The sequence below is a fragment of the Callorhinus ursinus genome, unplaced genomic scaffold (genome assembly GCF_003265705.2).
Source record: "Callorhinus ursinus isolate GAN/ISIS: 27379988/994484 unplaced genomic scaffold, GSC_fseal_2.0 scaffold48, whole genome shotgun sequence".
Taxonomy (NCBI): Eukaryota; Metazoa; Chordata; class Mammalia; order Carnivora; family Otariidae; genus Callorhinus; species Callorhinus ursinus.
Window position 1 is genome coordinate 11,139,301 of NW_027397110.1, and position 70,177 is coordinate 11,209,477.

A 70,177-nucleotide genomic window follows, 5' to 3' on the forward strand; every position below is an offset into this window, starting at 1 on the left:
AAACATGGGCGAGCGGGCAGCACCCCTGCCAGATGGCATCTGTGCTAGTGAAACAGCTGCACCAAGGGATGCGGACGTCAGGGGAGCCAGAGGTACTGGGGCTCCCGCTGTGGATTACCACCACTGGCTCCAGTCCTAGGCAGGGGCAGAGGCCAAAGCAAAAGGTCAGACATGGTAGAGAAGGCCACGCCTGCCCACACTCTCCCCTAGTCTCCTGCCTGTGATGGACAACCTACTAAGTGGAAGGCTGACACAGCCGATGACGGGGGGGGGGGGCTCTTCCACAGATTCCCCCTCCCATCCCGGAGGAAGGTCCCTGCACAGCTGTGACTGTGCACACCGGGGGAGCAAGGGAGTGAACCCGCCAACTGCACGGAGAACAAACATGGCCAAGACAAAGTGGGGGGAAAAAAAACCAACACAAAAATACCATGGCAGCGATTTGGGAAGGGTCTCACGGAGCCATGTAATATGGTGGCGAAAATGAGATTCGGGATTAGAAGATGTGATTTGTGCTCCCACGCTCTGTTCATGGAACAAATCATCACTGAGCACCTACTATGGTGCCCTAGGCCCTGAGGTAAGCAGTGGAGAGACAGACGGACCCTGCGGGAGCTGACACTATAATGAGGAGCGAGGAAGAAAGCAGCAGAGAGTATTTTGTAGTTTCTGTGTCAGAAGCATGAGCCCCATGGCTCCAGTCTGTGGCCACTGCGCTTTGTGAAATTGTGCCTCCCTCCCTCAGCCCTTCTCAGTGTCCGGGGCATCTTTGTGCCTTTTTCCCACACCAGAGGAAGTTTTTCCGCCAAAATGCGTGAGGCTCTTGGTGCCCTCTAGACTTTCCGCACGTCCCAGCACGGGAGCATTGTGAAACTTCCCACAAGACTGCCTCCCTGGCCTCCCCATCCTTCTGGCATCCATTTTTCATGACACAAGCCCATGAACTGTCCTCTGATGCCTCTGGCGGGCTACCCTCCCCCCTCTCCAGCCCACTTTAGTTAGACTGCGTCATTGTGAAGCCACCAGCCCTTTCGTCTGAATTCTGGGAATCTCCACCCGGCCTACCTTTGGAAGGAACCTGGACAGGACTGTGGCCCTCTTCCCGTCTTCTTCCCCCTCCATCCTGGACACTGGTTGCTTTCTGTGAAAACGGCAGTGAACACGTCCGGTCATGAACTGGCCCTGAGGAAATGGGTCAGGAGTTGTGTGGGCAAGAGGGAAGGATGAGAGCCGTTGGAAAATGGAGAGTGAATTATGTTTGTTTTTTAGATTTTTCAATTTTTTAAAGATTTTATTTATTTATTTATTTGAGAGAGAGAGAGAGAGAGAGAATGAGCAGGGGGAAAGGGCAGAGGACAAGCAGATTCCCCACCGAGCAGGGAGCCCGACACGGGGCTCGATCCCAGGGCCCCAAGATCATGACCTAAGCCAAAGTCAGACACTTAACTGACTGAACCACCCAGGTGCCCCTAGATTTTTCATTTTTAAGTAATCTCTACACCCAACATGGGGCTTGAACTCACAACCCCGAGATCAAGAATCACATGCTCCTCCAACTGAACCAGCCAGGTGCCCTGAAGTTTTTTTCTTTTTAACATTTTTTAATAAATAAATGCAGTGGAAACAAAGAAAAAGAAACAGACAGTAACAACAGAGTGTTGAGCGTGGTGGTTGATTGACAGATGCACAGGGGCTGTGGAAGCTCAGAGAAGGGCATCTCTCCCACTCGAGGACACTCAGGGAAGGGTCTCCAAAGATGATGCCTAGTCTGGCATCTGGTAGCATTTTCTCCCATGGAGAGTAGAGGGAAACGCCTTCCAGTCATAAAGAGTAGCAACTGCAAAATTCAGGGAGAGGAGAGACGTTTAAGCAAATTCTGGAACAGTAAGGGATTCCCACTGGCTGGAAGGTAGATTGAAATGGAGGCATGTGATGGGGCTCTGCCAATTTACCTTCCTTGTAACCTTGGACAAGTCACATAACCTTTCTGCAAACTGTTCCCTGAGATATCCAAAGGTACTGTTTAATAAGCATCTATGGAACATCCTCTGTGAGCCAGGCACTGTATCAGATTGCTGGGCACATAAAGTCAAATAAAAGCTACAAATTCCTACTCTCAGGAAGCATGTGGTACAGACACCTTACAATGTGTTATATGCAAGAGTCATGAGCCAAGCACGACAGAGAAGGAAGCAATTAATGCTGCTCAAAGAAGAAGTGATGACAGGATGCCTGGGTGGGTCAGTCAGTTAGGCGTCTGCCTTCAGCTCAGGTCATGATCCCAGGGTCCTGGGACCCAGCCCCGTGTCCGGCTCCCTGCTCAGCAGGGAGCCTGCTTCTCCCTCTCCCTCTGCCTGCTGCTCTGCCTCTTTGTGCTCTCTCCATCTCTCTGTCCAAGTAAATAAACAAAATCTTTAAAAAAAAAAGTCATTATAAGAAGTGATGAGCAGGTGTACCATCAAGTGGAGAGAGAAAAAAAGCATTTCAAATTGAACAAAGGCAAGGAGCAGGAAAAAGGCAGTGATATATTCCTAGAGCCACGAGGCCACGAGTGGTGGTAATGTACGGTTGGGGAGCAGGGAAGACAGATCTGGCTGTGACTCCAGCCTGGGACACACAGAGGACGCTTATACCCCCCGCTGCCCGTGACAATGAGGGTGGGTGCAGAAGGAAAACCGAGGCCCAAGCAAGTCCACAGGTCACAACACTTCACCAGGGGCCTCAAAGGCAGGCCCTCCAAGTACCACCACCACCTGGCATCTTGTCCAGGCCCAGTTCCCCAGCGACTCCAAAGAGGCTTGAGACAAGCCCAGCCTTTCTTGTCGGGTACTGGGAAACAGAAGCCCCCGGGCCAGCGTGACTTGCCCGATAACCACGAGGTCGTAGAGTTGTGTGTGACAGGCAAGGGCTACAGAGCGTCCTCTTTACGCCCAGTTAGGGTCTTTTGCCCCCAGCCAGCACTCCGCCTCGAGGAACTTAGCTTCCTCCTTTGTAAAACGGAGGCAAGGAATCTTCAGCACCTCCAGTTTTTGGAAGACCCTGAGGCAAAGAGGTAGGCGGTGCCGGAGTTTGCAAGATCCAGAACCATGCCTCCCTCCCGCCCTTTCCTCCCATGACTACCTCCCCCATGCTCCCACCTCCTTCCTCCTCCTCTTCTTCCGGACCCTGCTCTAGGGCCCGCCCGCCACTTCCGGCCCCTCCCCGAGGGCCACAGCCTCTTCCGGTCCTTCCCCAAGAGCCCGCCCCCTCCTCCCGTCCCTCCCCCCGAGGGCCCGCCCCTTCTCGCGGTGCTTCCTCTCGAGAGCCCACCCCCACTTCCGTTCTCTCCTTCCCCCCCGCCCCGAGAGCCCCTCTCTTCCTGTCCCTAACTGAAGCTCCACCCCTTCCGCTGTGCCGCCTCCCGCCATTCCCATTGGTGGAAAATCCAAGCTGCGGAGGGAAAAGCTCCCGGTTGTCTGTCCCCGGAAGTGATGCTCGAAGGGCCCTCCCCTGAGGAAGTGACAGCAGGAGTGCCCTTGACTGGCGGGGAGGGCCGGGCTGTGCATCCCTCCGCTCGCGCTGCAGGGAGGTAGGAGGCTCGTGGGGGTGGCTCGAGGTGGTGTCGTGGCGGAGACACGCTCCGGGCCTGTTCCTGCGCTGTCCGGCGGCCGAGCGGGCGGGGGGACCTGTCCTCCGTTGAGCCGGGATCCCCGGTGGCGTCCGATTCCCCAGTCACGTCCTTTTTTTTTTTTAGAACCCTCTACACACTCCGGAACTCCTGTTCCTGAGCCTCTTAGTTCCCCTTGAATTGTTGCGATTCCTCTTTCCTGATCCTTGGATAACCCCCTTTTCCCTTAATTTCCCATTAAAACGCCTATTAAACGATTAATAAAGAATTTGCAGACGGCCTTGGGTTCCAACGTTGACTCTCATTTAATAGTTAGGTTACTTTGGGCATGTCACAATTTATCTGAGCCTCGGACTCCTCACTGTGATGTGAGCAATACTGTAGAAACTTCCTCCAGGGTGATCTGGGAGAACTGTAATGTGTATAGGGCACTTGGGGATGGGGATGGGGATGGACTTGGACTTGGCCCTTAGCAGGTGCTCCGTAAATATATGTTCCTCCCTCCCTTCTGTTGTAACTCCGCCCACATCCTGACTTCTTTTTGGTTGTCAGCCCAGTTTTCCTGTCCTGGTTTGCGATTCCTTCTGCTTTTTGATTCTCATGCTTCACTTAACCTCTACTCTAGAAATCTTATGTGTCATTTCCTGGCATTCTTCTTCGGGCCCTGAATCTTGAGCCCCACAGTACTGCCCAGATGCTTTTCTTTTCCTAGTGTATTGACTTCCTGAACTCTTCCTGCCTTTTTCCCCTCACAGATGGCTCAGCGACTTCTCCTGAGGAGGTTCCTGTCCTCCATCATCTCCAGGAAGCCCCCTCAGGGTCGGTGGGCACCCCTCACCCACAGGGCCCCGCAGTGCAGTCCTGGTGACCTGACAGTAACACCCAGCCAAGCCCGGTCAATATACATCACGAGAGTGTGCACAACAACCTTTAACATCCAGGATGGACCTGACTTTCAAGACCGAGTTGTCAATAGTGAAACACCAGTGGTTGTGGATTTCCATGCACAGTGAGTCCTGGGGGGTCAGCAGAAGACTGGGGTGTTCCTTGTTCAGGAATTTATTGAGTACCTGCTGGGTCTCAGTCCCACGTTTGATGCTTCTCAGACATAGTCTCATTCCAAAGACCGATAAGACCCAACCCTCGCACTCAAAGATTGAGCGTAGTCTGATAGGACACAGACTAGTGAACAGTCTTCAGAGCTCACTGTCACTGGCGCTGAGAAACACTCACGTTCTGTATCTCACTGCCCAAATGGCTCAGAGTCCCCTTCAGCTTGGACCAAAGCAGGAAAAATAGGACAATCACATCGTCTGGCTTTGGGTGTATACCAATTCCTGGCCCTGCAGATAAGTTGATTTTTAACAACCAAAACGGGGAAGGGCTGGCAAAAAGTTATCGGTGCCACCACAGTGGTGCCCAAGCACGCAGGGAATGGGCAGCGTTTTCTTTTCAGGGCTGTAGAAGTTTGTTGTAGGGGTATTTAAACGCTGATAGCCTTCTGATTGTTAGCTTGGCCTTCCTCATTTCCAGACTTTGGGTCCTGACTAGCCTCCTGGCTACAAAACAACTTGGACTAACCCCTCAGATTGAGGCATCCTTGTGTAGCCTGGGTTAGAAGTTGGAAGGCCTTCTGGGCAAATCTCTGACAGATTGTTTTGCTTTCTTTCCCGTTCTTTCTCTCGGACTCACCACGTTGCCTTGTGCATGCCGTCTGATGTCCTTGCGCTTCCCCTTCACTTATAATTGGAGATAAGTTCTTGCAAAGTGGGTTTTTAGGTGTTGTGAGTTCATTAGGTGACATCTCTGAACAGAAGGGGTTTTAAAGGCTGAGACTTAAAATAAGGGTCGTCGGCCAGGGGTTCATGGCCAGCAGAGCTTTCTCCCTTCCTTGTAAAGCGAGGACTTCCAAAATGAACGATAAATGGGATGATGCCTCATTTTCTTCTCTGACCAGAAAGTAAGACAAGAGTTTGCTTAGTACCCTGGAGATGACAGCCTGTTGTCACAGAGCTCACCACCCAGAGGGGAGCACCTGTGATGAGTGCAGTGTGAGCAGTTGACCCTGGGCCTGGGAGATCACAGAATAACCCAGGGCTCAAAGAACACATTTGGAGCACAGCCTTGGGTTGCAATCCCAGGGTGCCTGTCAAGCCCTGGGACCTTGCCACAAGTTCCTTAACTTGTATGGTCCTTAGTTTCTTAGAAGGTGTTTTCCTTTGTGGGGTTGAGGGCTCTGGGCAGTAAAAGCGGAGAAGGTCCCGGCATAGTGACGAGCATGTTGGAGACGCTCCCTAGCATTGGCGTCTCCTCCCCGTGGTTCACACACACCATGAGGTGTGTGAAGTAACTCTGCATTTTAGAGAGCACGTTGAGCCCCATTGCCTTAGTGGATTTCTCATCACTGTTGTGAGAGGCATAATCTCTCTTAGTCAAAAAGAGGAAACTGAGCCTCCAGAACAGTCAGCCGTTTGGTGAGGAATCTCTGTTTGAACCCAACCCTTTTAACTTCAGATCTCACATTTTTCTGTATGACAGTGTATTTCTCTTATGGTTGCTGAAATAACCTTTATAAGAGTCTTCTGATGAAGACTGTGTTTTAGAAGCCTGGGACCTCTGAAAATCCCCCCCACTGCAGAGTGCTGGCTTTATTGTTTGGCATGTCAACATTATAGGTTAATATTCAATCACTGTACACAGAGCTGAGAAGGGCAAAAGGCCCCTCAGAAAGATGTGGCTCAAGAGAAGATTCTAGGGAGACAGAAGATCGATTGCTAAGCACTCTTGTGACTGGATGCTTCCTCTCTGCCCTTCTGAGGTGGTGTGGCCCGTGCAAGATCCTGGGGCCAAGGTTAGAGAAGGTGGTGGCCAAGCAGCATGGAAAAGTGGTGATGGCCAAGGTGGATATTGACGACCACACAGACCTCGCCCTAGAATATGAGGTATGAGTTGGCAGGGGACTGCCCCAGTGCGGCTGGTGTGGGGGGTGCTTGAGGACCACCAGTAGCCAATAAGGGGTGTCTCAGTTTTTTCTAGCATGCTCAGCAGTTCAGGGCACTTTGAAGATGTGACTCTGTTGAGCCTCTGAGCCACTTGTGTCTCTTCACCACCTTTAGGAAGTGGAATGTATGATCTAAACAACCAGCTTATTCTCTGAGTCTAGGGACATGGATGCGTTCCTTCGTTCATATATTCATCTGTGCACATATTCAATCAGCAGTCACGTGGGAGCCCTGGCATGTGCCAGGCACTCATGACTCTGGCACAAGAAAGACAACTCCTTGTGTCCAGCACTCTTAGTCTAGCAAGAGAACAACAGGTAGACAGATCATTTCACCATATGAAATGATGTGCTCAGCACCATATGGTGAGAAGTGCTGAGAGCAGAGGTGCACAAAGAAGGACTGATTGTTGGGGAGGGGGGTGGGAGGGTGGAGGAGGGAATGCTTCCCACTAGGGGGACCTCTGAGTGGGGCCACGGAGAATGCATGGAGAAGGGCCAAGTGCACGGCACACACTGAGACAGGAGGGAGTCTAATGTGTTCCGTTGGTGTGTGTGTTCAGAGTCTCTTAAATGCCAGGTGCTGTTTCTTGGTTGTTGATAAGGCAGTGGACAAAGTGGACAAAATCCCTGCCTTCGTGGAGCCTACATTCCAGTTAGTTTGTTTTTGTTTTGTTTTTTTTTAAAGATTTCATTTATTTATTTGTCAGAGAGAGGGAGCACAAGCAGGGGGAGCAGCAGTGGGAGGGGGAGAAGCAGGCTTCCCCCGCAAACAGGGAGCCCGATGCGGGGCTCGATCCCAGGACCCCGGGATCGTGACCTGAGCCGAAGGCAGATGCTTAACTGAGCCACCCAGGCGCCCATCCCTCTAGTATATTTGATGGGTGGTTGGCACACTTTTTCTCTAGAGGACCAGGTGGAACATACTTGAATCTTTACAGGGCATTGGTCTCCATTGCAAATACCCAGCTGCCACTGGAAGCAGCCAGAGACAGTATATAAACAAATGGGCGTAGTTGTGTGTCAGTAAAACTTTATCCACACAAATAGGCAGCAAACTGGGTTTGGCCCATGGGCCATAGTTCACTGATCCTGCTTTAGATAATAAATACAGTGGGGAAAAAGTAAATCAGGAAGAGGAGGTAGGGCTAAGCATGGGGCTAGGGAGGGGTTCATTTTTAAAAGGGTGGGCGGTGGGGGGGGTGGCGCACCTGGCTGGTTCAGTGGTGTGTGCGACTCTTGATCTCAGGCGTGTGAGTTCAAGCCCTGCATTGGTTGTAGAGCTTCCTTTAAAAACAAATAAGTAAGTAAATAAAAAATAAAAGGGTGGACTCGGGAAGGCCTCTCTTAAGAAGCTGACATCTGAACAAAGACCTAGAGGGAGTAAGGAAATGAACCAGGCAGCTCTTTGGAAGAGCAGTCTAGGCAGAGCAGACATCAAATGCAAGTGTGGTCAGTGTGAGCCCAGTTTGCTCACAGAATAGCTGTGCCTGTGTGCTTGGAGCGGGACATGCGTGGGGTGTGGGGGCGCCCTCCCAGCCTCGGAGACCAGGACAGCTGGCGAAAAGGGAGAGTTGCACTGCGGCTGGATGGCCAGCATGGAGAACTGAGCAGGGAATGAGAACACAGGCCGTGGGGGACGTTGGCTGTGGCCAGAGGGGAAGGGGTCGGGAAACCATGCTGAGGATACCGTTATTACCGAGCCGAGGTTGTGCCTGGTGGCCTCTGGCCAGATCTGGTTCCCCGACACATTTGATCTGGCCTTTGGGTTCTTTTTTTTAAATACTGAACCAGATGCTGGTATCTAAAGTAGAGATTTCACGAGAAAATCCAGATTTCTGGTTCTCTTGATCTGGCCGGAGTGAGCCTCCATCCCTCCTTCCTTCTGGGTAGCCAGTGACTGAACGAGGGGGCCTGTTCCCTTCAGAGTTTGTAAGTCCAGGCTCAGCGCTCACGAGACCAGCTCAAGTAGAGGTCCGCCTCCAGGTGGTCCCCATGGGAGCGGGGGTGAGGATAGGCTGGCCACCTGTTGCACTCGGGTGGGAGTGTTCACCCACCAGAACATCTGCCCCAAACAGAGGCAAAGGAAGTAGATGCTGGGCAGGCAAAGCCACTGATGACCACTGCAGGTGGAGGAGGGGGTGTTACCGAAGGAAGACTGTCCATGGCACTGAGCAAGAGATTTGGGGCTGCTTACAAAGGGCTTATGGGGGAGGGATGACTTGCTGTTTTTGTGTTTTGTTTTGTTAAGTAAACAATACCCCCAGCGTGGAGCTCGAACTCACAACCCCAAGATCAAGAGTCACATGCCCTACTGAGCCAGCCAGGTCCCCCGAGGCGCTGTTTTTTTTTTTAAACTCTCCTACTGATCTTTCAGTTAAGGGGGCACTTACTGGCCATTTAGATGCTCCTGCCTTTCTCCTCCTTGTCCATCCCTCCCCCAAAGCCCACAGCAGCTGCAGGGATGAGCTTAGGGCTGGAGTGACCAGAACATCCCCAGGGTGACCAGCAGGCGTAAGGTGTCTTAGGCCAACTCCTGCCACCACAGCAATCAGCCTCAGCTAGTGGAACTTCTCAGCAGACACACCCTGAGTGCCAGCCATGCTCCAGGAATTGTTAGCTGGTACAGATGGCAAGAAGAATGACCCATCCCCACCTGCATTCCAGGGAGCCTGGTGATGTCGGGCTGGCCACCGAGGTCCTGTGGTCAGGCCTGGAAAGTGTGTGTTGGAGGTGGGTAGGATCTTCTTGCTCCTCCCTCTGTCTGCTGTCCAAATCGTGTGTCGGTCACACAGAAGGACCTCAGGGTGGTTGGGCCCACATCCCATGGCTCTTGTTTTGCCAAGCCCTGGGCGGATGTCACTGCAGTGCTTAGGAAGCTCCAACTGGGGTTGTCCTGACGCCCTCCCCCAGCCCTTTCCTCCCTTCCTTCACACCTGTTCTTTTGGAAGAGAGCCTGAGGAAGAAGTTTCAGCTGAGAGATCCATGGCACCTCCTGAGCCAGCTTCCTCCTTTTCCAAGTGTTGGATGAACGTGTGGGAGAAACTGCTTTAAGTTGTATTCAGGGAATTTGGTGCCTCTCCCCGAGCTTTCCTGAACTCTGCCCCACCCTCATGCCCAGCACACACCTTCAGGGTGTCTCCTTCCTCACACAAATTCCCCTTGCACCACACCTCTGCTTCGGTCAGCTGTCCACCCTAGAACTCCACTGTCTCCCAAAGGAGACGGAATGGAAAGGCTGGGGGCCTTGGGGTTTTGGTGTCCCCACCCCCATTTGCGCATTGCCCTGGGTTGGCCGGAAAAAAGCTCTCTGGTCTCCCAGCTCTTCGTCCCCACTGAATGGCTGGGCATTCCCTGATCGTTCAGACCTTGCCAGCTACTGGGGGCAAAGAGCAAATCCAGATGTGGACCCTTGAGCCTCTGTGCTCTCCTCTGGGGCTTCTTCTGGCTTCACACTTGGAGCTGTTTTCCTTTTGTTTTCTCCTCGTATAGAGAAGGCCCTTTAATAAGTATTAGAAAAACAGCCAGGTAAGAAATAATGAGGGTGAAAAGTCACCTGTCGTCTTAACCATCCCAACACAATCACTGTCACGATTTTGGGGTAACTGGTTTATGCTTTTATTTGAATTTTTTCCCTTTTAATGTTTCATGTAACTTCATAGTTCATTGAATAATAATATTTCATAGTTGGAAAGTATAGTACTTTAATCATTACCATAGCCCCTACTTCGAAAGTGTTCTAAATCAGTGCTCCACAAATGTGCATATGATCTGGGATGTTGCTTAAAAGCAGGTTATGAATCAGCAGGTCTAGGAAGAGCCTGAGATTCTGCTTTTCTACAAGCTTCTCAGTGACCGCTGCCAGCAGTCTGGAACCAAACATGAAGAAGCAAAAGTTCCAGAGTCCTGTGCTGACCTTCTAGGGGGCATGTGGGGACATGTGAGGGTTCACACCTGGTGGTGTCCATCTCATGGGTTTGGACAAATGTACAGTCACATGCATCCATCATTAGTTTTGTACAGAAGAGTTTCACCATCTTTAAAATCCCCTGTGCTCCACTTTCTCCTCCCTCTTCCCCTTGGACCCCTGGCAACCACTGATCTTTTTACTGTCTCCATAGTTTTGCCTTTTCCAGAATGTCGTATAGTTGGATTTGATTTTTTGAGTAGGCTTCATGCCCAGCTCAGAGCCCAGCGTGGGGCTTGAACCCACAGCCCTGATCAGATCAAGACCTGAGCTGAGATCAAGAGTCAGACACTTAACTGACTGAGCCACCCAGGCGCCCCTGGATTTCATTTTTTTTAATAGTAGTTTTTTTCCTGGGGCACCTGGCTGGCTGAATCAGTGGCGCATGCAATTCTTGATCTCGGGGTTGTGAGCTCAAGCCTGACATTGGATGCAGAGATCACTTAAAAAAATGAAATCTTAAAAAAGTAATAATCATAATAATAGTTTTTTCCAAGAATCCTCCTGGGTCCAAAGGCTTCTCATTTGAAGCGTGGAGTCAGCCTTTAGGCGCTTCCCTACCTGGGGTTCCTCGCCCTGCCGGGACTCAGGAGCTCTGAGGCCAGCGAGTGGTGCAGTTAGACGTCACGACAGCAGTCAGATCTCGTGTCAGACCCCAGCTCTACCACTTAGTCACTCAGCTCTTGGGCCTCGGTCTTCTCTGTAAAGCGACCCCACCTTGCGGTGCGAATTTATGAGGTCGCATCCGCAAGTGGTTAGTGTCACCCCAACACGTGAGAAACCCCCCAGTACGTAGTGGCCTGGCTGACAGTGATCTTTTCCTTTGCATTAGCTCCGCAATTAGCCAAGAAGGAGGTCGCCAGCCTATGTGACAACTGGCGTGGTGCCTATCCCTTGGTAGGCCCTCACAGATGGGGAACGGGGAGGGGAGGCGGGGGGAGACTTAGCAGGATCATTGAGCTCCGTAGCCGTGTGGCTAGTGGACTGCAGGTCCGTGGGAACAGACCCCCCCACACACACACACACACACACACACGAGTTCCCAGCGTCTCAGGCCCAGCCTGGAAGGTTCCAGGTGGTGTCGCAGAGCAGGAGGAGGAACAGCGCGTGGTAGCACGGTCCCCTCAGAGCTGCCAGAACGGAGAGCGAAGCCGCGTTCCTGCCCCACGGCGGCCCCTCTTCCACTTAGATCACATTCCAGAGGACTGTGCCAAGGACCTGTGCACTTCCATTTAAGGCAGTGTTTACAAGCACCAGCCCCTCCTGATTTGTGAGCCAGACTCAAGATCCGCAAAGCCACATCCTCCTCCCTGGGGGGGAGGGAAGTCCAGCCCCACCCCAGGTATGGACTGCAGCGTCCTGGGAAGACCAGCCTCTTGGCAAGCCCGTTGCTGTGTGCACTCGTCTGATTTAGACTTACCCTCCGAAGGACGCCCTTGGTCAGTGAAGACTAGACCTTGGAGTATCTGCTGTACGTCTGCGTGCAGCATGGCCGGACGTGTGCGTGCACGCATGTGAGTTTGCACAAATGTGATCGTGGCGGGCCTGGCCTGGAGCCTCTGAAAACTGACACCACTCCAAGCCACCTCAGCGAGCATAGTCCTACTTAGAGGACACATAAAAGCCATTAGACCCCTTCTCATACGACATACAGTTTTTATAGCAGTTAAAGAAACAGAACAGGATGGGATCCAGTTAATGCTTGAGCCTTGTCCCTCAGTTGAATGGCTGGATTCAAGGTGCCCTTGCTGCCCTCACAGGCCACTAGGGGGCGCATAAGAACACAGCTCCACGGGCACCTGGCTGGCTCACTCCGAGTGTGTGATTTTTTTTTTTTTAATATTTTATTTATTTATTTGCGAGAGAGAGGGACAGAGATAGAGCATGAGCGGGTAGGAGAGGGAGATGTAGGCTCCCCACTGAGCCGGGAGCCCAATGCGGGGCTCCGTCCTGGGACCCCAGGATCATGACCAGAGCTGAAGGCAGACACCCAACCGACTGAGCTACCCAGGTGCCCCCGGAGTGTGTGACTCTTAATCTCAGGTTGTGAGTTCACGCCCCAGGTTGGGTGTAGGGATTACTTAAAAAAATAAAAGGGTGCCTGGGTGGCTCATTTGGTTAAGCGACTGCCTTCGGCTCAGGTCATGATCCTGGAGTCCCGGGATCGAGTCCCGCATCGGGCTCCCTGCTCAGCGGGGAGTCTGCTTCTCCCTCTGACCCTCCCCCCTCTCGTGCGCGCGCGTGCGCTCTCTCTCTCTCTTTCAAATAAATAAATAAATCTTTAACAATAAATAAATAAATAAAATAGCACGCCTGGGTGGCTCAGATGGTTAGGCGTCTGCCTTTGGCTCGGGTCGCGATCCCGGGGTCCTGGGATTGAGTCCCACGTCAGGCTCCCTGCTCTGTAGAGAGCCTGTTTCTCCCTCTGCCTCTCTCTCTCTTTCTCTCTCTGTCTCTCATGAATAAATAAATAAAAATCTTTCTAAAAAATTAAAATAAAGTCTTCGAAAAAATAAAACACACAGCTCCGTGCCCGCCTTGGTGCACCCCACACTGGTGGCACAGTGCGGAGCAAGCGTCTCTGGGCCCTGGCCTGTGCCTGGAGACAGGGGCGAGCCGCATGCCGGACTTTGCCCTTCATGCCACCTCCCGGGTCACAGTCATGAACAAGGGCAGGAGCCAGCGGTAGGTCCACAAACAGTAGCGCACGCGTGGTCAGCCCACTGCCCATGGGTCCACCCGCACATTCCCTCTGCCACCCGCGTCAGCCCCTGGACAGTCCTTGAAGGGGCGTAATGGGACTAATATGAACAGGGACTGTGTCCTCTTCCCTCAGTTTGTCCACCCGGAGCCCATTAGGGGCGGGGGACAAGGCCTGCCACGTAAAGTCAGTGGGGGCGGGGTGTGAGAGCGGGCGGGTGCGGCCTGCGGCTCTCTTGTAACCTACCTGCGCACCGTGGGAACGTAACCTGCGCGCCGAGTGATCGTAACCCACCTGCGCGCCGTGGGAACGTAACCCACCTGCGCGCCGTGGGAACGTAACTGACCTGCGCGCCGTGTGAACATCCGAACTCCCCGTACGGCTCCCCGGCGTGACTCGGGCAGGACGGCACTCAGAACGATTCATGAAGACTCGTTAGGTTTGTGTAAACTGCTGTTACTTTGCAGTTAACATGTGTAAGGAAAGAATGTTTATCTTGTTCTGTTTATCCATTTTCTAAAAAATGTCTACAAATGTCAGGCAGGGAGCCCAGGCCACAGAAAATGCTCGATGCCAGAGTGGGCAGTGGGCCTCATGGACGTGCCATGGAATCTGTACGCGTCCCCCGAGGGAACTTGAAAAAATGCTTCATAGGCCAAGAATGTTGCCTCCATCCCCCCTAATAAATAAACATCAGCTCATACGTGGCTGAGCCTTTCCTCCCACACTGTCCAGTATGAGTCAGTGACTTTCTGGACCCTGCTGGCTACTCAGGCAGCGAGCGAACATGGCTGACACAGGGCCTGTGGCACACTTTCTGACACGCTCTCTGTGGCCACCATTTGCTGAGTGCTGCATACCAGGCGCTCGGCCAGGTCTGACCCTTGAGGGCCCTGCCAGGTGCCGGGCACTGTGCTGAGACTGCTCGCCTTACCTCGTGCAGCCCCTGGACCTGGCAGTCAGTGCGCTCAGTGTCTCCATTTTGCGATGGGAACAAGGAGACGGAGTGATGAAGGGGCTTCCGCAGAGTCACCCACTTCCAGGGCCGGAGCTCCTAACCACCCAGCTTTATCTGTGACTCTTTCATCTCTGTCCTAAGCCCTCAAGGTCGATGCTGTCACCCCCATTTTACAGAAGAGGGCGCCAAGGCCCTGAAGGCGGCGTGGCCTGCTAGTGGGCAGCAGAGCCAGGACTCAGACCCCACCCCCCTAGGGCCGGCCGCCCCTCGGGGAGCTTCTCCCCGCCCCCCACCCTGGCCTGCAGCTGTGTGGGCTATTTTCATCCCTCCTGTCATTGCAGCCAAACCACTGGGCCAGTGAGTCAGTCCTGTGGTTGGGGGAGGAAGGGGACCGCCGGGAGCCCACAGTGGAAAAGCCCTGCAGCACCCCTGCACCAAGGGAGGGCGCCCCGCCCACCGCTCAGGCAGTCACTGCCCTGCGTACACCACCAGCCTTCTCCACAAAGGCTGGGGAACGGCTGTTGAGAAAAGTTCGCCTCCGGGTGACCTGGTCTCCCTTTGTCTCCTCCACGTAGGTGTCAGCTGTGCCCACTGTGCTGGCCATCAAGAATGGGGACGTGGTGGACAAGTTTGTGGGCATCAAGGATGAGGACCAGCTGGAGGCCTTCCTGAAGAAGCTCATTGGCTGACAAGCAGGGAAGAGGCCTGGTTGCCCTTGCTCCCCTGGGCCCCCATGGTTCCAGGAGGGCCCCCGACAGAACTCCGAGCCCTTCTGTGTTGGCCCTTCCTGCCTCCTCCCTTCTGTTCGGTCCCTGTGGGCCCATGCTTTGGAGACCGGGTCCCCAAACACGGGAGCCTTGCGTGCTTCCAGCCCGGCTGAGTGCCAGAGGAATGGTGCTGCTGCTGATCTGGGGACAGCCGCCTCCCCCCGCCCCCACTGTCTTTTGTCTGCTCTCACTAGGGCTTGTCCGTTCTCCCGGGATGCTGGAGAGAGCCCCAGGCCAGCCAGCAGGGCCTGTTCAGCCCACATCTCCCTGGTTCTTCTGATCCGCACCCCGGGGCCTGGCCTGTCTGCCTCCTGCATTTTTCTTTCCTGCCTCTGTTTTGTAAAAAGGAAGAAGGAAAAAAGAAACCCAAACAAGTGAGAGCAATCTATAATTCTCTCATTTTTTGTAGGTCTGTAATAAAGAACTTTATGTGGTCCCTTCTACCTCCTGCTCTGAAGAACAGACCCTGGGCTCCACACTAAATTACCCTGTAGCCACCACCCCCCAAAGAGCCATCTCCCTTCCTTCTTCCCAGGCGCAAGGGCAGAAACACACACATGGGGCAGGAGGAGGGGGGAGCCTTCAGACCCCTGCCTTGGGAACCCTCACTGTGAACAAACCGGACCAATAAAGCTAGGGTTTGCACCGTTGACAGCTTCCATTCTGTCTGGGCTCTGGAAGCACTTGGGCTCCCTCCCCAGGCTGGGCGGCTGTCCCTGCTTCCTGCGACTCCACCACCGTCTTGCCCTTGACCAGCCAGCACCCTCTGTGCCCAACACTGTTGTCGGTGGTGGCCACTGTCCTGGCACCGCCTTCACGCGCAAGTGAGGCAAGAAGGTCTGACTGTACCCACTACGCAGATAAGGACACTGAGGCTCATGGAGTGCAGGGCCAGGGTTTGTACCCAGACATGGTTGCCTCTGAAGCCTGGGCTCCTCCACCTGATCCCCTTGATGCTTCTGGGCCTTTCTTCTCTGCTGACCGGCACATGGCCACTCCTCTGGAAAGCCTAGTGCCCTAGGGGAGCTGGGCCGCTTTTCCTGTGCATGCCACGGGAACTCCTCAGCGTCGGGGCCAGGCTCTCTGTCCCTTCTTGTTCCCAGCTCCCTGTGGCCCATGGAGGAAGGTGCCAGGCCACCAGGCTTGCCAGCCAAAAGGGCCTGCCCCTTCCGTCTCCCTCTTGGGACCGAGGTGCCAGCTTCCTGGGAACCGTGGGGGTCTTCATAGCAGGGGTATCCTGGTGCCCTTGCCCTTGACCCTGGGGTGCCGTGTCTCCTCCTGGGGGCATTGTCCTCAGTGGCTCTCGGGTTGCTCTTGAAAGTGCCTGAGTCACACCAGGGTCTTGGAGGGGTCCATGCCAGCACCGGCCGATGCCGGGGAGTGGGGCTGTCTCAGAAGCAGCCCCTGAGCGACCTCTGACCCAGGACCCGTCAAGAGGCACGCAGAGGGGAGACGCGCCAGCAGGGGGCAAGAGCGCTGGGAGGGTGGATGACAGCAGCCGGTGCTGCCAGGGCGCTAACTGGGTGCCCCCCAACCCCACCATGGCTGCACAAGGTCAGCGTCCTCACCCTCATTCCCTTTTACACATGAGACGCGCTCATTGGTTGAGGGCCTTGTCCAAGGTCACGGGGCGTACGGGGCCCTGGGCTGGGGTTTGAGGCCAGGCAGGCCGGCCCGTTCCCGCGCCTCTTTGGTCCTGGTACAAAATGTAGCGTGTGATCTTAGTCCCGGAGCCAGCCAACACGGCAGGCCGTGGCGGCTTGCTTGACAGAAGAGACGCCGAGGCGGAGGTTGAGCCAACTTTGAGACGCCTGGCAAGTAAGGGGTGGGCCAGAGTTCAAGGTCAGGGTGCCGTGACGCCCAAGCTGGGGCCCTGCCACGGTACCCCGCTGCCGCTCCTTAAAAGGTGCCCTTTGCCAAGCGCTTTCTACACACATTACCTCATTTAATTCCTGTCTTGTGAGGCAAGTATCATTTCTACGTTCCAAGTGAAAAAACCGGTTCAGAGAAATTGACTTACCCAAGGTCATGTCTAAAAAACCATGATGCCAGATATAAACCCAGGTGGGGGTCTCGCCTCTCCACGGCTGGCAGGTGTGAAGGGCTGCCAAAGGGCCTCTGCACTGCCCCGGGCTCCCCATCCTGAGAAGGTGTGCTGTGCGCTGAGGTAGGCTGGGGGCCTCTGCTGGCCCAGGTTGGCAATCTCTGCCCGTGGCGTGAGTCACTGGCTGGGTGCACAGAACCCCTGGGGTGATCCCATTTGACTAATTCCCCGGCTCTGACCTCACCGGGATGTGGCTGGCTCTGCATCGCTGCCCCGCTGCTGCCCCGCTGCTGCCCCCTGGGAGCCCTCTTGGGCTCCCGGCCTGTGGAACAGGGGTCGGCAGTGCGGCTGCGGGGCAGGGGGACCAGTGCCAGCCCCTCAGAAGCACAGACACCCCCCAGGGAAGGGGGCACCGCCATGGGTCCCCTCGGCCCCAAGACCTCCCGGGGGTGGCGTCTGTACGCGTATTCTGACAACCAAGGTCCTCCTGGGGGCCCGAAGACAGGAGTCGGGGACGGAAGCTGGCATTTGTTGTGCTGTATGTACGTCCTCCGCCGTGATCCCCACCACTCCCCGACGGGCAGGAGTTCTCCCCATTTCCCAGGGGAAGAGACTGAGGGCAGAGTGACGTCCGCGGAATGGCTAAGATGCGCGACCAAGCGGAGCGCTCGCCAACATAGGGCTCCCGAGGGCCTTCGAAGCGCTGGGACAGGCAGGAGCTGACCGTGCCCTCCCGACGCCACAGACCCTCGGGCAGCAATGTCAGGGCGTGAAAGGCCCTCGCATGTCATCCCATGTCCCTCATAAGGGCACGGGCGGCGTGACTTGCCCAGGCCCCAGTGTACTTGTGATGGGCACTCAAGGTCCCGGGCCCTGACTGCAGCCAGCCTTGAGAACAAAGTGCCTCACCCGGCCCTTTCCTCCCTGCGCTCCGGGAGAGGTGCAGAGGATGCTGTGTCTCGGAGGAGGCCAGGGTCCGGGGCCAGGATCTGTTGGGTCAGGAGGATGTTGACCGTGCTGCCAGTGCCCTTCCCAGCAGTCCCTGCCCAAGACGAGGGGCCGAGCGGGGGGAGCTCAGCCCCTGCCCCAGACGCCTGGGGAAGGTTTCTCCGGAAAGCGAAGGCCACTCTGGCTGGGCTGCCGGAAATCCCTAAAGTGTGGGCCCTGGCCTGGGAGGGCCCAGAGAACAATGTTGGGGCCTCGGTGGCCGGCAGGACGCTGTGCGGCCTGCGAGGCTTCCAGGCATGCTGCCGCAGTTCCTCTCCGCTGCCTGGAACACCGGCTGCAGGTGTGACCCTGAACCCCGGGCCCCGGGGGGGCTGGCTGCCGTGACCACTGGTTGTGCCAAGGAGCTCCAGCTCTCCAGCCACCTACCGACGGCCTTCTGGAAGCCCAGAGCCGTCCACAGCCACTCCATGGTGGTGTAAGGAGAGCAGGAAGAGTCAGATCTGGGCTCAAGTCCTGACTGTGCTGCCTACTAGTGTGGCCTGGGGCACGCTGCCTCCCCATGCGGAAGCTCGGTGGTGACATCAGTAGAACCAGGCAACAGGGTTGCTCTTGCTGAGTGTGCTCCAGGTGTCATCTCACTGAGCCTCCTCAGCAAGCCGGACAGGCAGGGACTGCTGTCGCTGCTTTCCCGATGAGGAAACTGAGGCCCAGAGCACCTCAGTGACCAGGCCTCAACAGGTGTCAGGGCTCGGCTCTGGACACGGGTGTGTCTGACCCTAAAGTCTCTGCGTCCTTACCTGTTAGCTCCATTCGCGTTCCCTTTGGGGCAAAGGTTTTCACCACTTTCAGCCTCAGTGGCCCCATCTGCACGCTGGGCCAGTGACACCCACTCCGCATGAGGTCACAGTGGGGACGACATGGCGAGGTGTGCAGAAGCATTCCGCGACCTAGCTGGAGCTCTGAGAGTGTCCACGGCTAGGCTTCCCCCCCCCCCCCCCCCCCCCCCAGCGACACCTTCAACAGGAAGCACCCGGTTTCCTGAGATAAGGAGCCGGCACCTCACCACGGGCAGGGCCGTGCTTGTAGGAGGCCGTGGGCCTGACATTGGGCTCCCTGCCCTGGCCCCGACCCCTGTCGCCGCCCCCTCCCGCTCTAGAGCTGGCTCGGAGGTGCCTGTGGCTCAGGCAGCCCCGGGGAGCTAGAGGTGGTGACCTCACTCTTGGAGAATGCCCACTGGAATTCACCCTGAGTCTGGTCCTCTGTTCTCCGCGCCTCCCAGCCTGACTCCCATCCAACTGCCCTCTCGCTCCCACCCCTGAACCAGCAGGTCATACAGAGCCACTGATGGGAGCACCTCTTGTGAGCTAGGACTCCCGCACCCCGCTGCACAGCTGCTAATTATTAACTGGGGGTGAGCAAGCCCCCCACCTTTGGTCTGCTTACTGGGAAACGGTAGGCAAGTAGCTGTCTCTCTCTGGTCCGCTGCCTCCCTGCAAAGAGGCAGTCCAGTGTTGATCCCTGGTGCCCCACACTGCCGTGTGCCCACCCACATCTAACCCTCCCAGCACCCACCCGAGAGAGCCATTATTGCTCCCATTTTACATACAAGGAAACTGAGGCCCAGAGAGGTGGTGTACTGTGCCTAAGACATACCCTGGGAAACGGGCCCACGGTGGCCTGACCCAATCCCCTATCCCACACCCTCTGCCATACTGCTGTCCCCAGGAGGGTCAAAGGATCCCTCTTCTTATGCCAGGCGGGGGGACTTTGGGCCTCTCTTATCTGCCTTCCCCATCACCAACCCCTGGCCAGAGGCAGGAGATTCCCTTTCCCCAGGATCTACTCGTATGGCTGTAATATTCTCTCCAGTCCCCACATGGCAACCTCACCCCTAGCCTCAGCCAGCTGGTGTCTGTGAGTGCCTCTCTCGACCTGGCATGAAGATAAAGTGCAGAATGGTTGTGAGTCCTCAAGAGGGGTGCAAATCTGCCAGGGACAGTCAGACGGGTTTTGTTTTGAAGAACGGAAGGGAAGTCAGCCTGAAGAGCAAGCAGTGGGAAGAGCATTCCAGGCAGAGGCGAGAGCAGGTGCAAAGGCACAGGGGTGGGGAAAGTACACGATCTGTCCGAGGAGGGAGGCTGGGATGCAGGGGGCCCGGTGGGGCCCCACTGAGGGGGGATGGAGGCAGGCTTTGAATGAAGCCTTGGAATCACATAGACCCAGCGCCAATCCTAACCCTCCCCTCCTTAGCCAAGCCTCGGCTTTCTCCATCTCTGAAATGGGAAGATCGGGAGCCCTGGGTGCCTCAGTCGGTTAAGTGACTATTGATCTCAGCTCAGGTCTTGATCTCAGGGGTTGTGAGTTTGGGCCCCACACTGGGCTCCATGCTGGGTGTGGCGCCTACTCAAAAAAAAAGAAAAAGAAAGAAATGGGAAGACAGTACTCTCCTCATGGTTATGACCCTGGCCTGGGATCATAAATGTAATTAATGTTAGAGCACAGTGCTGTTATGTAAGCATCCTCTTGAAAGTCCCAGGGCACGCGCATCGGTTTGGCGGGGCCACCATACCAAAGTACCACAGACTGGAGGGATTAAGCCACAGAAATGCGTTTGTCACAGTTCTGGAGGCTGGAAGGCCACCGTCAAGGTGTCAGCAGGTTTCATTTCTCCTGAGGCCTCTCTCCTGGGTTTGCCAATGGTCCCCTTCTGGCTGTGTCCTCACAGGGTCCTTCCTCTGTACCCACAGAACCCTCACGTCTCCTTGTCCAAATCTCCTTCTCTTGTAAGGACACCAGTCCGATTGGGTTGGGGTGCCCACCCTCATGGCCTCATGTTAACTTCATCCCCTCTGTCAAGGCCCATCTCCAAATACAGTCACATTTGGAGATCCTGAGGGTTAGGGCTTCCACAGGTTGATTTGGGGGCAGGGGGGACATACTCAGCCCATAAAAGCCCATTACTTAGTTTAATAACAATGGATAACACACAGAGGTTGTGGGCACTGTTCTAAATACTGTATATTAACTCCTTCGATGCTCATATAACCCTAGGAGGTAGGTTCTAGTATCAGCTCCAGTTTATGAATGGGGAAATTGAGGCACAGAGGCTTTTTTTTTTTTTAAGATTTTATTTATTTGAGAGAGAGAGAGCACACGAGAGGGGGGAGGGTCAGAGGGAGAAGCAGACTCCCTGCCGAGCAGGAAGCCCGATGTGGGACTCGATCCCGGGACTCCAGGATCATGACCCGAGCCTAAGGCAGTCGCTTAACCAACTGAGCCACCCAGGCGCCCCAACACAGAGGTTTTAGTTATGACCCCAGGTCACACAGCTAGGAAGGTGCAGAGCCAGGATGAAACCCCCCCTAGTCTGACTGGTGCCCTGCTCTTCCACCTCCCCTAGAGCCTTACCAGGACCTCCTAGCAGCAACCCAGGGCCTCCTACAGCCTCCTACAGCCTCCTACAGCCTCCCCACCCCGCATCCCAGACCAGGGAAAGTCACTCAGCGAGGGTCATACCATTAGCCTTTCCCCCACCGTCCCATACATAGGTATTTTCCAGTTAATATTTCTGTCCATTATAAATGAGACCGGAATGAACATGTTTGGAAGTAGAGCTTCTTTCTTGTTTTGGATTTTATAGTTGCGGGATTCTCAGAGCAAAGGGAGCGTTTTATTGTCACTGAGAGCCTGGAAGGAGTGTCCTGGGGCCTGAAACCTGAGCTAGGTTCTCTCCCAGCGTCGGCACCTCCCACCGGCTGGTTTACTTTGGGGGAGGGGAGGCTGAGCGGCAGGAATGTCATCAGACCGGCCCCACCTTTTTGTCCGGGCCACCGCTACCTTAGAAAGTTCCAGGCCCCAGTCAATTACACTTAAATTTAAAGAACTATAAGGGGCACTTGGGTGGCTCAGTCGTTAAGCGTCTGCCTTCGGCTCAGGTCATGATCCCGGGGTCCTGGGATCGAGCCCCACATCCGGCTCCCTGCTCTGCGGGGTGGCTGCTTCTCCCTCTCCCACTCCCCCTGCTTGTGTTCCCCCTCTCGCTGTGTCTCTCTCTGTCAAATAAAATCTTTAAAAGAAGGAAAGAAAGAGAAAGAAAGAAAAGAAGGAAGGAAAGGAAGGAAGGAAGGAAGGAAAAAAGGAAGAAAGAAAGGGAGGGAGAGAGGGAGGAAGAACAATAAGAAAGAAACCTCCAGGCCCCCAGTCCTGGCGTTTCTGAGAACTTGAGTCCAAAGCAAGCAGCATGTAAGGGTCTGGTTGTGGTTATGCATCTGGGATGGTCCTGGGTCTGGGGTGGGACCCAAGAATGTGTATTTCTAAAGCCCTAGTAATTCAGATGCAGATGATCCTGGACTTGGAGCAAATGCCCTTCCTGTGACCAGAACCCTCTCCAAGCCCATCCTATTGCACCTGTTCCTTGAGCAGCCTTCCATGTTTCTACCTTCCCATGGGGCCAGGCACAGAGGAGGAGCACAGGAATCTGCAACATGAATGAATCAATGAAGTGTCTCACCCCACCAAGGAGTTGTTCTATGCCAGGCCCTGTTGCTGGTCTGGTCCCTACCCTTATCCCAAAGTCCAGACCCCACGGCCAAGGCCCCTCTCTCCTCACCGCGGAGGCCTGGCTGGGCCTCAGCACCTCTGGCGCTTTCTACGTGACTTTGGGCATCGCTCTGAGTCTCTGGGCCACCGTGTCCTCCCTCCCCATGAAGCAAGCATGTTCATGATTCCTGTGTTCTTTCCCATATTCGTTTTCCATCTAACGGGGCTCCCAGTGATGTGGAGGCAAGGGAAGAAGTCTAAGTCTGGATGAGGAGAGGGAAATGGAAGCCCAGAGAGGGTAGAGGCCTTGCCTGGAGTCAACCAGCAAGCAAGAAGAGAGAATCCAGAGGTGGCTCTGGGTTCCCATTGCCGGTCCTGGGGTTGCTCTTTTCAGAGACTGGCAGAGAGGTGGAGGGGGAGCGATTATTTCTAAAGGAAGTGATAGGGGCAGGAACTGGTCCCCAAGCATTCCTTCCCCCTGCCGAGTCCCTGGAGCCAGGAAAGACCCTACCCTTCCCTGCCTGTACTTGTTTGCCCAGCTCAGCACCCCACATGGCCCAGGAACGACTCCACAGAGCAGTGGCCACGGTGGGACTGGCTGCCCAGCGGGCCTGGTGTTTGCTCAGCACTTGGCCCTGACCACTGAGGCACAGCTGGGCCAACTTCAGGGCTGCAGTGCTCAGGCCACAAGAGCAAGTTTCCTCCCCAACAAAGGGAGGGAGGGAGGGAGGGCAGGTTCTCCGGGGCCAGGCCCAGGCCCTCCCTGTCCTGGTGCTGGTCCCCCGTGGGCTCTGGGGACCAGGCAGAGAACTAGCTTCCCTGGACAGTGGCCCAGGAGGACAAGGCGGGCGGGGCCGGGGCAGCCTGGGAAGATGAAGCCGTTTCTGTCCATGAGGCCCGGGCTCGCGCCCTCACTCACTCTGGCGTGCTTGGCCTCTGATACCTCCTCTCTGGAGGCCGCGTTTCCCAGAACTCTGCTCTCCCCAAGTCATGAACCTCAGGGCCCCGAATCCCCCAGAGACCAGTCTCCACCCCCGGGTTTACAGAGGAAGCCAGGCCCAGCGAGGGGAGGGGGTCGGGGCGGCGCTGGGGCCGGCTGGGGAGTGGCTAAGTCCTGAGGTGGCTCTTCAGAAACCCCACGGAGGCATCCCTCCCTTCTCCAAAATCAGACTGTTGCCATGTGTCCTCACACTGTCTCCCCCGCAAGAGCCTGAGTCCTAGAGAGTGGGCCTGGCCTTCTCTTCTGTGCCAAGGCACACCAAAGCCCTGACCCCGGGTCTGGGTCCTTCGGATGCTCTCGTCCCTCACCCCCATGGTGCTGTGAGTGACTTTTGGGAAGTAAGACAGAGAAAGATTCTTTTTTTTAGCTGCCCAGAACTTCTGGCTGGAAAGCATTGTATCTTCAAGAAATGCACTAAAAAGCGCGGGGACAATGGGGTAGTCCCACCGGAGGGTGGAGAATGGGGGGCCCCAAGAGACTAGGGTTTGGAATTGGATCTGAGATGACCAATCATCCCGGTTTGCCTGCGACTTAAGGAGGTTGCCAGCACTTATGGGATTTAAGAGCTAAAAGTGGGCCGAGTCTTGACTCTGCCACTCCCTGGGTAACCATGGGTAAGACACTTCCCCTCTGCATGCCTCAGAAGTGAATCTGGGAAATGGGGTCCATAGCCACCAACATCCTCCTCACGAAGTTCCCAGAAGACTGGAGAGAGAAAGCTAGATTGTGTTACATCCCAGCAGATATGAGGGTTATTTTCTCACCATTAGTGGTGGCCCCTCTTGGTGAGGGATCTCCTCCTCCTTCCCCCCCAACTCCCACTGCCTATTATTCATTATTCGCTCATTTCCTGCCAAACGCTAATCAGCACCTACTATGTGCCAGGCACCGGGTCTGCAAGGGTGGAAAAAGAAGAGCCCAGCGCTCATGTTTCTCAGAGCACATGCATAGGTACTCTGAACACAATAAGATGAATTTGTTCAGGAGCAAATTTTCATGAGCAGCCACTATGTCCCAAGCATTGTCTTGAACAGTGTACGGACATTAACTCATTGGACCCTCACAATAACATGGTGAAGTGATTATCTTATCCCCATTTTGCCTATGAAGAAACTGAGACTCAGAAAGATTAATCAGTAGAGGAGTCAGGGAGAGGGCATTAAGAAGCATCTTTTTGAAGGATGAACATGTCTCTGTGCGTGCAGGAAGGTGCTTTCCAGGAGGGAGCAGCAGGTGCAAAGGTTGGGAAGCCTGGAACAGCATGATGCCTCCAGGGAACTGCAAGTTCACAGATGCCTGTGCACTGAGTTCAGGGTTCATACTTATCCTGTAGGCGACTGGGAGGTTGTGAAGTCCAGTGGAGGTCAAAGAGGAGCAATTGGACACATCACGTTTTAAAAGGATCTGGGCTGTGAGGAGAGGTTGTAGGGGGAAGAGTGGAGGCCAGACGACCAGGGAGCTGACTCATGCGGGACACTTCCTATTTGTTTTAGTCTTGTCGCTCCAAGAAGGGTTCAGTCAACCATACACTTCCGACGGATCAATGGCTAATGTTCAGCCAGGTCCTGGGCTGAGCTTGGGGCTACAGAGACTCTTTAAGTTAGAAAAGGCGCCCACGTGGGGCACACCGGGCCCAGGAAGTCTCACCCTCTGACCGCAAGGCTCGGTAACCGAGTTCTCTAAAGTACGGTCACTAAAGGTCCTCCTCCCCAACCCCCCCTCCCCGCTACCTACTGTGGACCTGCTGCCGACTCTGGGGTGAAGGAAGAAACCCGCCCACAGCCGCAAGGCGAGTCGGTCAAGTTCAGCCCCCCCCCCCCCCCGGAGGACGGGGCCCGGCGCGGTCTCAGCCAAGAGGGGAGCGGGGGGGGGGGTGGGGAGGGCCTCGGGGGGCCTTGGGGCACCACTGGAGGGGACCCGCCTTTGGCAGAAAAGTCTACCCCGAGGTTGTCGGGCCTCAGGGCGAGGCCAGCAGGATGGGATGCCCCGCCCCTGCCGCGCCCGGCCCCGCCGCGCCGCGCCTGCCCTTATAAGGTGAGCGCAGCGCCCAGCTCCCGCCCGGGGCGCCTGTCGTCACCTGCGTCCGCCCGCCTGCCAGGGGCACCCCTCCAGGGCCGCGCCGCCCAGCGCCTTCCTGCCGGGAAGCGCGGTCCCCTGGCCGTCCGGGCCCGCGCACCTGCGCCCCTCCCTTCCAGCCGCGCGCGAGCCGGTCTCTGCGCAGTCAGCCGGCCGGGGCTGTGGGCCCGGAAAGTTGGGGGGGAAGCCGCAAGCTGGGGTGGGGGTGGGAGGAAAATCAGCCTCTCTTCGGGACCCCCCCCCCCCCGGCCAGCCCACGAGTGCCTGCTACAGGCCAGGCAGTGAACTCAACTTCTGCAAAGCTAATCGCCCAGCCAACTTGCGTGGTATGGCTTTCAGTAAGAGCCAAGACTCTGCAACCACACCACTCGGGCTCGATTTAGCGAGCTTACTTACTGGCTTTGTGGGCTATAGGCAAGTTAAGTAGTTATGTGCCTCGGTTTTCTTATCTGTAAAATGGGGATATAATGGCTTATTCCTCAGGGTTGGGATGAGCACTGAATGCGTTAATATGAGTTAGTGGTTTTCCGCAGTTTTTGGTGCAGTTGGTAAATAATTGAGCCCTGAAGGGTCAGAAGTGAGACCCTTACCCCCAGTTCAGCCTCAGTCCTGGTCTTGTTTGCCATAGGAGCAGTTTTTAAAAACACCGACGTACTTAGCTTTCACATTTCAGTAAATCCTGGTTAGGGGCAAGGAGAAAGTCTTTTGTTAGAGTGTCTCTATCAGTCCCTCAGCAGATTCCATTTTTAGCAAAAGAGAGACAGGCCTCAGACTGGGAGCCCTGGGCAGGAGATAGGAGCTGGGTAAATTTAATAACATGAGTTTGTTTTGGTGATTTCAGAGTGTCCCTCAAAGAGTTTAGAATTACTGTTTATGGCTCTTGGTTTTCCATACATGGTAGTGACATAATACTCACTTAATGTTTTTAGTATGAAAATGTGCAGAAATACACACAAGGGCACAGAGAATGATAATATGATGATCCTTCATATATTCATCTTATGTTCACAAATAAGTGCGTTAAAATAGGAGCTGATTTGTAGAAAGAAGAAGAGTACCAAGAATAAGAGCGCAAAGGCAAAACTTCTGAGCAGGCTAACAGTGCCTGAAATTTGGCAGAGGGACCCCCAGGGGCTGCATCATGGGCTAGGAGGGAAGAGGCGGGTCCCCCTCCCACCGGGGGCGGCGCTAGGAGGTCAGATCTCCGAGCCTGGCCCGGGCTGTCCCAGCGCGCACCTGCAGCAGGCAAATCCCGAGCCAGCATGCCCCAGTCGGCTGCCTCTAGACTCAAGTCTCCTCGCCTGGGTTATTTCTGTATTTACTTTCTCCCCTGCCCACCTGGGCGGCAGGCACCTGCCCTGCACACTAGAGCCAAAGGAATTTTCTAGACCACTGAAACCACTCCATGGCTCCCCAGTGCCCACAGGAGAAAGACCAGACCTTAGCAGGGCTGATGTGTCTTCCACGGTCTGGGGCCCACAAACCTCTCAGAGCCTTTTCCTAGCACATCTTCCACTTTCCTCTCAGGTCAACCTGAGCCGTTTGCAGCTTCCTGAATATTCATTAAGTAGGATGAATATTCATTAAGTAGGTGCTGCTTAGGATGCAGCACCAGAAACAGAGCTCAGCTGTGGTGAGGAGCTCAGCGGGCATGGTCCAGCCCTCTCTCCTGGCATTCACCAGCTAGTGGGGGAAGTTAAATAAGTACGAAAAAGGTTTTTAAAGTGTCATGTGCTATAAGGGACTTACAAAGTACCAAGAGAGTTTTTGCCTTTTGCCAGGAAGAGCCCCACTCACCCCCCCCCCGCCCTGCTTTTAGTCCTTGCTGATACAGTGTCACCAGCAACATGGGGTCCCCTTGCGTGTGTCTTTATTTGGGGCTCTTATCATATTGGGGTGGTAATTTACATGCCTGTCTCTCACATTGGACGATGAGCTCCTCAAGGAAACTCATCTTGGTCTAATCGGTCTGGTGTCCCCAGTAGCTTGGGTGCACGATGCCTAGCAGGTGCACAGCATTTGTTGGATGACTATTAAAGTGGCAAGCCTCCGCACCAGGACTCGCACCCCAGAGCAATTAAATCTTCCATCAAGCATTCATTCATTCATTTTAAATGAACAATTTCATTCACCCATGAAATCAGAGTGTGCCAAGCCCCTGATGGTGGATCAGTTGATTGACAGAGGGTGAGCCCTGTGCTGTGGCAGATTGTGGGACAGCCAGCCACGAAGGGGTCATCCTGCCTGGCCCCTGGTGGGACAACTGCCAGAGGGAATGTCATTTCAACAGGGCCTGAAGGGCTGAAGGAAGAGGGACTTTGAAAGAAGCAGAGGGGTGTGAGCGCTTGCAGTTGCCAGGGTGGGGCCCCGGCTGGGTGTGGCAGGAGCCTTTGGTTGGGTGTGTGAACAGGGAGCTGAGCCAGGTAGGTTGGGGCCCAACACTGGAAAGTGCCCGCTCACTTCCCCTCCCACCCTTGGTGAACAAAGGGTGCATCATCTGAGGCAGTGGCTTTTCAAGGTTTCCTGACCGACCAGAGGTAGGGTGCATATCACGTCACAGCCTGGCACAGCTCGCCAAATTGAAACAAGCCTTTCATGAGACAGTGTACTACTCAAGACTCCCGCTGATATTTTCTCTTCGGTCTTTTTATCATCATCATCATCATCATCATCATTACGAAATTCTGAGTGTGACTCACTGTGACCTGCACGTTGAAAAACATGGATCCAAGCATCCTTCCAAAGGGTCTAGTAGTGGCTGGGAGGTCCTTTTTGATTCATAAAGAATTCAAACTCTTAGCATCCTGAGAGGCTGTCCTTCACTCCGCAGCTACTTTCTTTCTTTTTTTTTTTTAAGATTTTATTTATTTATTTGACAGAGAGAGAGAGGGAGAAAGAGCGTACAAGCAGGGGGAGTAGGAGAGGGAGAAGCAGGCTCCCCGCTGAGCAAGGCGCCCGATGCCCCGGCTCGATCCCAGGACCCTAGGATCATGATCAGAGCCAAAGGCAGATGCTCCAACAAATGAGCCACCCAGGTGCCTCTCCGCAGCTACTTTCACTTGTAAAGCAACCCCAGAGGGCAGGGAGGGTCCCCCAACCTCCCCCATGTCTGGGTACCCATCCCCCCCAATCAGGATCCCATGGCTGCAAGGTGCTCCCAGGTGGAGCTCCCGGGGGTTCCAAGATCCAAATGAGAAGAAGAAGAACAACCCCACCACCTTTCCCCCAATCTAACACACCCTCCCAGCACACACTGCCCCACCTTGTTCTCCACTTGGCACCTAGTTTCCCTGCCAGGCTGGTTTAGGATGCCCCTGGCCCTGGGGGTGGGATGGGGAGAAGGGGGTGGCGGAGGCCGCCGCTGGGCTCCGGACTCCGTGCCATCACCTGGGCTCAGTTCTCCCCTCTGTTCTCCAGCCTGTACCAACCACCTTGTCTGCAGGCCAGCACTTTGGCTTAGCAGAGGGTGAATACGGGGACCAGAGCCCCATCCCAGTCCAAGCTTCTGGCTAAATTCCTCTTCCATTGGGATCTCTGAGGCCTCTGGAGAGATAGGGGAAACCCGTGGCAGGGGGGTGGCCCCAACTCATAACCCCCGGCCCTCAGGACGCCGGAGCCAGAGGAAGCTTCGAAATGGAGTCCAATCCTCTTGTTTTATTTTTGTGGGAAGCTGAGGCCCAGAGAGGGGAGGGAGCTCACCCAAGTTTACACAGGAGTTAGTCTCAGAGTAAGTCCCGGAGACTCAGGTCTCCTGGCTCCAAATCCAAGGCTCTTTCTTTTCACTGTTTCATGTTAAGGGTCTGCGGAAAGGGGAAGGGGGCTGGGGAAGGGACTTGGAGAAATGTCCTGTCTGGGAGCAACTGGGCCGTGTGCTTGCAAGGCCCCCAGCCTGGGAGACCTGCGTCCTCACTGTGCTTCTGCCACCCCGTTTCTGTGGCCCCGCCTGAGTCGCTGCCTTGTCTGGGCTGCAGAAGGAGGGGACGGGACCAGGTGAGGTCCTGGAGCCCTTCCAGCTCTGAGCCTGAGCTGCCTGCCTTCTCCCCTCCAGTGCTGGAGACTTCCCTACCCCCTGAGCTAAGAGAAGACCCTCTCTTCCTCCCCTCCCGAGGCCTGAGCTGCCTGGAGAAGTGACAGGAGAGGATAAAGCCTGTGGGAACCTGTCTTCTCCCAGGAACTTGCTGCTTCCCCGGGGGCCTCAGGATTAGGGTGGTGGCTTCTAGTACTTTCTTTCCGGAGACACTGGATATGGCCTGAAATCCAGGCAGAGGGGCCCTCCTCCCGCTGGGCTTCCTGGCTCCTTGGGCTTTCCCCATGCACAATTTGCCTTCTCAGTTCACCTTCCTTTTCCACGTGGGAATCTCCACTCTCACTGGACCACATGCTTCTTGGGGCAGGATTTGAGACCCTATGTCTGCAATCAAGGGCTTTTACAGCGGGAAGGATTTGGGCCTCTCCCTAGGGGAGGCAGCATGAATACTGGTTAAGATTTGGGGCTCTTGATGGAAAGTGCCCAGGTTCAAGCTCCAGCCCCCTGCTGGCCTGCTGGGGGACCCTGCAGGCACTCACTAATGCTGCAGGCATCTGTTAATCTAGTGCTACTCCGCATGGTGTGAGCACCCCGGGAGAGGAGAGAAGCCTGGGAAATGTGTGAAGGGCTTCATCTGCCTTATCTCTATGTGCCTTACAGGGACCAGATGAGATGAATAATATTCATGGCCTCCCTGAGGCTCCGGGAGCACAGGGACTTGGTCAGGCTCCATGCCAGAAGGGAGGGAGTCTAACTCAAGCTCACTGGCTACCGGGCTCTGGACCCTCCATCCCGCTCGTTCCCGGACTGACTCCACAGCATTCACACCGGATGGACCCCCAGCCGCCGTGTCTCAGGGCGGGGAGGGTCGCACAGGGTAGGGAGGCTGGAAGTCCAAGATCAGGGTGCCAGCAAGCTTGGGTGCTTGGGGAGGGCCTCTCCCTGGCTCATGCACAGCTGCCTTCTCGTGTGCTCACTAGTGCCCTCCCTCTTACTCAGCGGGCACTAACCCCATCACGCGGGCTCACCCTCCCAAAGGCCCCACCTCTAACTCCCATCCCACCCCATGAGGGCTTCAACACGTGAATCTGGGGGAACACAAACCTGTCTTTTCTCAAGCCTCCAACTAAAGAGCTTTTCCCAAGTGGAACAGCTCCGATGACTGGCCCGCTCCTCCTTCTAGAAACACTGTACAAGGTTGGGGCTCTTCAGTTTCAAGCCACAGAAACTGACTCCGAATAACTAAGCGGAATAAAAATGGAGGTGGAGGGACTTCCTGGAACACACTGGCCACACCACTGCAGGAAAGGCTGGGTGCCTGCCCCTCCCTGGGGGGCTTCTGTGCCTTCGGCTGGTGGTCCTACCAGAGATGACTTTAAGGTTAGGGGTGTCAGAGCCCGGTCTCGGGAGTCTCGCAGACCGGAGCTCTGGCCCACTCACCACTTCCTCCTTACTGGTTGAGTTTAGGGACCACCTTTCCAGAATGTGGCCGTCAGACACGCTCTCCCCGCTGGTGTCTCTCATCAAGGTTCTGATTCTAGGAACCAGAGTCCTGTTGCCTGGCTTGGGTCACAGACCTGCCCCAGGAGAGGAGGGGCAGGACCTTGTGATTGGCAGCCCTGCCATAACCAGATGGAATAAGGCAGGGGTGGATTCCCACTGCCCCCCCCCCCCGCCCCCGCCACCAAGGAAGGGATTGCTATGAACAGAACAAGGCAGGGGACTCAGAAGCTCTCCACCCTGGGATTCTACCCACTGGCCTTCATCCTGGCCTCCTGAAAACAAATTTCACTTTCCCTGCTTGCCCTCCCCCTTCTTCCCTCTTTCCCTCCCTCCTCCCAACATTTATTGAGTGTTTGCTTTGTTTGGGGCACATTGTTAGGCCCAGGGAATAAAAAGATGAGTCAGACCCAGGGCCAACCCTAAGGAACTTACCTAATCGCGATCAGCACACACTACTGTTCAGCCGAGGCAAGGCCAAGTCAGGCATTACCAATCGACCACAGCACCCATTCCCTGGGAGCCTGGGCTCAGCCTCAAGATGGTGCTCCGCACAGAGCCCCAGGCAGCCAGTTCTTACCAACTGGAGTTCCTAAATACGGAAACTCTTCACTGGGCCTGGCTAAAAACATCCCTCTTTCCCATAACAATTCTTCCTTTTTTTTTTTAAAAAGATTTTATTTATTTATTTGACAGAGAGAGACACAGCGAGAGAGGGAACACAAGCAGGGGGAGTGGGAGAGGGAGAAGCAGGCTTTCCACTGAGCAGAGAGCCTGACGCGGGGCTCGATCCCAGGACCCTGGGATCATGACCTGAGCCCAAGGCAGACGCTTAACGACTGAGCCACCCAGGCGCCCCCCCCCCATAACAATTCTTCTGACATTTGACAACAGTAGAATTCCCCCATGCTCACTCTCAGGGTCATTTTTACTCCATGTGGGGGGTGGGGAGGAATGGTATTGGTGCCTGTGATTCTTGGCCCTGGTTGGCTATTGAGTCAACTTTGTGGTTAGGAGTCTGAGCACAGTTCCTGTGACAGAAAGACTACCTTTGAGTCTTATCACTGCATCCTTCTGAGCCTCTGGTTTGGGATGAATTTTCCATGACTCTTAAAACAAATTACCACAAATTTAGTGGCGTAAAACAAGACAAATTTTTTAATCTGACGATTATGGAGGTCAGAAGTCGAGAATGAATCTGATGGAGCTAAAATCAGAGTGTCGGCAGGGTTGTGGTCTTTCTGGAGGCCCCAGGTGAGAATCCTTCCTTGCCTTGTCTGGCTGCTAGAGGCCCTCCACACATCTGGGCTGGCAGCCCCACCCTTCCTGTCTCCAACCTCTGTTTCTACTCTTACACCTCCTTTCTGACTCTCTGACTGCCATGGTCTGAACGTTTCTGTCCCCTGCAAAATCAAACGTTGAAATGCTCATCCCCAAAGATAATGGTATTTGGAGGTGGGGCCTTTGGGAGGTGCTTAGGTTAGGAAGGCAGAGCCCTTCCCTTTTTTATAAGGGCTCGGGGTCCTGGGATCGAGCCCCACATCGGGCTCTCTGCTCAGCGGGGAGCCTGCTTCTCCCTCTCCTTCTGCCTGCCACTCCCCCTGCTTGTCCGCTCTCTCTGCCAAATAAATAAATAAAATCTTAAAAAAAAAAAAAAAAAAAGAGGCTCCAGCGAGCTCCCTTGCCCCTTTCACCAGGTGAGGAGACAACGAGCAGGGTCATCTGTGAATGGGGAAGGGGGACCTTAGCAGAAAGCGATCATGCCAGCACCTTGATCCCGGACTTCCAGCCTCCAGAACTGTGAGAAATAAATGTCTGTTGTTTATAAGCCACCCAGCCAGTGCTGTGTTTTGTTATAGCAGCCTGAATGGACTGAGACATTGACCTTTTGCCTCCCTGTGATTAGGGCCTCTGTGATTACTCCAGGCTGACTTGGATAACCCAGAATAGTCTCCCCATCTGGAGATCTGTATCTAAATCACATCGACAAAGTCCTTCTTGCCATGCGAGGTAACATTCATAGGTTTGGGGGCCATTATTCTGCCTGCCACAGGTTCCTTACTTGTCAAATGGGGTATTGATAGACTCGTGGGCAAGATTATGGAAGACAATCCACGGGAAGCCCTGGGCAGAGCTCCTGGCATAGAAAGAAACACCTGCCATCGTGCACTTAGTGGGAGATTTTCCCAGGGGCAGTCGTTGGAGAGGACACAGCATTGTCATCCCTGACCGTGGTCCTGTGTCTTCCTCCTGGGCACCGTTGGTCCAACCAAGGGGATGGGGGTGTGAAATCCCTGCCAGATGTCAAGTTCGTACCTAAGGTTTTTCTAGGCTCTGCTCTGTCCACCCCCCACACCACCCCTTGCAATCTCTGGGCTTACTTGTTAGGGCACTTAGTTAGTTAGTTAGTTAGTTAGTTAGTTAGTTAGTTAGGTCCCTCCCCAGACTAACTGAAGCAGAAACTCTGGGGTGGGGGCCCTGCAGTCTGGGGTTTTGGGGGCCCTCCAGGGGATGCCAGTGCTCACTCAAGTTTGAGAACCCTGGGATGGAGCTCCTTCTCAAGCACCCCACCTGCAAGAAGTCTCCCCACTGCACCGGTGCAGTCGTGAGGTCCAGGGAGGTGAGGGCTGGCCTCAGACGGCGCAGGTTGGAACTTGAGCAAAGCCGGTGTTCTTTCCACATCCCCCTGCGCCTCCGCCCTTGGGCGCCTCCCTTCACAGCGCCACCTGGACACGGTGCCCAGCGCCCAGGTGCTTCAAGGGAAACTCCACCCCGCCACTCCCGGGGCGCAGCCCAAGCCCAGGGACCTCTCCCTCTTCACCTGTCGTGTGTCATTTGGGGCAGGGTCCTGAATTCAGCTCCAGTCTCAGAGTCTGGTAACTAACTTACACTCAAGTGTAAATGGCTGATAGGGCCTTCAGGGCTTACCTGTTCCTTTTAAGGGGGTACCTGCAGTAAGCAGGAAGAAAGAGCGCTCTTGGTGGGATCTCAGCACCTTGTCAGGCATGTCTGGAGGAACCACGTGTGTGTCTTGGTGGGAGGGCTATGGACTTGCTAAATGCAGACAGAATAGTCTTGTGGGAACAACACACAGCACTGTTTACGGCTGGGTCATGGTCATCACTGCCTAGCGACCTTGGGCAAGTCACTTCATTGCCCTAAGCCTTCATTTGCTCTCCTGGAAATGGGCATGATTCCTACACGGAGTCCCACAAGGGAGGGTTACATGAGTTAACCTTTTATCAGGTGGCCCTTTCCTCTCTAGATTGCTCTGGCAGGCAACTCTGAACTGGGCCCGACCGGGGCAGAGTCACCCCGGGTTACAAAGTGGGCTGGTCCCTTCCTGGGACAACACCTCGTGCCTCCCATCTGTGCCACCTGCCAAAGGAATGCCCTGGGTCAGAGTGCCTAGCGTCCCTGCTTCTGGAAGCCGTCTCTGGTGCCGGCCTGAGCTCCCAGCCCTGTGGGAGGCAGTGGGGGCTGTGGAGAGAGGCCTGGGCTGGGAGTCAGGAGCCCCGGGGCTGGTCCTGGCTCTGCAGCTGACTTGCTGTGTGACCTGCACAAGTCCCTGCCCCTCTCTGGGCCTGAGAACTTGCCGGAAAGATGAGTGAGGTGTACGGATATGTGAAGGCCCTTCCCATGCTAGCTTCGTAACCATCCCCTGGACTCCTTAGCAGCCCTGCCCATCCTCCTGGATATGGCAATGAAGCACATCCTGCTCAGCGGTTCCCACAACCTCCTATGAGATGTGCTATTTTCTCCCCTGCATGACTAAGTTCTTCGAGGGCGGGCCCTATGTTTGTTCCTCCCTGTTCAGCCTTCAGCCTTGCACTTAGCACTGAGCTCCATGCATCGTTGTGCTGATAAATTCCCAAAGACCTTGCCTGTGCCTAGGCGAGCACTTTTCTTTCAAGGTGCCATCTCCTCCAGGAAGCCTTCCCGGATTCCACCTTCCTGTAACACACATACAGAATTGCTCCTCCCACCCTCACACCTCTCCCCTGGCTCTGGTCATCCTTCCCTTTCAGATTCGTTTCCTAGAACAGTGCCTGGCACACCCAATAAATCGGGGTTGAATTTGCCTGAGTTATAGTCTAAGGGGAGAGAAAGAGAGAGATGAAAGGAACCCCGGAGTCTTTGCAGGGACTGGGGCCACAGCTGAAAGGGGCTCTTCCCCAGGAAGGCCTGCAGATGGCCAACAGCCGGCCGGGGGTGGCCGTGACTCACCCCACTCCTGCAGGCCAGGGGATGCTGCAGACAGGCTGCGACGAGTCCAAAGGCCTAAAGGAATTTTGATAAGGATAACACAAGCCCTGGAGTATTTCTAGAATGCAGGAGGTTAAGGGTGTGGGGAGCAGGGTCAGGGTAAAACTGCCTGATTATGTTACTTATTTATTTATTTTTGCCCAGATAACAAATTCACATCGTACAAGATCCAAAAGGTACAAAGGGGACCCAGTGAAGCCTTTCATCCTCCCATTCCTGCTCTCCAGCCCCCTCCCCAGAAGGCCAGCGTTTCCAGGGGCTTCCCCATACAACCTTCCTGTATTCTTTTCCTCCCTTGCCAACCCAGAGCTGCCTATCAGCTGTTCTTCACTTAGCTTTTTCCCTGAACTTGTCCTCGAGAGTATTTCATATTGCCGCATACAGAGCTTCCTCGTTTTTTAAATCTGCCTGTATTTAGGGTTGCCAGATGAAATGCAGGATGCTCAGTTAAATTTTAATTATTTGAACTTCAGATAAAGAACAAATGGCTTGGGGTGCCTGGGTGGCTCCGTCGGGTAAGCGTCAGCATTCGGCTCAGGTCATGATCCCGGGGTCCTGCGATCAAGGCCCGCTTTGGGCTCCCCCCTCAGCGGGGAGCCTGCTTCTCCCTCTGCCCCTGCTTGTGCTCTGTCTCTGACAGATAAATAAGTAAATAAATCTTTTTTTTTTTAAAAAGAACAAATGACTTTTTAGTATAAGTTCATTTCATGCAATATTTGGGACATACTTATACTAAGAAAACCCCTATTCATTTTTTCAATCTGAAATTCAAATTTAACCAGGCATCCCGTAACTTCATTTGCCAAATCTGGCCCCTCTTGCTATATTTCATGGGAACTCCTTTTTCTTTTTTAAGATTTTATTTTTAAGTAATCTCTATACCCAATGTGGGGCTCGAACTCACAACCCTGAGATCGAGAGTCGCACAACTCCACCGACTGAGCCGGCCAGGTGTGCCCCTCATGGGAGTTTCTTATAATTAAGTCTTTGGAGCCTTCAGGAATTGGACACCTGGGACCTGGCGGGCATCCACTCCCTGGCCCTATTCTGAATTGAACCTGCAGGCACCACTTCTTGGGGCCAGTGCTGGATTTCCATCTCCAGGCCCCGCCCTGCCAAGGTAAGAAATGAAAGGCTCGGGCCTCCTGGGTGGCTCAGTTGGTTGGGTGTCCGACTCTTGATTTCGGCTCAGGTTGTGATCTCAGGGTTGTGGGCTCTGCAATTGGCAGGGAGTCTGCTTGAGAGGCTCTCTCCCTCTGCCCCTCCCCCCACTTGCATGGGCTTTCTCTGTCTTTCTCTCTCCCTCTCTCTCTCAAATAAATAAATTTAAAAAGAAAAGAAAAGGCTCTTCCAGTCATTTTTCCACCTCCCCCGTCTGTGGCCCAGAGCGGCGAATGACTCACTCAATATCACACAGCCAGTCGCAGCAGAATGGGGCTCAGCCCTGGGTCTCCTGTCTCCAGCCAGGTTTTTTCTCATGCTGCTTAGTGTGATCTGCTCATGGGGGTCATGAGCTGTAAGCCTAAGCTTTTGGAACATGCACAGACACTTGGGAAGCCAGAAACAAAAGGGGCTCCAAGTTCTGTGGGGAGAGGTGGGGCTACAGAACACCGGGAGCCCTGCTCCCTGGCTTGGGGACTTTCAGTGCTGGGTCTTATCCCCAAATGCCTGGCTGATCGTAATAATAATAGTAATACAATAGTAATAACAATAGTAATACAAATAAAAAAATAACAACAACGATAATAATAGTAGCTACCACTATCAGCTACTTACACTGTGCTGGGTGCTCTCCCAGCTTGGCCCTTGGGGGTCTCACGGTGGCCCCCGCGTGAGGAGTAGGATCAGCCCCGTTTCCCCAGCTGGACACTAAGGCTCAGAAAAGGCAAGTGATTTCATTTGCCAAGATCCCCCAACTGCGAAGTGGTAGCACTGGGGTTTCAACCCAGAGATGTTTGACTCCAAGGCTCAAACCCTTTACACTGGGATTATGAATGCTTATCAACAGATTTGTGCCATTTTTTTTTTTTTCAGGTGGGAAAACAGTACTTGTGACAAGCTTTGGTTTCATAAGGGCCCAAACAGGAACAAACTTCTGGTCCCTTTGGCCTGCAGGATGAAAGCCAAACTCTCCCTGGTCCCTCACTTTGACCCTTGATGATCACCATGAGCCTGCCCTGGCCCATTTTCCAGGCTAAACCCTGCTGTTCTGGCCGCCTCCCCTGCAGGCCACCCCCTTCCTTTCCACTGTACCTCCACACTTTGATGATTTGGTCAAGTGGGAAAGGCCCAGTAGAAGAATGGGGTAGTTCACTTACTAGGAGTTACCTGCTGTGTGACCTTGGGCAAGTCACTTAACCTCTCTGGGTCTCCCTTTCCTCAGCTGCCAAGTGAAGATAGGTATGCCTAAGTCTCAGCCTAGTATCTGTAGGCTGATTAGTATGCATTTTTGGAAAAAAGGAAGAAAGGGGATACTTCTTGTGTCCCCACCATGTGCTAGACCCTGGAGGAGTCACTGGAGACACTGGTGAACAGGCAGATCCAGTTGCTGCTTTCCTGGAGATTTTTCTCCAAGGGCTGCAGATGTGGTTAATTGCAGCAGCTGGTGAAGTAACTGTGGCTTTGTAACTGAAGGCAGGATTTTCCCCAAGCCTGTGGCCTTTGGCCAGGGATGAGGGTGAGGGCAGGGAGTTACCCTAATCTGGGGGAGAGGAAAGGAGACTTGCCCCTGTCCATTCGGCTTCCGGGGTTGGAGCCTGGCTTTGTCCCCAGGAGTCTGCTTTCACAGGCCACCTGGCTCTCTCCTGTGTCCCTAGCACTTAGCAGCTGGGGAGAGCTCAGGAAGGCCAGACTGGGAGCCCAGGAGAAGGCGAGGGGGAAGGAGGGACCGAGAACCCCACCCGGCCCCGCCTCAGTGCTCGGTGCTCGGTTCTCCGGTGCGCTTCTGGCCCCGAGCCCCCCCGCCCCCCACCCCGTGGGGCCTCTGGGGGAAGGCGGATCAAAGAATAAAACCAGACGCCCCCTCACCTTCAGGTCCCCACTGTTTCCTTAAGGAACCTGGTGAATTTTGCATTCCACTCCCTAGCAAATCTGTGTTTCACTATAACGTGATTTCCTCTCCTCCTGCCTGCCATGAGGGTCGCAGTAAAGCTGACTGCAGAGGGCTAGGACTTCTTTTATTTTTTATATTTTTTATTTTTATGTATGTATGTATTTATTTTTCTTTTGTTTTATTATTTTATTTTATTTATGTTAGTCACCATACATTACATCATTAGTTTTTGGTGTAGTGTTCCATGATTCATTGTTTGCGTATAACACCCAGTGCTCCACGCAGAGCGTGCCCTCCTTAATACCCATCACCGGCTAACCCATCCCCCGCCCCCTTCCCTCTGGAACCCTCAGTTTGTTTCTTGGAGTCCACGGTCTTTACCCCAAGGAGGACTAGGATTTCTAGCCACGGCAGGATCCCCACCGACCCCTGCGGGGAAGGGCCGCAGGATGGGAGGCCCCATGAGAAACACTTGTCCCTGAGGACAAGCAGTCTGCCCTTCCCCCCTTCTCAGATCTCACCCCTACCATGTCACCAAAATCACGCTGTGTCACAGCCATCTGCTTCTGTGGCTGCCTTGGCCTGTGACGGTGGCCTCCCCGGAGGAGAGGACCACAGGCTCCCTTACGCTGTGCCCCCAGCCCCCCGCACAGGCTCAGATGGTATGTGGACCATGTGGAAAACTGAGATGGTCAAGGAATGGGTAGGGTGGTGGCCTGCAGTGGGTGGGGGCGGTTGCTGTGGTAAGCAGAATACTGGCCTCCCAAAGATGGCCACATCCTAACCCAGACCCCTGGGGTGCCTGGGTGGCTCAGTCGGTTAAGGGGCTGCCTTCGGCTCAGGTCATGATCCCGGGGTCCTGGGATCGAGCCCCGCATCGGGCTCCCTGCTCAGCGGGGAGCCTGCTTCTCCCTCTCCCTCTGCCCCTCTCTCACTCGCTCTCTGTCAAATAAATAAATAAAATCTTAAAAAAAAAAAAAAAAAGAGTTATAGGAGACTGGGCCTGGCCAACAGGGGCCAGAAGATGAGGCATTTGACAGAGATCTGAGAACACAGAAAAAGAGGGAATGGGGGCCAGGCTGTGAGGTGGGGTGCTTTGGGGGGGCAGCCCACCCACACCCTCGCCCACACCCCTGGGGAGCCAGCGTGGCCGTGGGAGGGAGAGTCCTCTTCATGCCTCCCCGCCCGGGTTCACACCTCCATTTCCCCTCGGACCTCTCCTGGGCTGTGGTTTTAGCCAACAATGTGGATCCTTCTAGAGCTTGGGATAGGAGGCCTCGACCCCTTCCTTCTTAGTGGTGCTAAGAAATGCTCCGCCTTCCTGAGTCAAGAGACCAGGGGCCATTCTTTTCCCTTAGCATGGGGGCAGAGCCAGGGGAGCAAAATTCGGTCTGCACCCCGACACCCCTCCCAGGCTCCCAGCGCCTGCGGCTGCCGGGCCCATTGAGGTCTGCTCAGAGCCATCTGGGGGATGGGGGGGCTGAGGCCTGCTCCTGAGGCCCTGGGGCAGGAATGTTGGAGAACAAATTCCTGGGGCTTCCCTTCCCTGGAGGCTGGGCTCCTGTCTTTGGAGCTCCCCAGAGGAGGGCCTTGTCTGATTCCTGTGAGTCTCCCCATGATGCCCAGCGTAGCGTGGCACAGAGGTCGTTCTCCACGTTTTTTGTTGGGGCCGGGGAGGGCAGGGCAGTGACACGTGGGGTATCTGAGAAGGCCTCAGTGAGGGGCCACACCTGTGCCCTGACCTGAAGTACAGAGTGAGCTTGGAGAGTGTGCCCTGGGGGCCTGCTATGTGATCTTGTATTTACTCCTCTCCGAAGCCCAGAGAGGGTAAGTAACTTGCCCAAGGACACACAGCAGAGAAGTCCAGGGGCCAGTGTAGGGATTTGAGAGTCCCTGCTCATAAACACTAGGCTCACTGCCTCAGGGGAGGGAGGAGAAGCAGCTGCCCAGAAGGGGGAGTGAACTGAAGTACTTAAGGAAAACAAGCTCTGTCTCCCGAGGCTGTGGGGCTGTGGGTGGTGGGTATGGGGTGGAACGCGGGAGCCAGGAGGCTGGTTGGATCGGCAGGGGCCAGGTCAGGAGGGGCCTCCGAGGCCAGAGTGAGGAGTTTCCACTTCCGGTGGACCTTTTAGGAGGTGCCCTTGAGCAATGGTTTGCTGCTAATAAATACGTTGGAGGGGCGCCTGGGTGGCTCAGTTGGTTGGGCGACTGCCTTCGGCTCAGGTCATGATCCTGGAGTCCCTGGATCGAGTCCCGCATTGGGCTCCCTGCTCAGCAGGGAGTCTGCTTCGCCCTCTGACCCTCCCCCCCTCTCATGTGCTCTCTCTTTCTCTCATTCTCTCTCAAATAAATAAATAAAATCTTGGGCGCCTGGGTGGCTCAGTTGGTTAAGTGACTGCCTTCAGCTCAGGTCAGGATCCTGGAGATAAATAAAATCTTTAAAAATAAAAAAAAACAAAAAAAGTAAAATCTTTAAAAAAATAATAATAAAAATAAATACATTGGAAACCACAGGTTTAGCCCACTGCCACAGCCCTGCTGGCAGTAAGGACTCTGGTGCGTCAGGGTCCTCATCTGCCACCACGAAGTCATTCCTCCCACCCCTTACCCTGCCTCTCCCCACCCCTCTCCTCTCTGCTTTTGGGTATGATGTGCCCTGCTCCCCCACCCCCCCACTATAAATTCCTGTGAAGGGAGAGCTCACATCTAAATCCTCTGCAAATCCCTCCAGAGCACTAACTTAACGTTGGTGTGATCTTTTGTTGTTGTTGTTGTTGTTGTTTTTAAAGATTTTATTTATTTATTTGACAGAGAGAGACACAGCGAGAGAGGGAACACAAGCAGGGGGAGTGGGAGAGGGAGAAGCAGGCTTCCCGCCGAGCAGGGAGCCCGATGCGGGGCTGGATCCCAGGACCCTGGGATCATGACCTGAGCCCAAGGCAGACGCTTAACGACTGAGCCACCCAGGCGCCCCATGTTGGTGTCATCTTGACCTCAATCTCTGCATCTGTAAAATGGAGTTAACAACACTAACCCCCCAGGGTTGTTAGGAAGATTAAAATGAGATGGGGCATGTTAAACCTTCCCCCTTTCAGGATGTGGTGAACAGAAAAGCGACCCCCAAAGATGGTCATTAGGATGTTCTAATCCCTGGAACCAGTTAGGTTCCATGCAAAGGGGACTTCAAGGTGTAATTAAGATTGCTAATTGGGCACCTGGGTGTTTCAGCATCTGCCTTCGGCTCAGGTCATGATCTTAAGGTCCTGGGATCGAGCCCCACGTCAGGCTCCCCACTCAGCGGGGAGTCTGCTTCTCCCTCTCCCTCTGCCTCACCCCCTGCTTGTGCTCTCTCTGTTGCGCTCTCTCTCAAATAAATAAATAAAATCTTAAAAAAAAAAAAGGTTGCTAATTAGTTGACCTTAAAATAGGGAGATTATCCTGGATTACCCGGGTGGGCCCTTAAACAGGGGAGAGGGAGCTGTGGGTCCAGCAGAATGGTCGGGGAGGATGGAACGAAGGGCCCTGAGCCAAGCGGTGCGGGCAGCCTCTGGAAGCTGGAAAGGGCAAAGGAACGCAGACCCCCAGAGCCTCCAGAAGGAACGGAGCCCTGCCGACCCCTTGAGGTTTCGCAGTGAGACCGGTGCTGGGCTTCTGACCTCCACAGCCCTGAGATCCTCAGTGTGATGGTTTTAAGCCGGGCTCCTGGTTCTGTGCTCCTTCCTCTCCCCTCTCCCCGTCTATAGTCCCCCATCTGCTCTATGCCACTGCAGTGAGCAGGCTTTTTACACCCATCTCATACATGAAGAAACGGGCCAGGAGAGGTTATGTGACACATCCAAGGTCACGCATGCGGCAAGGTAGAAATGGAGTCAGACCCCAGGCCTCGGCCTCCCACCCAGGATGCTGATGCGGCACATTGCCTTTCCTAAGGGTCACCCCGGGGATGTAAAAATACCTTCGTGGCTGTGCAAATTCATGGGGGGGGGGGCGGATCTTTTTTTTTATAAAGATATATTTGCATTTATTATTTTTTTAAAGATTTTACTTATTTATTTGAGAGGGAGAAAAAGCAAGGGGAGGGGAAGGGCAGAGGGAGAGGGAGAAGTAGACTCAGCACTGAGCAGGAAGCCTGACGTGGGCTGATCCCAGGACTCTGAGATCATGACCCGAGCTGACGACAGACCCTTAACCAACTGAGCCACCCAGGCGTCCCCATGGGGGTGGTTCTTATCAGAGGCCCCTCGGGCCCCTCAAACTTCAGTTCTTGTCAACCTCCATCCCCCACTTCTTACCCTATGTGTCCTGCTGTCTTCCAGGAAGGGGACCAGACTGTGGCCTCTGACGCCTTCCCGCCACCCAGGAACCGGTGCTGCACCAACACCCAGGAGGAGTTCAGTGAACATGGGGCTCTCCTCGCCTGCTCACCGGGCCAGAGCCCAGCCCCCTACCCTCTGCCCTGCTGGTAAAGGCTGTCCTCCTCAAAAGTGAGATGCTCCATCCCGAGCCCCAGGGAGGCCGCCCAGGCTGCCCCAGCGGACAGAGTGGGAGGGACGCTGCATCCCCCACAGCAGCTGATGGGGTCAGAGGGGAAACTGCACTTCCTGCTGGGCCCCTGGGGAGCCTGGTGTCTCCTGGAGGCTGGCTGGGTCTCTGCTTGAGCTCCAAGGGGACAGGGGGCAGGGAAAGGAGGAGGGAAGAGAGAGAGGAGAGAGGCAGGGGGCGGGGAGAGGAGGGAGGCAGAGGGAGCTGGGAGAGAGAGCCAGAGACAGAGAGTAACAGAAGAGAGAGGGTCAGATGCATAGAGGAAGAAGCAAGAGAAAAGAGTCCAAGAATCAGGAGAGGGGAAGCAAGTCAGACACCCAGAGACAAAATGGTGAATGAGAGAGTCGGAGAAAGAGGCCTAGACGAACAGAAACAGACTGGGCAGGTGAGGCCAGAGAACGCTGTGCTTCCTGGACCTGCAGGCTTCCGCTGGGTTTTCTGTGTGTCTGTGCCATGAAGCCTGCAGGCCTGGGGTCAGTTCGAGCCCTGCATTGGGTGTAGAGATTACTTAAAGTCTTTTTTTTTTTTTTTTTCAGATTTTACTTATTTATTTGAGAGAGAGAGAGCAAGCGCTCATGAGGCGGGAAGGGCAGAGGGAGAAGGAGAAGCAGCCTCCCCGCTGAGCAGGGAGTGATGCAGGACTCGATCCCAGGACCCCGAGATCACGACCTGAGCCGTAATCAAGAGTCAGACACTTAACCAACTGAGCCACCCAGGCACCCCTTAAAATCTTAAAGAAGAAGAAGAAGACGAAGAAGAAGAAGAAGAAGAAGAATTTTCCTCATCACAAACCATTTTCCCTGTCCCACATCAAATGGGCACACTAAACCGACATTTATTATGCTCTGTGGCCACCTGACATTTTGGGAAAATCTTATGTTTGGGAGAATTTCCACATTATGTTTCACACCTCCGTTTCCTGGGCTCTCTTGCAGCTAGGAATCGAGCGTGCAACCCCCAGGAGACCCCGGTTGCAGACGCAGGGTGGGGGAGTGATGGGGGAGGCAGCAACCTTCTGGGGGCCACAGTGGTAGAATGGCGGGTGCCCAGTGCCTGGTGTCAGGTCTGGCAACCGTACAGTGGATCTTCTTGCCTGAAGCTGTCCCTGAGTGTGGTTTGGGCTCGCTTCTTGCTGTGTAGCCTCCAGGCCTGACTCAGTTTCCCTCACTGGCTCTGTAATCTTCTTAATAGCATTTCATCCAGTGGTTCTCAAAGTGAGGTCCCAGGACCTGCAGTTAGAAACTTGTCAGCGATACTGGGAATCTGTTAGAAATTCAAATTGTCGGGCCTACCTTAGACCTGGATCAGAAACTGTGGAGGTGGGCCTAGCAATCTGGGTTTAACAAGCCCTCCGGGGGATCCTTATGTGCGGTCAAGTTTGAGAACCACTGTTTTCCCTGAATTCACTGAATTCTACTGTTTGCTCAACCTGAACCTAACTAACTGAACATGCTACTTCAAAAGCTCTGGGGGATTACTGGGAGAGTCCATTTGAGAGTTCCTGGTACACTATAGGTGCCCAGTGCAGGGTAGTGACCCTCAGTCCATTTAGCCACCTCTTTACAACATTGCATTTTGATCCAAAAGATACTCTTTGGTTTGGGTCAGTTTTGTTTTGTGTTGGTACATACTATGTGCCTGGCACAAGAGAAAGGTTTTTAAAAAGTGCTTTAAATCTTGCTGGAGCATCACAACTCACACTCAAGATGCTAAAGAACAACAGGAGAGGAGCACCTGGGTGGCTCAGTTGGTTGGGCATCTGACTTTGGCTCAGGTCATGATCTTGGGGTCATGGGATCCAGCCCCGCATCGGGTTCCCTGCTCAGCGGGGAGTCTGCTTCTCCCTCTGCCCCCAGCCCCCCATTCATACTCTCTCTTCCTCTCTCTCAGATAAATAAATGAAATCTTAAAAAAAAAAAAAAGAGTAACAGTAGAGGATAAAACCAAAGGCTAAGTTGGGAGAGTGGTGTCGCAGGCAGAAGCCCTTCAGTGTGAGTAGGGAAGGCTTTCTTGAGGAGGGAGGTTATTGAATAAACCTGTAGAGATGAGTATATTAATTAAGACTTTCTCTTTTCCAAGTGACAGGAACCTGACTCAATTGGGTTAAAGAAATAATAAAATTTATTGACTCACATGAGTGGGATGTCCAAGGGTAGATTACCAGTTTCAGGCATGGTTGGATCCAGGTACTCAAGTGAGCAATATCGTAGAGGCTTTTTCTCCCTCCATGTCTACCTCTGTCTTCCTCCTATTGGCTCCATTCTGAAGAGGGTTCTTTCTGCAAGATGACACCAATTGCACAAAAAGCTCAAGTATTAGTGTAGCAAACTCAGAAAAAGTCCAGAGTTACCTCTGAATGCACCAGCTTAGAACACATACTCAACCTTGAACCTATCACCTATGGGCATACAAATGGAGAATTCTGACTGGGAGGATTCAGAGTCATGTGTCAAACTCTGGAGCTAGAGAGTGGAGTCAGCCCCATGTGAATGAAATGGACCAACCAACAGTGGGACAGAGGTGGCCCCCCATATGGAAGCTGGGCTGTGTTATCAGAGGAGGAAGAAGGGGATTCTGCGAAGGCAAGAAACAACATGTGCCTTCTCCCCCAAAGACAGACCACCGTGGTGAATAGGGAAGAGGGCATTTCAGGAAGAAGGAAGGATGCATTAGTTATCTATTGCCGCATAACAAATAACCACAATCTCAGAAGCTTAAAACAACACACATCTATGATCTTACAGCTTCTGTGGGTCAGGAATATGGGCATGGCTTAATTACCAGTTCGAGGTCTCACAAGGTGACAAAGTGCTGGCTGGGGCTACAGTCTCATCTGAGGCTTGACTGGGGAAGAGTCTACTTCCAAGTTCCCACAATTGGCAGAATCCAGTTCCTTGCTGTTGTCAGACCAAGGGCCCTTGTTTCCCTGCCGGTTGTCAGTGGGAAGCCTCCCTCAGAGCCTTGCCACCTGGGGCCCCCAACATGGCCCTCTGCCTCATCAAAGCCAGCAAGGGAGACAGAGCCTCCTCACAAGAAGAGTGTGAGTAATGGAGTCACCTACACGGGATCATGCTCACTCTATCACGTTGGCCAGACTTGGTTGGTTAGAAGGAAATTGTAGCCCTATCCACACTCATGGGGAGGGGATTACACAAGGGTATGAACACCAGGAGGAGGGATCACGAGGCTGGCCTAGAGTTCAGCCACCACAGACAGCCTGAGCAATGACCTAGGGTTGAGACTCCAGTTAGAATTCCAGCAGAGGGGGCGCCTGGGTGGCTCAGTGGTTAAGTGTCTGCCTTCGGCTCAGGTCATGATCCCAGGGTCCTGGGATCGAGCCCTGCATCGGGCTCCCCGCTGAGCGGGGAGTCTGCTTCTCCCTCTGACCCTCTTCCTTCTCGTGCTCTGTATCTCTCATTCTCTCTCTCTCTCAAATAAATAAATAAAATCAAAAAAAAAAAAAAACATACCTTTAAAAAAAAAAAAAAAAAAAAAAAAGAATTCCAGCAGAGGATACACAGGAATACATACATGGGCCTGCACCAGAGGCTGCTTCCCTCTTATGCCATCAGCTCTTAAGGGAAAGAAAGAAGAAGGAGGTGGAGGAGGAGGAGGAGGAGGGGGAGGGGGAGGAGGAGGAGGAGGAGGGAAACGAGGGGAAGAAGGAGAAGTGGGAATTTTTAATTTTGTTATTTGTGATTTTCCTCAGTGCCTTGCCTAGCTCCTGGCACATAGTAAGCCCATTCATGATACTTGGTTAGATCGAATTGTCAAACCGGATGACCTATCCAAGCTCTCATTCATTCATTCACCAACTCATTAATTCAGCCAGCATTTACTGAGCCCCTCCCATGTGTCAGCCCTGTGCCTGGTGCCAGGACACAATGTGGAACAAGGGCTTTGCCCTCACTGGAAGGGTAACTCCCAGCTGAATGGTACGATTGGTCATCGTTTCTGGCCTATGGGGATTTTTCACATCCCCTGCCCAGGATCCTGGTGTGTGGATGCTGTTGAAGAGACTGAAGTTCAGAAAGATAAACACTCTACAAGGGCAGCGCTGGACTTGTCTCCAGTGCTCTCTCCTAGGACTCCCTCCTTAGTGCTCTCTCCTAGGACCATGCTACCCAGCTTCCATTGGGGCCTACCCTCAGGATATTGCCTGGGGTCCCTTTGTCTGGCTCAGAGTTTGGGAGGTGCCCAGCGGTGGCCTCCACTGGGGCTGCCATGTCTTCCCTGGAGAAGTTGCTTGGGGCCACACGAGCTGGGGAAGGGCCTGACGTGTGTGCCCCACCCCCACCACAGGCCCGATAAGAAAGTGACCACAATCCTTTCTGGGTCACTTTCTTGGTCAAAAGAGGAACATGGTCTGGAGTGAAAAGGAAAGATATGGAAAGAACTACCACCAAGTGACTTGGTCTGCCTGAAGGATGGGGACAGCAAATTATCATCTCAGGGTCGCTCCTGGCGTCTTGGATCATGAGGTTTCCTCTCCAGCTGTGCTTCCCTATTTACTCCCTTCCTTATCAAAATATACTAGGGCTTCAGGGTGGCCCCCGCATGGCACAGCCCTCACTGACCCTCCTGCCTCCTGGGACCGGGATCTGTCTGCATTTTGGGATTCTAACTTGGTTGGAAGCAGAGTGGATCCTGAGGCAAGGATTTTGCACTTCCAGCCTCCCCTGAGCTCAGCTAGAGCCTTCCAGGGAGGTGGTACCAGTGCTGGCAGAAGTAAGTCCCACGGGGGATCACAGTACTGGGTGCTAACAGTGTCTGCATCTGAACAAAAGGTTTCCCTGTTAGGCATAAAACTTTGAAAACCTGCGACATATGCCCAAATCCCCATTTCACAGATGGGCTGATAGAGTCCTAGGGATGGCCAGCGATTTGCTGCAGACGAATTAAGGAAAGAAACAGAACTAGAATCCGGAAGCCAGGTCTCCAGTCTGGGAATCCAGCATAATTTTTTTTTTTTTTACATTTTTTTAAAAGTAAGCTCTACACCCAATGCGGGACTTGAACTCACGATCCTGAGATCAAGAGTCACATGTTCCACTGACTGAGCCAGCCAGGTGTGCCCCCCCTCTTTTTAAAAAATTTTTAAGTTTTGAAAGAATTAGAGATTCACCCAGCCTCCCCCCACCACGTTAACATCTTGCCTAACTATAGTACAATATCAAAACCAGGAAATTGACATGAGTACGATCCACAGAGCTTATCAAGATTTTACCAGTTATACATGCATTCATGTGTGTGCATGTAGCTTTATGCAATTTTATCACTTGTGGGGCTTCATGTAACCACCACCGTAATCAAGATACTTAACTGTACCAACACCACGAGATGCACCTGTATAAGCCCACCCCCGCTGCCCACTCCTAGCCCCTTGTAGGGTCCCACCTCTGTAGTGATGTTCACTCACATGGCGCATTGTATAAATGGAATCACACAGCATGTAACCTCTTGAAATTGACTTTTTTCCCACTCAGGATAATCTTGATTACGTGCAGAAGTACAAGCTTACATACAAGCTTCTGCATTGCAGCAGACAGAATAATGACCCCCAAAGATGTCCACGTCCTATCCCTGGAATCTGTGAATATGTTACCTTATATGGCAAAAGACACTTTGCAGATGTAATTAAGTTAAGGATCTGTATCACTGAAGTTTTAGCGGGGCACATAGCTGCCCAACTAAAGACTACATTTCCCAGACTCCCTTGCAGCTACATGTGGCCATGTGGCTGGGTTGAGGCCAATAGATGTGAATGAATCTGATGTGTGTGCCTTCTGAGTGGTGACCTGTATGAGGTATGTAGTATTGAGTAACTTGTTTTCCCACAATTCCTTAAAACAACTATAGACATTTAGTATCTCACACAGTTCCAGGGCGTCAGGAATTTAGGAATGGCTTAGGTGAGTGATGCAGCGACTCTCAGGAAGTTGCTGTCAAGATGTCGGCTGGGTCTGCAGTTACCTCCAGGCTGCACCGTAGCTGGAAGATCCCCCTCCAAGGTGGCTCCTTCACATGGCGGGGCAGGTTCTCACGGGCTGTTGGTGGGAGGCCTCATTCCCTCACTGTGTGGACCTCTGTACAAGGCATGACTGTTCTCAGGACATGGCAGCTGGCTTCCTCCAGCACGAACGACACAAGAGAAAGCAAGGCAGAAACTGCAATGTCTTATAACCTAGCCTCGGAAGGTACCCTCTGTCTTTTCCAAAATATCCTATTGGTTACACAGTCATCCCTATTCGGTGTAGGAAAGGACAACACAGCGGGTCAGGGATCATTGGGGACAGTTTTGGAGGCTGGCTACCACATGTCCTTAATAGGAAAGGAATGTGTCAGCCCCTTTCCTCTCTCTCTTCTCCCTCTGCCTGGAATGACAGACGAATTGCAGTTTTGTGGCTGAAGGCATGTGAATAAGGGCAACCCCCGAGGGATGGCTGAGCTACACACTAGAAGGAGCCTGGGCGCCCAGCACTGCTGAGCTGCCGTGCCGGTGCTGGACCACCTCCCCAGACTGTTACATGAGATAGAAATACACCTCTGTCTCATGGAAGCAATGATGTTTTCCACTTGGTGACAGCAGCCTGATCTACCCTCTAACCAATACTGTCCCTTTGCTGAAGCAGTGAGCTTTGTGTCCCCACCCCGTCAGCTCCTTGACCTCTGGGAGGCTAGGCCAGGGGAAGACCGTGGTTGGAATCCATCTGCTTCTGCTCCTGACCCTCCCCTCTCTCAGACAGGTCCTGGCAATCTAGAAAGCAGGGTGAGCAACCAAATTTCAGCCCCATTCTTCCCCTACCAACTGCCCCCATCCCTTTCCCTCCTCAAAGGATGGGCTAAGAGCATCATTCCTTTATTTGAAAGCTTCTTGAAACCATAGGTTTTTAAACTGCCCTGAAGAAAGAGCCCACTGACCAACAGCATCACTCTGTAAGAAGGTCTCTGCTTTCCTAATATAGCCTTGGCCATCTGTCTGGATGCACTTGGCAGTCTAGAAAGTTCTTTCCCATCCATCCCTTTTCTCACTTGAACATGAAAACAACCCCAGGAGTCTCATTTTGCAGGGGAGAAGAGCGAGGCTCAAACAGAGCTGGTTGGGAGGGCTCAGAGGCATGTGGCTTTCATTTTATTCCATCAATTTTTTAAAAAGATTTTATTTACTAATTTTAAGGAGAGAGAGAGTGCGCGAGTGGGAAGAGGGAGAGGGAGAATCTCAAGCAACTCCGCACTGAGCACAGAGCCCCACATGGGCTCAATCCCACAACCCTGAGACTATGACCTGAGCTGAAATCAAGTCAGATGCTTAATGGACTGAGCCCCCCAAATTGTAATAATCATCATTACAGTAACATGTGAGCCAGGACCATTTGGTCCAACCCCCTGGTAGCAGCTGCTCTGTTCTCCCTCAGTATTCAAGTTGGCCTGTGGGGATCCTGCCTGGTGCCTCTGGCCAGGCTTCCCTGATCTCAGCAGAGCCCTTTTTTTCTAGATGAACACAGACACCAGTCTGCAACCCAATGGCTTTCCCTGGCTCTGTGGGAATGTCCGCTCCTTTACATTCCCTCCATCTGTGTCTGGGAGCCCCTAGGGAACTCTCTGTGGCCGGTGGCTTCTGAGGCTTTAGTGGGGATCATCTCTTCCTTTTTGCTCACTCATGGTCCTGTCTCTCCTCCCCAGGAGTCAAGCTTGAGCTCAGGAGGGGGGCTCATGAGAGTAAGTGTTCACCCCTTCAACAGTACAAATGGAAGTACCTGGTGTGGCAGGCACTGAGCAGAATGTTAAGGACACAGACGTACCTTCTGTGTGGACCTGCCATCTTCACAGACTCACAATCCAGGAGGGAAGACAGCCTTTAACAAGGATTGAAACAGTGAGATGCCACTTCACGCCCAGCACAACTTAGAAAGGTCAGTACTTGCAAGTGTTGGTGACGATGCAGGGGAGTTGGGCGGTTTCAGGCATGGCTGCAAACATGTGAATTGGCACAGCCGTTCCAGAAACCAATCAGGCAGTATCTGGCAAGATCCGATCTTGGCATGCCCCATAACCCAGAAATCCCACCTCCTGGGTAATCATCCTGGAGAAACTCTCATCAAAATCTCTCAGAGAATCTGGGCAGAGATATTCGTTGCTGCATTGCTGGTGGCAAAATGTGGCAGATCTGTGCTAGGGAAGTTAGAGCAGCAAGAAAGAACAAGGTGTGCTTACATCAACAGAGAGATAGATCTCAAAGCAGTAAACAGAGCGAGATTTAACTTTTTTTTTTAAAGATTTTGTGTATTTATTTGACAGAGAGAGAGACAGAGTGCAGAAGCAGGGGGGAGTAGGAGAGGGAGGAGCAGACTCTCTGCTGAGCAGGAAGCCTGATGCGGGCCTCGATCCCAGGACCCTGAGATCATGAACTGAGCCGAAGGCAGATGCCTAACCATCTGAGCCACCCAGGCGCCCCATAATTTTTGAAAATGAAAACACATGCAAGGAAAAAAAACAAAACACATGCAAGAAATCTTAAAAGAAAATTCACAAGATTCACGCATGTGTGGGGAAGATGAATGGGAAACAAAGAAAAAGGAAAGCATAAAAATAAATAAGAAAATAATTTTGCATAAACTACCAAAGATCACTGCTATCCCCTGAAAGTCTGTCTACTCAACTCTATGTAGCTAGAGTTTCTTAGAGGCAGAATAAAAACAAATAACTACACTCGTAAACAAGTAAGCCTAGGGGAGATAATCTGAGGGTCACATCTCAGGCTGCTCTGCTCTGTGTTCAAAACACTCTCCTCTGGTGTTGGCCAACCCTCAAAGCAACCCTCCATGTTGGACTCTCCTTTACCTTCCAGTGAGTTCTTTCCCGGAAGTCTTCTCGGCTCCATGCAGAGAGGCCCATGTTGGATGCCCCAGGACCTCCAGTCTTACCCGAATCACAGGTGAACACTGCTTATGTCTCAAGAGGAGACCTAGATCATGGACCCCTTCGTGGCCCCATTTTGTAATCATTTATCAAGTGCTTGCTTGCTGTGGGGCACAGGAGCACAAAGAGGAACGACAGTGATGAACACCACTGTATTGGGGCGCCTGGGTGGCGAAGTTGGTTAAGCATCCAACTCTTGGTTTCGGCTCAGGTCGTGATCTTGGGGTTGTGGGATCAAGCCCCGCATTGGGCTCTGTGCTCAGTGTGGAGTCTGCTTGAGATTCTCCCTCTGCCCCTCCCCCTGCTCTCTCTCCAAAATAAATAAATAAATCTTAAAAAAAAAAAGCCCCTCTCTTTTGCATATGGCGTGGCAGCCTTCATTCTAGCACTTTGAGTACATCAACCTACTTAAATCCATCTAAACACACAGAGATTGACGACATTGGCTAGTTGATCCTGGTATCCCTAGAAAAGAAATGGTTGGAGGGTCTACTGAATTCCTAATTGGTCTACGGAAGTGGAAGAATTCTCCATCAAGTAAAGAGGGACTAACTCGAGTAACCAAAACAAAGTCAATGCCATCAATCAGTTCTTGGACTTGAACCAGTTTATGCACTCAGACACCTTGAATAAAGGGAAGCTGGTTCCCCTTGAGGGGGGACCCCACTACACTGCCAAAAAGTTACCCTCTTCTCCCCTGGGTTTATAGAAGCATTATCTACAATAGCCAAACTATGGAGGCAGCCCAAGTGTCCATCGACTGATGAATGGATAAAGAAGATGTGGTCTATATATACAATGGAATATTAGCCATCAAAAGAATGAAATCTTGCCATTTGCAATGACGTGGACAGAGCTAGAGAGTATCATGCTAAGCGAAATAGAGAAAGACAGATACCATATGATTTCACTCATATGTGGAATTTAAGAAACAAAGCAAACGAACAAAGAAAAAAAGAGACAAACTGAAAAACAGACTCTTTTTTTTTAAAGATTTTATTTATTTATTGGACAGAGAGAGAGAGAGGGAACACAAGCAGCGGGAGAAGGAGAGGGAGAAGCAGGCTTCCTGCTGAGCGGGGAGCCCGATGTGGGGCTCGATCCCAGGACCCTGAGATCATGACCTGAGCCGAAGGCAGACGCTTAACGACTGAGCTATCCAGGCGCCCCTGAAAAACAGACTCTTAACTATAGAGAACAAACTGCCGGTCACCAGAGGGGAAGTGATTCGGTGGTGGGGGAAATAGGTGAGGGGGATTAAGATCACACTTATCATGATGAGCACTGGGTGATGTATGGAGGTATTGAATCACTATATTGTACACCTGAAACTAATATAACACTGTATGCTAACTCTACTAGAATTAAAATAAAATAAAAAAAAAACTAACAGAAAAGATCAATGTTAAAAAAAAAAAGCAGTGTGAGCCATTTAAAATTGAGCTTGCCATTTCTCTGGCAGGAAAAGAAATTTAGCCAATCTAGGACTGAAAAGAAAAATGGGCGCTGCACACATATATCAAGTGGAAAGTAAAAAAGAAATAAAGTAACAGTCTGAGAATTTCAAATGGAGCTCAGTGAGCAAAGAGTGACAGATTAAAAAAAAAAAAAAAAAAGAAGTTACACTCTACAGCTTTCTCCCAGCCTCCCCCAAGGGCACATCCAGCCCTTTACTAAGGTGACTGCGCTTAGGGAAAAGAGATAATCAGACTTTTCTGGCTCTAAACTGACGAGAACTCCAGGAGACCCAGAACATCATGGTGGTCCACCAGTCAGAGCAAGGGCTTTTGGGGAGATCAGATGATCCATGGAGTGTCAGCTTAGGTCTGTCTCACACTTGGCCAGATGGGTCCCCAAACCCATCCCATGGTTATTTCCCCAGTTCTAGAATGTGTGATTGGAATAGACATCTTCAGCAATCGGCAGAGTCCCCATAATGCCGATGTTGCTACCATCCTCATCTTACAGAGGGGAATTCGGAAGCAGGGAAGATTCCTTCATTCACCCAAGGTCACACAGCTGGAGACTGGGATTCAAACCATGGCAGTCTGGCTCCAAATCCACGTCCTCAACATTCTACTGCCCCTAAGTGCTTGCAGCTTCACAGGGGAGAGAAACAAGTACACGGATAATTGATGCGCCTTGTAGAGTTGTAGCTGTAGAGATGAGCATACGGGTTATGAGGGTCTGGGGGCACGGTGGGGTCAGCGAAGTGTTCCCAGCAGAGGTGGTGTCTAAACACAATTTTGAAGGATGAGTCAGAGGTACTGAGACTAAGGAGAGTGGGGGGCAAAGACGCTCCAGATGGGCAGAGGGGCCCTGCCGAGGAGGAGGCGGTCACATGGGGAGGTGGTGCAGATGGCTCAGGCTGCGGGAGCTTGGGTGTGAGAGCTCATGGAACCTGGGACGTGAAGGTAGGTGCCAGGGTCCCCGAGAGGGCTGCCGTGGATGGGGTCCTGCTCCTGCCTCCTGGGGCCCAGCCCAACCTGCCTTTCTTGCCACTGTAGCTTGTGACATTCCAGAGCATCCCCAACATGTGGTTTCTGTACACAAGTCCTTGTGGTTAGTGTTTAGCAATGCACTTTCATCTCAGAGTAAACACTTCTTTAGTTTTGTTTTTGCTTCCTCTTTATTTATCGCCCTGGGCATCTTCTTGACCCCCCCCCCCCCCCCGAGGCCCTAGAAGGAAGACAAAAGCTCTTCGGAAAGCCTTGGAGGGCTGGGGGCCCTTTGTGAATGACTCTCATCCTGGTCACAGGGACTGAAGTCCTTGGAGACAACACTTCTCTGGTCCTTTACAACCCAGCAACAGCCTGGGAAGTGAGGGAACTCACTGCCCTGGGCCCTGGCCGTGGTTTAGGGGGAGAAGAAAGGGGTGGATAAATGGGGGTGCCTACTGGGAGGGCCAGCCCTGTGCACTTCCGTTCCTTCTCTTAATCCTCACTTCCACCGGTGAGATAGGGACTAGTTGGCCCATTTCTCGGGTGAGGAAAATCTGGCACAGAGAGGTAAGTGAGCTGGCCCAAAGTTGCACAGCAGCACGAGGAGGGGCAGAGCTGAGGGCTCGCACTAGGTGGCTGTGACACCCGTCTTTCCCAAGATCCCACTCATTGGCTTGAAGCGTGGACAGTTCGGTGTCCTTAGGTTGGTGGGAAGTAGGTAGGTTAGGGAAAGTAACTGAGAGGCTAGAGAAGAAAGACTCGGGGCGCCTGGGTGGTTCAGTCAGTTGGGCGTCTGCCTTCGGCTCAGGTCATGATCCCGGGGTCCTGGGATCGAGCCCCACGTTGGGCTCCCTGCTCAGCAGGAAGCCTGCTTCTCCCTCTCCCTCTGCTTGCCGCTCTGCCTGCTTGTGCTCTCTCTCTATCTCTGTTAAATAAGTAAAAATCTTTAAAAAAAAGAAAAAAGAAGAAGAAAGACTCATTATTTTCCTTTTGGGGTCCAGGGACTGGCATGAAAATAACTCTGGCCAACGCCACTGGGTGCTTATCTGGTTCCAGGCACTGTTCTGAGCACTTCGCTGGTATGGAGGCATCGAAACCTCACCACACTTCTACTGACCTAGGTAACAGTCTCATTTCACAAGTAAGGAACCTGAGGCGCAGAAAGGGAAAGAAACTTGCCCGAGGTCACACGGCTCATGAGTGGCAGAGCTAGGATTTGAAATGAAGCTGTCCCTTAAAAAAAGAAAAAAAAAGACCACTTTTGAAAAAAGATCTTATTTATTTATCTGAGAGAGAAAGAGAGCAAATGCACGCGAGCAGGGGGCGGGGCAGAGGGAGAAGGAGAGAAGCAGGCTCGCTGCTGAGCACAGAAGCCGGATGCGGGGCTCGAGCTCACGACCCTGAGATCATGACCTGAGCTGAAATCCTGAGTCGGACGCTCAACTGACTGAGCCACCCAGGCGCCCCTAGAGCACTCTTTTTAATTAATTAATTAATTTTTAATTGTGGTGAAACACATATCACATCAACTGTGCCGTCTTAACCGTCTTCCAGTGAACAGTCCAGGGGCACTAAGAACATTCACACTTGTGCCGCCACCACCGCCATCCATCGCCAGAGCTTTTTTCCACTTGCAAAACAAACTCTGTCCCCACTGAACAGCGACTCCCCATCTGCCCTTCCCTGCAGCCCCTGGCAGGGGGCATTTTTTGTTTTTTGTTTTTCAAGTAGGCCTCACACCCAGCATGGAGCCCAACGCTGGGCTCGAACCCACGACCCTGAGCTCCAGACCTGAGTTGAGATCAAGTGTCGGATGCCTCCCCGAGGGAGCCACCCAGGCGCTCCACGTGGCATTTTATTCTCTGCCTCTACAGAGCTGACTCCTCTAGGTACCCCACAGAAGCGGAATCCTAAGGTATTTGTCCTTTTGTGACTGGCTCATTTCACGAAGCAGGACGTCTTCCAGGCTCATCCACGCTGTAGCCTGGGTCAGAGCTGTCTTCGTCTTTAAGGCTGAGTGCGATTCCACGGTGCGCGTATACCACACCTGCTCACGGGCACTGGGGGCCTTCCACTTCCTGGCTAATGGGAACAAGGCCGCTATAAACAGGGTTGTGCAACTTTCTCTCCGAGACCCTGCTTGCAGTTCCGCGGGGCGCCCAGAAGTCCAGAGAGCACGCTTCACCACGTTCCCTGCCTCTTAGCAGAAACCCCGCCAGCTTCTCCGGCTGTTCTGTGAGGCCTCCTTGCGGGCGGGACTCGCACCTGGGGCCATTCCAGGGAGGTCTGTGTGAGCAGAGAAGTCCTTCCTGCGTGCCCCCCACAGACACGGGCTTCTTTTCAGCCATCTTCTCCTCAGCTTGAGAAGCTCCTGCCTGCCTTGCTGTGGCATAACATGCGGTGAAGGGTCCTTCCAGCCACCACCTGCTCAGGAGCCAGGCTCTCTGGGCCCGAATCGGACCTTGACCCTCTCCGGCCCTGTGGCCTCAGTGAAATTCCTGAGCTGCCCTGTGCCTTATTAGATCAACTGTAACATGGGTTCGTCATCCCCAGCAGTCCCTCTCGGTCCCTTGTGTACGGAATGAGTGAGCAAACCCCAGAAAGGCTCAGAACAGTGCCAGGCCAGTGGCGGGCACTCAGCACATGTCCCCTCTAGGTCCAGGCAGTGCAGAACCCACAAGAAGCAGCCCACGGGAGTGCTGAGCTCTCTGGCTGACCGTTGAAACACTGGGGCTAAGTCTCAGCTCTGTCACTTCTGGTGTGACCTTGGGCAAGTGGCCTTCTGTCTCTGAGCTTAGCTTTCTTCATCATTCAGAGATGGTTAGGCCTCCCCTGCCTCACTCCCGGGGAGGAGATCAGGTGAGACCTGATTATCTGTGAAGCCCATCTAGAACCTGTCTTGGGCCCCACTTTCTCTGCCTGTGTGTGGGTCCCGTGTCCCCGGCTGATGAGGGGCAGGATCAGCATCTCACACCTGACCCTCAACAGATGTCCCTCAGTAGACACACATCATCCAATCAGTGGTGCTCCTGGACCCCAGGCATTTGCAGGGCAGATGTCAACCTCAGGGAACTGAGAGAGAATTTTTTGGCTCCCACAGGGAAAAGTCCGAGCAGAGCTGGATGCAGGTATGGGATGCCGCGATCGGGTCCCTCTCTCCGTCCCTGAGCCCTGCTTTCCTGCAGTTAGGGCTTATTTTCAGGTGGGCTCTCCCTACGTGATGGCAGACAGCCACCGGCTATCCAGTATCACGTCAAACCAGTTGGCGGCCTCAGTGGAAAGAGAGCTGATTTCTCTAAATAGTTGCAGCAAACATCCTGGGGCTGCCTCCTCCCTCCCAGACTTGATCTCAAAACCTCCTCAGAACATATCCTGGGCTTCTGACTGGTCAGGTCTGAGTTGTGGACCCGCTCCAGATTTGGGAAGTGGGTCAGCCCCACTTCTACCATGGGGACCCAGAGAGGGTGACTGGTGGCTCCCCGAAGGAGAATTTAGGTGCTGTTATCAGAAGCCGGGGCAGGAAGAGACGGTGTTAAGGGCCCTGGGCAGGGAGCCTAGACTCTGGTCCGAGCTCTGTCATTCCCTCCCCGCGTGGCCCCGAGAAAGTCACTGTCCCTTTCTTGGGCCTGTTTCCTCATCTGTAAAAGAGGGAGAGCCTCCATCAGTGGGTCAAAAACCTGGCTGCTGCTAGCATTAACTGGTAAGCTCCTAAAAATGTAGATTCCCTGGCACCATCTTAGACTGTTCTGACTCAGGAGTTCTGGGGGAGGACCAAGGACTCTGCGTTTTTGACAACAACCCAAAGATTCTGCTGTGTTTCGACTTTCAGAAGTCACTGGATGAGATGACTGCCGAGGTCCCTCCCATTCTAATGTCCTCTGGTTCCAAAGTGAATTAATGGGGGTCAGAGGCTGAGCAGAAAGATGGTGGCCGACCCAGCAAAGCTCACCAGATATTCCAGTACCTCCCCAGCATTGGCCCACACCCTTCCACTTGGACGGGCCCACTGTGGTTCTGGCCAATGAGATGTGAGTGAAAAGGACACATGTCCCTCCCAGGAGGAGGCAGGTGAAAGTTCATGAACAGAACCTGAACTTTGGGGCTACTGCCACACACGGTAAAGATGTGACAGTGGACACAGGAGGGAAAGTGGGCTGGGGCCTTGATATTCTTCCTTCCTGCCTTTTTCCGGCTGACTGGGGACCTCCGGCGCAGAGTAGTGGCAGTCAATTCACACCGTGGCCTCCAGAGGAGGAAGAACAGGAAGGCCGTCCAAAGGCCAGAGGCATCCCAGGACAGTTGGAGAAGTGTGGGCATGGATTGGCTGGACATCCCACGGCTCGTCGATACCCATGTAAGGCACTAGGGTTGGGGGAATGCTATGAGGTATTCATCCTTATCGGGGTTGGAGGGCACGCCCAGGGGGAGGAGTGACTCACCCTGAGTCCTGAATACCTCTGATGCTTAGGGAAATCCAGTCCAAAGTCTTCCTCATCCAGGTCATCTCCTTCCATAGAACATGACTTCAGAGTGGCTTTGAGAATGTTGACACCAATGGATGGTCACTCCTTTCAGAGGTGACCCCTTGTTAGGGTTTGGAAATTTTCCCTTGGATCTTAGAAAAAAAATCATGACTCTGCCTTTCCATGGTAAACTCTAGCATTTGCGGACACAAGGTTATTCTTTGCATTTGGGTTTCTTCTTACCCCAGACAAGGCCTCTACTCATGAGATTAAAAATCAGTTTTAAATTTTAGTTATGTTTTGATTTTTATTATTTATTGTATTTATATAATTAATTGTATTTCCACTTTTAATTTAAATTTTATGTATTTTTTAAAAAAAATAATACATTCTCAGGGCGCCTGGGTGGCTCAGTTGGTTAGGCGTCTGCCTTCGGCTCAGGTCATGATCCCAGGGTCCTGGGATCGAGTCCTGCATCGGGCTCCCTGCTTGGCGGGGAGTCTGCTTCTCCCTCTATCCCTCCCACACCCCCAAAGAAAGAGATAAAATCTTTAAAAAAATAATACATTCCCATAATACAAGTCAAATGATACAGGAGGATGTACAGTGAGAAGCAAGTCTTATTCCCACCCTTATCTCCCAGTGCCTCAGTCCTGGAGATAGAATCCAGGGACATTTAAAGAAAAACTTACCGGTGGGGTAACGTGGGTGGCTCAGTCGGTGAAGCATCTGACTCTTGATTTTGGCTCAGGTCATGATCTCAGGATTGTGAGATCAAGCCCGCTGTCGGGCTCTGTGCTGGGCATAGAGCCTGCTTACAGTTATTTCTCTCCCTGCCGCCCTCCCCTCCTCTAAAAAAAAGAAAGAAAAACTTACTGGTAATAATAGGTACTGTTTATTAAAATTTGTTGTGCATTGGGCATATAGTGGGCACTCTCCACACACCATTTTCCCAATGTCCACAATGACCCAAACTTGGCATATTACAGGAGAGGAAACTGACCCTTGGACAGATAAAATAACATGTCCAAGGTCACCCAGAATAAAAGGCAGAGCCAGGGCCAACATCATGCTTTTTTTCCAGTGTGCTGGCTGCCTTGCAAGATCACTAATTAACATTGGTATAATGTTTTCCTATTTATAAACTGTGTCATAAGACATTTAAGGCTCATGGCTATCCTGTGGGGCAGGCAGGGAAGACATTATTGTTGTATCCGGCATTCAAATGATGACACTGAGGTTCCAGGAGGACCTATGGTTCTAGGAACATGTGGCTTGGCCCTGTGCCAAGTGCCTCATACACCTGAATTCATTTAATCCTAATGACAGCCCTTGGAATTTTTTACTTTAAAGTTGAAGAAAGCAAGAGTCAGAGAGGTAAAATGACCTGCCTAAGGTCACACTGCAAATAAATGGGAAAACCAGGAAGGGATCACCTGGTCTGTCTAACCTCAAAGTGATACTCTTCTAATTGTCAAGCACTAGGGCTTGCAGAGATCAAAATCTGCGTTTTCATTCGACTAGCCCATCGATCCTAAAATTGGAGCTAGGAGGGTAGTGTTGTTACTCCCCCATTTTCCAGGTGAGGAAGCTGAGGCCATCCTTAGCAAGATGGCAGGGGTTGTCCAAAGGCACACAGTTAACTAGCGGCAGAGGCAGGATTTGAGCCTGCTTCTGATTCTCTCCGGGACTTTTCCCCCACGCCCAGTAGCCAGACCTTGGACCTGCTTCCGATGAAGCCACGTCGGGCTTTCACATCAGCTGGGCCACGTCTGCCGCCAAAGATTATGTATGTGAGCACCCGGCAGGAAGGACGCGGACAGAGGGAGAGGGTCAGCCCCGAGTCCAGGCAAAATGACCTCTAGCTGTCCTTCAAGCCTCAATGTCAGTCCCCGTTACGTCCCTGCCCCCAATTCTCCAGCTCCCACGGTTTCCAAGTTCTTCTTGCCCCTGGCAGAAACTTCCCAGAGTTTTCAGCGCACAAGCAGTAAAGGGGAACCCGGCGGGCCTGTTCCTCGCCACCTTTGGGAGCGGAATTAGATTCAGATTTGCATAACGTGCTCGATTGGCTCCTGAGACCGGAGTGGGCGGGCTCAATTAAATCTACCTGTCGGAGTGGGGAACGCGCACGGCTTCTGGGCAGACGTGGAAGGGCCACCTGGCAGCGGGGAATGAGGCCCTGAGCCCTGTTGGTGGGTCAGAGGCATGGACCGCCTACACTCCACACAGCCGCTTCGCAAGTGCGGCCTCCTGTAAACGCGCACCTGCTAGATGGAGGGTTGCAAAACACAGTAACTTCGGTTACTTCTGCGGGACTTCTTTGGGGGAGGAGATGAGGCAAGGAAGGGCGGGAGTGGGAGGGAGATTTTCAACGTAAAGCCTTTTATGCCCAAACTGTGAACCGTGGGAGTTTATTAAAGCATAACTTTAAAATATATATATATTATTTTGGGGGGCGCCTGGCTGGCCCAGTCAGTAGAGTATGTGACTCTTGATTACTGGCAGTAGTTCGAGCCCCACATTGGGGGTAGAGATTACATTTAAAAAAATAATTTTGGGGGGGCGCCTGGGTGGCTCAGTCGGTTGGGCGTCTGCCTTCGGCTCAGGTCGTGATCCCCGCGTCCTGGGATCGGGCCCCGCAACGGGCTCTGTGCTCGGCGGGGAGCCTGCTTCTCCCTCTCCCACTGCCTGCCTGTCTGCCTACTGTGCTCTCTCTCTCCCTCTGTCAAATAAATAAATAAAAATCTTTAAAGATTTTGTTTATTTGACAGAGAGACTCACCGAGAGAGGGAACACAAGCAGGGGGAGTGGGAGAGGGAGAAGCAGGCTTCCTGCTTCCATGCGGGGCTCGAACCCAGGATCATGACCGGAGCCGAAGGCAGATGCCTAATGACTGAGCCACCCAGGTGCCCCTAAAAAAAATAATTAAAAAAAATCAAAATTATTTAAAAAATGAAATTAAAAATATTTATTATTTTAAATTTTATATTTAACTTAAAATTTTACATATGTATTTAAATTTTGTTTTAAGAGGTTCTCATGGTGCGTACATTTTGTGTGTTCCACATGTGTGTGCAGACGTAGATATATTAGAATATTAGATATAGATACAGATAGATGGATAGACCTTCTTCTTCTTTGTCTTTTTTAAAGTGGGCTCCACACCCAGCCTGGAGCACAACACGGGGCTCGACCTCATGACTGTGAGATCAAGACCTGAGCTGAGATCAAGAGTCGCATGCTTGGGGCGCCTGGGTGTCTCTCTCTGTCAAATAAATAAATAAAATCTTAAAAAAAAGAAAGAAAGAAAGAAAGAAACCTTAAAAAAAAAAAGTCACATGCTTAACCAACTGAGCCCCCCAGGTGCCCCTGGAGGGATCTTCTTAGGACACTGTCAGATAACTTTTTAGCCTGGCATTCAAAGCCCTCACAACCTGCCCTAGCCTCTTCCCAGCTGCCCATCAACCCTGAACCCAAAGCTACAGTCCCACAGATTGGTCTCTGTGCCCAACCACCTTTCTGTCCCAACTTTGCTCCGACTTTGTCCTTGCCTTTGCCTCAACACAGACACTCTCTCTCCTTACAGCTCCATCTTTGAAGTTCTACCCAGCCTTGGGGGTCACTCAGCCTCCTCCCTGATCCACAGTCAAGAGTTGATCTCTGCCTCCTCTGTGCTTCCAGGCACTTGGCTTATACTTGTCTGAGTGCACTCATCAAAATGTCCACCCATACAGCCCCCCACAATCCTCATTGTTTCATCAGCCCACCTCCCTGGCCTTGGCCAGTGGCATTTATTGATTCAACAAACATTTAGTGAGCACCTGCTGGGGGCCAGCTGCTATTGTAGGTATTGGGGATAGACCAGGGAACCAACTTACAACAAGTTCCTGTTCTCCTGGACTTCACGTTTTAGTGAAGATGAAGAGTTAATGGATAAACCAACAGAGTGGACAATTTGTTAGGTGGTGACAAACGCTTGGAAACAACTAAACCAGGGAAAAGGGTCTGCCCTAGACAGGGATATTGATTCTTGTTTGGTTTAGGTGTTTAGGGATGGTTGTGTGGAGGTGACATTTTAGGAGCAATCCGAATGAAGTAAGGAGGACACCGTGCAGTATTTGGAGAGTTCCAGGATGAGTAAGGGAAAGGCAGAACAGTCATGTGTCCAGTCAGTGCCCAGCAAATGGACGTTCAATTAAATTGGACAAGGGAGGAGCACTTGGCTGGCTCAGTCGGTGGAGCATGTGACTCTTGATTTGGGGGTTGTGGCTTTGAGCCCCATATTGGGTATAGAGATTACTTAAAAATAATTAAAAAAATAAGTAAATAAAATAAATTGGACAATGGAGGGGGGAGAGAAGATGGTCACTGGTCCAGGAGACTGTGAAGACAGCTTCTTCTATTCTCCAGGACTGGCGACCCTGGCCTCTACCCAAATGACAGCTGTAACCAGTAGCACGACCTTTGGAAGCCGTACCCAGCAAGTTTGGCTTCTCTAGAGAGCCAGCATGGAATTGTGGGAAGGAGAACCTGGCTCGGGGTTCAACCCTGGTTTGGGCCCTCATCTGTGTGAAAGATCCTGTGTTAGATTTTTCACATACCTTATCTCCCTTAATACTCAGAACAACATTTTGAGGTATGACTGGTGGCTTACAGAGGTTCAATAACTTGCCAAAGCTACATTGCCAATAAAATTCCATTAATGTGCCATGAAGTCAATGTCATGACCAGCATTTTAAACAATGAAATAGATTAGAAGATATCAGAGTATCTGGGGGAAACCTGTTTCATTTATGTGAGTATATTTGTATTAGAAGATATAGTCCTCCAATATATAGTGGTTTGAAGGTAAAGAAACAAAAACTCTCGGCGCCTGGGTGGCTCAGTTGGTTAAGCGACTGCCTTCGGCTCAGGTCATGATCCTGGAGTCCCGGGATCGAGTCCCGCATCGGGCTCCCTGCTCAGCGGGGAGTCTGCTTCTCCCTCTGACCCTCTTCCCTCTCGTGCTCTCTATCTCTCATTCTCTCTCTCTCTCAAATAAATAAATAAAATCTTAAAAAAAAAAAAGAAACAAAAACTCTAAGAACACGGTTTTGGATACTGCCACAGATAAAGCACCTGCGCATACTGCTTTGCTATGAGGGCTGCTATTGGAACGTGTCTAACCAGAGGGCAGACCTGAAATTGCTCAGCGACCCTGATTCATCAGACCTCTGTGCTGGACTGATGCGATGAACAGAACCTACTGGATTAGTACTTCTCCTCCTCCTCTTAGGCTTTCTTCTCCGCTTCCTTCTTCTTCTTCTCTGGTCCCAGAAGACCACATCTAGCCCTGATCTCTCTGCTACATGGCTCTTAGGCCAGCCTCCATCCAACTGTCTCCATCTCTAGGCTAAAAGACAATAAAAGTGAAACCTTTTGTCCAAACAAAATTCGGCACATGGATGTTCAGTTCACAGCAGTTTTATTCATAATTGCCAAAACTTGGAAGCAACCAAGATGTCCTTTGGTAGGTGAATTGTATTGGTAGGTGAATTTTATTTATTTATTTATTTAGCACTAAAAAGAAATGTGCTATCAAGCCATGAAAAGACAGGGAGGAACATTAAATGCATATTACTAAGTGAAAGAAGCCAATCTAAAGAGGCCACATATATACTGTATGATTCCGACTATATGACAACTGCAAAAGGCAAAAGTATTGTAAAATACTTTTATATAGTAAAAAAATATCAGTGGTTGCAGGGGTAGGGGTAGGGGCGGAACAGGCAGGGCACACAGGATTATTACGGCAATGAAAAGACTCTGTATGATCTACAATGATGGATTCATGTTATTTTACATTTGTCCAAACCCACAGAATGTACAACCCCAAGAGTGAACCATAATGTAAACCATGGACTCTGGGTGATGATGATGTGTCAGTGCAGGTTCATCACTTACAAATGTCCCACCAATAAGGGTTCTTGTCACCAGTTCCAGTACGTGTGTTGGGGGGGGGCCCACACCAACAAGCAATGCTCCAGATACCAGCTGAGTGCCGTACAATTCAACTCAGTTCTGCCACTTCTACCAAGACAGGGTCAGATCCCACAGGTGAAGAGGGGCTCGGTGCTTCAAGCCTCCCCCCCCCCGCCCCTTCAGAGGTCAGTCACAAGTCCAGGTTGTCACCTGTGCCTCTGACCCACAAGATATAGATCAGAGCTTCCAAAGATCCCCCCCCAACCATCTTGGGTCCCATTAATTTGCTGAAGCTCATAGAACTCAGGAAACCTGCTTATTCACTAGATCACTGTTTTTTCTTTTTTAAGATGTTATTCATTTATTAGAGAGAGAGAGAGAGAGAGAGCGTGCACGCACAAGCAGGGGGTGCGGCAGGCAGAGGCAGAGGAAGAAGCAGGCTCCCTGCAGAGCGGGGAGCCCAATGTGGGACTCGATCCCAGGACCCTGGGATCATGACCGAGCAGAAGACAGCCACTCAACCAACTGAGCCACCCAGCCACCCTAGATCACTGTTTTTTTATAAAAGGCTATAACTCAAGGACTGCCAGAGGGATGAGGGGCATAGGGCAAGGTGTGGGGAGAGGGTACGGAGCATCCACATCACTCTCGGAATCTCTGTGTTCACCAACCGGAAATTCTTTGAACCTCATCCTCTTGGTTTTTTATGGAGATTTCATTACAAAGGCACGACTGATTAAATCATTAGCCATCAGCCCCTGATTCAACCTCCAGCGCCCCTCACCTCCCCGGAGGCCGGGGGTGGGGTGGGGTGGGGACGGGACTGAAAGTTCCAACCGTCTCTGCACTGGGTTGGCTCCACTGGTGACCAGCCCCCATCCCCAGGTGCTTTCCAAAAGTCACCTCATTAACATAACAAAAGACACTTTTGTGGCTGTCAACACTTAGGAAATTCCAAGGGTTTTAGGAGCTGGGAGCCTGGAACCTTGACCAAGAGCAAATATGAGAAATACATTGTGTTCTCTGAATGACCAACTATATATGTTTTTTATAAATAATATCACAACCATGCTGGGTGGGAGATGTTAACGATGAGAAGACTATGCACAGGTGGGAGATATATGGGAAAATCTCCAATTTTTTTGTGAACCTAAAACTGCTCTAAAAAATAAAGTCTTTTGGGGCGCCTGGGTGGCTCAGTTGGTTAAGCAACTGCCTTCGGCTCAGGTCATGATCCTGGGGTTCTGGAATCGAGCCCCGCATTGGGCTCCCGCCCCGCATCCCGCTCCAGCCCCATATTGGGCTCCCTTCTCAGCGGGGAGTCTGCTTCTGCCTCAAAATACATAAATTTAAGAAAAATAAAAATTAAAGGGGCGCCTGGGTGGCTCAGTGGTTAAGCGTCTGCCTTCGGCTCAGGTCATGATCCCAGGGTCCTGGGATCGGGCCCCGCATCGGGCTCCCTGCTCCGCGGGAAGCCTGCTTCTCCCTCTCCCACTCCCCCGGCTTGTGTTCCTGCTCTCGTGCTCTCTCTCTCTGTCAAATAAATAAATAAAAATCTTAAAAAAATTAAAATTAAAAATAAAGTCTTTTATTTTTTATTTTTTTAAATTTTATTTATTTATTTTTATTTATTATTCAATGCAGTTAAAGTGTTGCTCAGAAAGGGGCCCTGGAGCCAGAGGTCCCGGCTTGAAGCCTGGCTCCACCCCTTATTAATCCTGTGGTGTTGGGCAAGTCACTCAACCTCTCTGTGCTTCCACGGCCTCATTTGTACCATTTGGAATTGAAAGAGACCTACCTCCTAAGGCCGCTGTGAGCGTTTCGGGAGTGAGTATGTAGGACTGTTCTCAGCAAACACATCGTGGCCCATCCCGTGGGCCAGCCACGGAGAGGGGTTTGTAGGTAAGCAGAGAAGGAATCCCTAGCCCCCTGCCGACCAGCTAAATGGGACATTGGCATTTACCAGCGGGCTGTCCTGGGCACTCACGCTTCTGCAGCAGGAGCTCTTTGCCCTGTTTACAAGGAGGCCCCCGGCTGTGAGCCCGCACCTCACCTTGGCCGCTACCTCCCGATCTTTGTGGTTTTGTCCCCATTCCCTTGGGTTATAGGACTGCAAGGTGGACAGGGTTCTGGTGGGCCAGGCAGCGCTTCTGCAGTCACTCCTGTCTGTTTGCCAGGGTCTCTGCCCCTCCTCCGGCTGATGCGTGGGCATTGCTTCCAACCTTCTCTATCTCCAGAATCTTGCAAGTCACTCTCTCTCCACACTGGCCAAGTTAACTGTGTACACACACAGTCCTCGAGTTTTTAAAGCACCTTCCCACACATTTTACCAGATGAGCTTCATGACACCAATCTTGTGAGAAGGGGCATGGACACACTAAGGCCCAGAGTGGTCAAGTGAGTAGTGTAGGATCACACAGTGAGGAAGTGGCAGCGTGGGATCCTCAGTCCAGCCCTCTTTCTAAATAACAATAAAACACCATAACATCCATGCGGGTGGCACCTGCGTGGGCCAGGTGTTCACCTGCCTGGTTTCATTTAATTCTCACGAGTGCTTCTCAAATTTTGCTTTCATATGAATCCCCTGGGCCTGATGTTAAGATGTAGATTCTGATTTCGGGGGTAAAGGCTGGGACCCAAGATCCTGCATTTCTTCTTTTTTTTTTTTCCTTAAAGATTTTATTTATTTGAGAGAGAGAGAGGGAGTGAGCGAGCACACACAAGCTGGGGGGAGGGGCAGAGGCAGAGGGAGAAGCAGACTCCCCGCTGAGCAGGGAGCCTGTTGCCAGGCTTGATCCCAGGACCCTGAGATCATGACCTGAGCGGAAGGCAGACGCTTAACCGACTGAGCCACCCAGGCGCCCCGAGAGTCTGCATTTCTGGCAAGCTCCCAGGGGATGCTGAGGCCACTGGGCTCAATGGACTGTAGTGGATAGCCAGGAAACTCTCAGTGTCCTGGGAGGTTGAAATCATCACCCTTGTTTTTTTCAGGTGAGCAACTGGAGGCTCCAGGCAGTTAAGAGAAAGCTCAAGAGCACCCAGCTCGTAGGTGGTAGAGCAGAGATCCAAACTCAGATGTCTGGGTGTCAGTCACTCAGCCTGTGTGCTTGTCTTTCTGTTCCAGCTGCTTTAGCAGCAGGGGTCCCAGTTGCATTTGCTCCGAATGGCTGCAATCCTGTGACGTCACCCTGATTCTACGGCCACCCAGCTGGGCAGGGCTGCCGAGATGGCTCTCCCATCTTGGAATGGACATCGCACCACGTGGCCTGACTTGCCGGCAAGGGATGCACTAGGACCATGAAGTCTTTTGCTACATGGAAATAAAATAGGGCTAAGTGGTAAAAATGCACCCTGGAAGGGTGGAGAGGCTGAGAGACACTCCCACTAGTCAAACATGCCAAGGTTGGCTGCAGGGGCCGTGCATGGTGCTCAGAGGAGGCCACGCTCTGTCACAGCATGGGCGTGGGATGGGTGCACCAGCTGGTGGGTCTCACCTTCAAATACCTGTTTCCATGGAGCTGGGAGAGACAAAGGTCACTTCATTTTTATTTAGTTTTATTCTTTTTATAAGAGCTTTATTGATATATAATTCATATACCATAAAATTCACCCTTTTGAAGTGTACAGTTCAGTGGTTTTCGGTATAGTCGCAGAGCTGTGCAACCATCACCACTATCAAATTCCAGAACATTTTCGTCATCCCCCCCAAAAAACCTCATACCCATTAGCAGTCATTCCCTGTTCCGTCCTCCCCTCAGCCCCTGGCAAACACTCGTCTACTTTCTGACTCCATAGATTTGCCTATTCTGGACATTTCATATAAATGGGATCACACAATATGTGATCTTTTTTTTTTTTTTTTTTTTGACAGAGAGAGAGAGACCGTGAGAGAGGGAACACAAGCAGGGGGAGTGGGAGAGGGAGAAGCAGGCTTCCCGCGGAGCAGGGAGCCCGATCCCAGGACCCTGGGACCATGACCTGACCCGAAGGCAGACCCTTAACGACTGAGCCACCCGGGCTCCCTAAATAGGTCTAGATTTAAATCACAGTTCTGTCTCTTGCTGTCTATGACCTTGGGCCTGTCAGCTTTACCTTTTCTGTGAAAAGGAGATTAGATACCACATCAGAGCGTTGCTGTCAGGATAAAAAGTCTTGTGGTAAGCATGTAATAGATGGTAGGCACTCTTATTATTAACTTTTTTTTTCTTAACTAATCTCTGCAGCCCACGTGGGGCTCAAACTCACCAGCCCAAGATCAAGAGTCTCATGCTCTACCGATTGAGCCAGCCGGGTACCCCTTGTAGACACTATTATTAAAACATGGGAAGATCCATCCATTCCACCAGTCCTGGCTGACTCCCTAGGAAGTGTCGCCTTCTGTGATACAGAGATGACAGGGACCCTTCAGGTCTGGAGCTCACAGGTTTGGGGGAGCAGACGTGAAACACATTTATCCCAGTGTGGTAAGTGCTGTGAAGGTTCTCTGTGGTTGGGGAGGAAGGGGCGTGGCAAGCAGAAGGAAGTGGCCATCGGGAGGTCTGGGTGACCCTGGGGCAGGTGTGAGAGGCCCCTCTCATGCAGGGTGCACAGCGAGGTCGAGGACTTCTGGAGCCCAGTCACCTCTGGCTATGTCCTCACCACCCACACCCAGGACGTAGAAATGGCCTGTCTGCTCTGGGGCTGGGAAAAGGGCAGACCTTTGCTTCTAAACGCAGACAAGAAAGATAAAGGCTTAAAACCTTGAGCACACGCCCAAACTTCTGTGTGCCCAAGGCCTCGTGGCCGTAGGGCGCTGTGGACGCCCTGAACAGCGGGTTTATGAGGGAAAAAGAGACATGTGATATAGACTGGATTGTGAAGGGAGACAGAACGGGTGCAGAGACAAAGGGCTTCCAGTTACAACTGCCATTGAACGGCCTGTGGTCTCTGGCAAAGTCACAACTGCTCTGTTGAGCCTCACTTGACTCATCTGCGAAATGGGGATAAACACCCCCCTCCTCCAACAGTAACCATGCAGTTGGGATGAAAATCCTGCTGCAGAAGCTAAATGCTATGTACCTGCGTGAAGGTCGGGGACTGTCATCGGCTGAGGGGGGGAAAACACAGTGTGGGGTGTCCCTCACCAATAGGAAGGAATGAAGTACTAACGCCTACTGTAACAGGCATGACCCTTGAAGACTCTTGCCAGACACAAAAGACCACAGACTGCATGATTCCATTTATGTGAAATGTGCAGAATAGGCAAAGACAGATGGTAGATGAGTGGCCGCCTAGGACTGGGGGAGAAGGCAGGGGGGTAATGGGGACCGACTCCTAATGGACATGGGGGTTTTGGGAGTGATGAAAATGTTCTGGAATTAAAAAGTGGTGATGGTTGCACAACCCTGTGAACGAACTA

At 52.6% G+C, this 70,177-nt stretch overlaps 1 protein-coding gene and 1 long non-coding RNA gene across 2 annotated transcripts; both read left to right on the forward strand.

Annotated features, from left to right (window-relative positions):
- The first annotated feature begins 3,420 nt into the window (after positions 1-3,420).
- TXN2 (thioredoxin 2) lies at positions 3,421-15,651 on the forward strand. The gene is made up of 4 exons (XM_025882182.2): positions 3,421-3,568; positions 4,363-4,616; positions 6,426-6,549; positions 14,810-15,651. Exons 2-4 carry the CDS (start codon positions 4,363-4,365, stop codon positions 14,921-14,923), a joined length of 492 nt encoding a protein of 163 aa, XP_025737967.2. The 5' UTR covers positions 3,421-3,568; the 3' UTR covers positions 14,924-15,651.
- A 39,054-nt stretch (positions 15,652-54,705) lies between these two features.
- On the forward strand, positions 54,706-59,110 carry LOC141370873 (uncharacterized). The gene is made up of 2 exons (XR_012375340.1): positions 54,706-54,922; positions 55,357-59,110. It is a non-coding gene; the product is annotated as an uncharacterized lncRNA (long non-coding RNA).
- The last annotated feature ends 11,067 nt before the right edge of the window (positions 59,111-70,177 follow it).

Coding starts and splice junctions, on each gene's coding strand:
- TXN2 (XM_025882182.2), top strand. CDS start 4,363: ATGGCTCAGCGACTTCTCCTGAGGAGGTTCCTGTCCTCCATCATCTCC. Junction 4,617..6,425: donor GTTGTGGATTTCCATGCACA/GTGAGTCCTGGG, acceptor TGCCCTTCTGAG/GTGGTGTGGCCCGTGCAAGA. Junction 6,550..14,809: donor ACCTCGCCCTAGAATATGAG/GTATGAGTTGGC, acceptor TCCTCCACGTAG/GTGTCAGCTGTGCCCACTGT.